This window comes from Arachis hypogaea, chromosome 4, assembly GCF_003086295.3.
Source record: "Arachis hypogaea cultivar Tifrunner chromosome 4, arahy.Tifrunner.gnm2.J5K5, whole genome shotgun sequence".
NCBI lineage: Eukaryota > Viridiplantae > Streptophyta > Magnoliopsida > Fabales > Fabaceae > Arachis > Arachis hypogaea.
Window position 1 is genome coordinate 6,050,366 of NC_092039.1, and position 72,089 is coordinate 6,122,454.

At 31.3% G+C, this 72,089-nt stretch overlaps 2 protein-coding genes and 3 long non-coding RNA genes across 7 annotated transcripts; 2 read left to right on the forward strand and 3 right to left on the reverse strand.

Annotated features, from left to right (window-relative positions):
* The first annotated feature begins 25,427 nt into the window (after window positions 1-25,427).
* Window positions 25,428-25,748, forward strand: LOC140184025 (uncharacterized). Its single transcript, XM_072234303.1, has one exon. It carries the CDS (start codon window positions 25,428-25,430, stop codon window positions 25,746-25,748), a length of 321 nt encoding a protein of 106 aa, XP_072090404.1.
* Window positions 25,749-32,525: 6,777 nt separating this feature from the next.
* On the reverse strand, window positions 32,526-35,506 carry LOC112796008 (uncharacterized). Its single transcript, XR_003199001.3, has 4 exons — window positions 35,323-35,506; window positions 35,178-35,231; window positions 34,943-35,101; window positions 32,526-32,798 (listed from the first exon to the last, which is right to left on the reverse strand). It is a non-coding gene; the product is annotated as an uncharacterized lncRNA (long non-coding RNA).
* A 520-nt stretch (window positions 35,507-36,026) lies between these two features.
* Window positions 36,027-37,126, reverse strand: LOC140183981 (uncharacterized). Its single transcript, XR_011880585.1, has 2 exons — window positions 36,940-37,126; window positions 36,027-36,839 (listed from the first exon to the last, which is right to left on the reverse strand). It is a non-coding gene; the product is annotated as an uncharacterized lncRNA (long non-coding RNA).
* Window positions 37,127-37,788: 662 nt separating this feature from the next.
* On the reverse strand, window positions 37,789-42,060 carry LOC112796007 (uncharacterized). 3 transcript variants are annotated; one of them, XM_025838241.3, is made up of 3 exons: window positions 41,008-42,060; window positions 40,834-40,928; window positions 37,789-38,267 (listed from the first exon to the last, which is right to left on the reverse strand). In XM_025838241.3, exons 1-3 carry the CDS (start codon window positions 41,294-41,296, stop codon window positions 38,193-38,195), a joined length of 459 nt encoding a protein of 152 aa, XP_025694026.1. In that variant the 5' UTR covers window positions 41,297-42,060; the 3' UTR covers window positions 37,789-38,192. The 3 variants fall into 3 exon arrangements, with proteins under 3 accessions (XP_025694026.1, XP_025694027.1, XP_025694028.1); XM_025838242.3 differs by lacking the exon at window positions 37,789-38,267 and adding an exon at window positions 39,896-40,502; XM_025838243.3 differs by lacking the exon at window positions 37,789-38,267 and adding an exon at window positions 39,896-40,637.
* A 9,440-nt stretch (window positions 42,061-51,500) lies between these two features.
* On the forward strand, window positions 51,501-53,275 carry LOC140183982 (uncharacterized). Its single transcript, XR_011880586.1, has 2 exons — window positions 51,501-52,158; window positions 52,784-53,275. It is a non-coding gene; the product is annotated as an uncharacterized lncRNA (long non-coding RNA).
* The last annotated feature ends 18,814 nt before the right edge of the window (window positions 53,276-72,089 follow it).

Here is a 72,089-nt window from a genome sequence, read left to right on the forward strand (position 1 = left end):
TATGGATCCAAACATATTTGCCAAACAACATTGTGAGAAAGAGTTCGAAAGCGAATATGAGTACATGGAGGACCTTGATTCTGAAACATCTTGAAAAGTTTTCATGTAGTGTTTTTTTGGTAGAATCCTAAATGACTCACTTTTCTTAGTTGTTTTGCTTATTTAATTACTTGATTCCGTTGATTATGTTCATTTAATTATTATTTAAATTACATTTTATTCATTGGAATTATTGTGTGTATACAGAATGGAGAAAGAGTAGATCACTAAAAGAAAACAAATACTTACCTTAGGCCAAAAAATGAAAGGAAAAAGTCCAAAAAAAATTCCTTTGAGGTTACACAAGTGAAGTCAAGTGCTGAATTGTTACAACAATACAAGATTAAGAGAGAAAATATCATGGCTGAAAATAAGAAGGCTAGCTTGCAAGCTCAAGACCCAAAGGATCCAACAAGAAAACAAACCATCACAATAGTGGAAGATGCATTTGAAGAGCAAGCTAGGACTCCGGAGAAGAAAAGGAAGGTTCAACCAACATCACTTTTTCAAGAATATGAGCATAATGGAAATGAGACAATGTTTGAAACTGAAAAGAACTCTAAAACAAGGAATCAAAGGACTGCTGAACCTGATACAATGGAACAAAATGACAAATTGTGATGATGAGGAGAAGATACAAGCGAGATGAGTGCAAGTTCAAATACAAAAGGAATGAGTCTTGACATGTATTTTAAGGTAATGGAGGAAGATAAGGAAAATGAGCTTGATGATGATGCAAATGATGCGGGTAGTGGAGGACAAACTAGTAATGAAGGTACTTTTCTTGTTTACCTTATTGTATAATTATAGCTTATATTACTTCTCAATTGAATTATGTTATTTTAATCGGACTTAGGCACAATCAAGAAGAAAACCCATGGAAAAACTATGTGCAAAAAGTTCCATCCATAGATTTTAATGATCGACGGGAGGTAGAATTTTTTAAAGGACAACCTATAGGTCCAACCAAGGAGGTCATATCTGACCTCAACCAACTATTGGGCACAATAGTTAGAAACCCTCGTTTTGTGACTTTGCTATATACTAGTTGGCATAGTATGGCTAAGAAACTCAAAGAGGACATGTGGGAGTATGTGAATGTATGTAAATATGACATTATGGATAATTTTTTGTTAATTTATTTGTCACATTATTTGTGCTAACCATTGACATTCTAATGTGTTGTGTTGCATAGCAAAAGTTTGTTCTTCCCATAAGTTCAAAGCCGTGGGTAATGCGGAGATTTTGTTGTGCATGGAAAAAATACAAGGGCAAAATAAAAAAGGAACATTTCTTAAAGTACAACACAAAGAAAAAAATGATAAAGAATTGACCATTAGAGATCTCTGAGGTTCAATTTCGCAAACTAATTCAGTATTGGAGCCTTCTGGCTATCAAGATAATATTGTCTTTTATTTCTTCCTATGTACCATCAAGCATACTATCATTGGTTCTTCATGTTCCTAAACTTAGGTGTTTTGAAAAAAAGTAACATGATATTGAAAGCACAAGAAAACATGTCTTGTAAGAATAATAATATCTCTTCTTCATGTTTACATTTAGACTATCTCTGCTAAGAATACTAAAAATAGGTCAAAGCAAATATGTTCTCACCGAATGGGATCCACAAATTTTGGAATAGTGCGTAAGCAGCTGGTAATATAACTTATTTTTTTGTGATTTCTCTGTTATATATTCATGGTGTAGTTGTCTAGTTAGTATGCTTCATCTAAACTTTTCTCTATGTACTCTAGCGCTATTCGAAAGAGAACAGTGAAGAACCATCAAGGGCTGAAGTTTTTATAGCAACTCGCACAAGTAAAAAAGGAAAAGAAATTGATGCTAAAACATAAACCCCAATTATGAGTTGTCTGTATTTGTATTTGGATATGTACAATATGAATTCTAAAGTGATTTCTATTTATATTGAGTTAACGTGACTTTGTATTTAATTGGTTGTTGCTTTTTGATAGACTGAACTTCAGAACCGCTTAGAGGCAGGAAAAAATAATGAGGATGCATTTATAGGAGTGCTAGGAAAGGACCAACTAGGTTGAGTTCGTTGTTATGGGGCTTCGATTACAAGAAGCTCTCTTAAAAAGGATGAAGAGATTCGCCACATGAAAGTTGAATACAACGCTAAGGAGTCATCATTAGAGAAAAAGATGGACGGTGTATGTGGTTTATTAAAGGTATTGGTGCACCAAATCAACCTTGGAATGAGTGATGAAAAGGTAGCAGCATTAGCGCAAGCTTCCCCAGATTCTCCTTTGGATACATCAAGTAGTAGACCAAGAAATACTCCTTGCTCCTCCAAATCAACTCACATTTCACATAAAGATAATGTAAGTAACTATCTTTTTTATTTTATTGTCATAGAGATACTGATAAAAAGAAAAAAACAATGGTCACTATCATGTTGCTCCGAATTATAGAATTTCATTTTTCATGTTGAATTTTCTGTTTGTAGTTCATGCTACTGTTGCTAGCTGAATATGCATTGTTAAAATACCATTTGTTTTGTAAAATACAAAGTGGCTTCAACTTGTGTTCGTAATCCAAGAAAGTGTAGGCCTAGTGTTTCTTAAATTGCTACCATTTTGAACGATTTAGAAATATAAGCGTGTTTTTCATAGAAAATTTTTTGTATCACCCATTTTTCTTTGTATTTTATAGTAATAACATGGCGTTAATTTTGTATAAAATGATGGTAATAAAAGAAAAAGAGTCCTCCAATTATATGTTATATAAAGTTGTTGGGTTGTGAAATCAAATTGGTATAGCAAATTTTCCTTTTCAGTATTAATCATATTTAGATGCAGACCAATTACCAATAAAATGATATATATTGCATGAATTTATGTATTGAAAGGAACATTTTCTTTTTTCCTTATATCTTACTAAACCAGGATGCATGAGATCCCTTAATAATATAAACAAATTAGTGAGTATTAGAAATTCATGAACTTATGGAGGACCTGGATCTGCCGTATGAGTCACTACTTCAGCACTAAAAAGATTCACTCAAGTTGGTCAAATTAATTGTGATTAATTTTTGTCTAAGTGCTTGATATGATACAATACACATACATTCAAAGTTGCTACCTCACATGCATTGCCTTACATCTTGAGCTGCCAAAATTGAAATGTAAAATTACATCCTGAAAAAGTTGTAGGTGTTCATTTGTGTTTTATATTTTGCAAGGCAGTGGTCTAAACAATTTCGCTCATAATGGATGATACATGAAGTTTTATATTTATCAATGAAGTACAAGAAGCAGATAATGTAATAGTTGTTGGAATTCTAATTCATGTATTAGGAATTCATGGGTAGTTGTTATGACTTTGATTTTTGGTATTTTGTTAGAGTATGTTATGTGATCACACACTTTTTTTGGTGACAACTTTATGAAGGTTGGATTAGTTGATTTAAAATTATTGGTCATTGAAGATTAAAAAGAATAATTAGGATACTGACTAAACTTATAGCCATGCTTTGAAAGAGTGGCTATATTGTACAGTAGTTATCAACAACCATGCTTTTAAAGCGGGGCCATATGGCCATATCTTTCTCTGTTGCCACGCTTTTCAAACGGGGTCATATCTCCCTCTATTGCCACGTTTCTAAAGCGTGGCCTTATTTCCATTTATTGGCACGTTTCTAAAGTGTGGTCATATCTTTCTCTATTGCCCCGCTTCTAAAACGTGGCCATATCTCCCTCTATTGCCACGCTTTAAAAGTGTAACACTCTAACTTTTAGCACCTCATGATCGTACTAAAAGTTTAGGCGTTACTTACCTCTAAACCTTTTTATTTTATACTATCTTTATTTAATATCGTGCCTTTGCGAATACAAACCGAAACTTTAATTAAAAAAATGAAAAGTCTTCACTTTAAATCTCTTAATCACAATATATATATATATATATATATATATATATATATATATATATATATATATATATATATATATATATATTCACATAGCAATATATACATAGACTTATTCAAAGATCCTCAACTACAAGTCCTACCCCTCTAAAAAGCCAAACATTAAATGACGAGGGAAAAATAAAATCTAAAATTAAACTAAACATAAAAAAAAGTATGAATACATATATGTGTAAAGCTCCGTAGTTAAGTCGCGGCTCCGCGTCAAGGATTCCTGAACCTGTTACTGAAAAGGAAATCTGTAACGGGGGGTGAGAACTTCGTCCTCACAGGTTCTCAGTAGGGACAGCAAATGCCGTGAGATTAAGGAAATAAGTTGCAAATAATTATTTTATAACTTTAAAATAATTACCATTAGAATTCCTGAAAACTTACTTTAAAGACTTTAGTTAGTTCCATTCAAATTATATTATTCTAAACAAATCCCAGTTACGTCACTCAGTTTTTGAGTTACAGTAATCAGTTCTCGGCTATCTTAATCCTTGACACATACAGGAACCAATAAGCATGAGCACACACGCAATACAAACACAAACAGTTGACACATAAATCAAATACGAGAAATTCACAAAAAACATAGCACAGCATACAGGAAGACTTAAGTAATTCACGCAATGCATATGATGAATGCCTTTCCTATGCAGGCCATGAGCTCATGCGTCGGTTGTCTACCCGCAACCCGACGTTACTCGAAGCGAACCCCGAATATGGTTTCTTTACCATGTCAGTCAGGCACAATTATCATCATGGATGAACCCATGTCAGTTAGGATATCTTGGCATCACGATAAGAAACAAACTATCAGTTAGGCGAACATTCCCGCATTAGCAACCTTAGGCTATCAGTTAGACGGGTCACTTCCGCATTAGTAATTTGGCACAAGGCCCCTTCAACATACAATATGCTATCAGTTAGGCGGATATTCCCGCATTAGCAACCTTAGGCTATCAGTCAGGCGGGCATTTCCGCATTAGCACTTTGGCACAAAGGCCCATTCAAACATACAATATTCAATTTTCCTTTCATTCCTAGTTTCTCATTCTTTTTCTTTTTGTCATGTCTCCGCATCTCCAAAAAATCAATCACACATCTGCATCACCACATATTTATTCACACTTCCGTATCACCATATTATTATTCACACTTCCGCATCTCCAAGAAGGTACACGTTTAGTCGCTCATCCCTCATAACGTCAAAATGATTAATTTCTAAGTATCCAAACTTCTTTAATATTTAATCAAGATAAATGTAATTTAGTCAAAACTTCTAAATGCATTTTGATTAGAGAGATGATAATGCATTTTGATTCGCATGCTGAAAAATGAAAATGCCATCAACTATTTTTTCTTTTCCTTCAGTATAGAAAATAACATGAACGTTTTTCCAAAACATATAAAATTTTCAGAGCAATAAAAAATTCTAATAAAATAACACAAAATTAATACAAAATAAAACAAAAGTTCTACAAAAAACAACATGAAATTTCAGAAGTCAAAACAATGCAAAAATTCTACTTTTCTTTTTCTTTTTCTTCAAATATAGTTCATTCGTTTTCATTCGCAATTTTTCCACTAAAATTCTTGTATTGATTTATTCCTTTGATTGAAATTTTCTATTTTCATTTACCTATTTGAACAATATTACAATATTGAATATATATGTGGTGTAAATGATATATCTTTTATATATAGTTGTTTGTTTTTTATTATCCACAGTATCTTTTAAGATAGAATTTGAATCTCCAATACTTAATTAAACAGATAAACTGACTATTCGACCAACTAGTTAATTTTATATATGGTTGTTTTGCGATGCAAATTGACACCAAATCTTATTTGATACATTTAATCCACCATGGAAGTTGTGGTCATCATTTTTTCTAAGCCAAAGGCCTGCTTTTTAGTCATTCCTTTAATCATTGTGATATTGGAAGAGATTATAATAATTACTTGTGCTATGAATTAATTAAGGTATTTCCCCCCCTACAATTAAGGTCTTACAAGGTGAATAATTATGTGCATGTTAGTTAAAGTTTTCTCTGCTGGCTATTGGGCTTCAAAGAGAGGCCTGTTAAAGGCCCATTAATGAAAGAAAGAGAATCTTATAAGAATCTCACGATATCCCTGTTCTTATTTGTTTACATAAAACTTAAGAGCAGACAATATGGATAAACATCTTAAAGAGATTATGACACAAAACATTAATTAATAGTGCATGAAGACAAGGGATTGTTGGGTAAGATGCTCTTATTGTTATGAACTTTATACTGAATAAAATTTTTTTATTTTTTAATTCAATAGATTAATGATTAATTTATCACAAATTTAAATATTATTTAAAAATTTATTATTAATTAATAAATTATTATATATACAAAGTCGAATTTAAATTTGTGACACTTATTTAAATGAATTAAAAAATTAACCATTAGACTAATTTACATCAATTCATTGAATGGAGGCTTAATTAGCAAGAAGTTGCTTCTTTTGATAAAGGGCCTACTCATTTAAAATAATCCAAACTCCAAACAATTATTGCGTTATTTTGTAAGCCTCACACCCCAGAATTCTTATAATTGTTAGCCTTGCAAAGCCCAGGGCTTTAGGAAGCATGTCAAAATCACAATCATATAAAGCCATTTTATGAAAATTATCCACTAGCCTTTGTCATTGCTTTCTTCTATTCAGCTAAAGAACATTATTACATTCAAAATTGGTTGGGCGCTGCATGCAACTAGTTAATACTTAATAGAGATGCATTCCTTTATGTTTCTTATTTTTCTAGACATACAATGGTTTAAAATGTAGTAAAGACTGAAGAAAAGAGAATGATTCCACTACTAAAATCGGATTTTCAACAAGAAGGGACTCATTCATGTTTCGTTTTTTTATTTTATTATATTTATTTAATTTTTAACTTGATATTTTATATATCAAAACTTGCATTGTGTTTTTATATACTATGTACTCTTTAATCTATTCTATGTGGTTTTGGTTGACTTTCTTTTTACTAATTTTATAGAGTAGAAATATAGAATATAAATTACAATACAAAACTACTAATGCATTTTAAATGATAACAACTTCTACGTAATAAATTAGCATGAAATTAACAATTAATAATTCATGAAAATACTATAGATCATGATAAACTATTACATTACTTTTCATTTTCATATCTCAATTCATCTCGAGAAATTTTGATTTATACATATTTTTTCTATATTTGCAGCCAATAAACTCTATATATTCCAAACTTTCTATATACTATGTACCTTTTATGTATTCTTTAATCTATTCTATGTGATTTTGGTTGACCTTCTTTTTACTAATTTCATGAAATAGAAATATAGAATGTAAGTTACATGACAAAATTACATTTTAAATGATAACAACTTTTACGTGATAAATTAACATGAAGTTAACAATTAACAATTCATGAAAATACTATGGATCATAACAAGCTATTACATTACTTTTCATTTTCACATCTTAATTCATCTCAATAAATTTTAATTTATACATATCTTTTCTATACTTGCAGCTAATAAATTCTTTATATCCTCCAAACTCTCTGTATACTATGTACTCTTTATGTACTCTTTAATTTATTTTACGTGACTTTAGTTGATTTTTTTTACTAATTTCATGGAATAGAAATATAGAATGTAAGTTACATGAAAAACTACTAATGCATTTCAAATGATAACAACTTCTACGTAATAAATTAGCATGAAGTTAACAACTAACAATTCATGAAAATATTATGAATTATAACAAACTACAACATTACTTTTCATTTTCACATCTCAATTCATCTCAATAAATTTTGATTTATACATATCTTTTCTATACTTGCAGCTAATAAATTCTTTATATCATCCAAACTCTCTCTATATACTATGTATTCTTTAATTTATTCTACGTAGTTTTGGTTGATTTTTTTTACTAATTTTATGGAATAGAAATATAAAATGTAAGTTATATGACAGAATTACTAGTGCATTTCAAATGATAACAACTTCTACGTGATAAATTAGCACGAAGTTAACAACTAACAATTCATGAAAATACTATAGATCATGACAAACTATTACATTACTTTTCATTTTCACATCTCAATTCATCTAAATAAATTTTGATTTATACATATCTTTTTTATACTTGCAGCCAATAAATTTTTTAGATCTCCAAACTTTCTATATACTATGTACTTTTTATGTACTCTTTAATCTATACTACGTAGTTTTGGTTGACATTCTTTTTACTAATTTCATGGAATAGAAATATAGAATGTAAGTTACATGACAAAACTAATAATGCATTTAAAATGATAACAACTTTTACGTGATAAATTAGTATGAAGTTAACAACTAAAAATTCATGAAAATACTATGGATCATGACAAACTACTACATTACTTTTCATTTTCACATCTCAATTCATCTCAATAAATTTTATACACATCTTTTCTATATTTGCAGCCAAAAAATTCTTTATATCCTCCTAACTTTATACACTATGTACTCTTTATCTATTTTTTAATCTATTCTATGTGGCTTTATTTGACCTTCGTTTTACTAATTTCATGAAATAAAAATATAGAATGTAAGTTACATGACAAAACTATTAATACATTTCAAATGATAACAACTTCTACGTGATAAATTAGCATGAAGTTAACAACTAACAATTTATGAAAATACTATGAATCATGACAAACTACTACGTTACTTTTCATTTTCACATCTCAATTCATCTCAATAAATTTTGATTTATACGTCCCTTTTCTATATTTACAGCCAATAAATTCTTTATATCCTCAAAATTCTCTCCCTTAAAAATTCTATAATAAAATTAAAAAAAAAAGATAAAGTTACCTTTAAGATTAAAAAAATTCTTTAAAATAGGAGGGTTAAAAATATTCAAACCATAAAAATTCTAATTTATTAAAACACAATAGAAATTATAATATAATAAATATCCTAAAATTTTTAAAAAATATTTTATTTGAATTAATTTTTTTTAAATTTGTTAAAAAATAAAAATAAATTTATGTTTAAATATTTTATATAAAAATATTTTTTATTTATCAATTATATTTAGGTATAATAATATAAAAATATTTTTTTATTTATTATGTAAATATAATTTTTTTAATAAAAAATCTTTTTAAAAAAATACAAATTGTAACGTATAAAAAAAGATATTTTTAAGTACTTTTGTTTTTAATTTTTACTATTAAAAATTTGTTAAATATACTAAAAAACTAAAAAAATTATTAAAAATATTTTTTTCAGTAGAATTAATGATACACAAACAATTTTGTAGTAATATTATTATTTGGTTGGAATCATGTAGATGATTTCTTATTTTTATTTTTTGTAACATAAAGTATGTAGGTTTTTTTTTTTTCAAATCAAATAGTAGTTAGTAAATTGTCACTATTATCTTCAGCACGGTCTCAACCATTGGCTCATCAACAGGTCTATCCACCTTGTATCTAAAAATGAGCACATTCTTGAAGGATAATAGTACCAATTTCTTTAGCCATAAAAATAAACACATTTTGCAGGGTAAAAGTACCAACAAGAAACAAAATGGGTTGGTGCGAAAGCTAGATAGTTGGATACTTCTGGTTTTAAACTTTGGTATATAAGAAAGATGAAGAATAGAAATGAGATTGGTATTATTGTGGATAAGCAGTGAAAGAAGGACGTAGTAGATGTCAATAGGGTGGGAGATCGGATAATCTCTATCAAACTTGTGGTGGAGGGAGGTGCTTTTCATGTAATTAGTGCCTATGCACCGCAAGTGGGTTCGGACAAACAACACAATATAAGGTTTTGGGAGGATCTAGAAAGTTTGGTCAAAGACATACCTTCGAGAGATAGGATTTTCTTAGAGGAGATTTAAATGGCCATGTTGGAAGAGAAGTGACTGGGTATGAAAGTATTCACGGAGGCTATGGTTTCGGGGTGATCAATGTCGAAGGTAAAACTATTTTGGACTTTTTCTCAACCTTTGACCTTCTCATCGCAAATACATGTTTTAAAAAGAGAGACGAACATCTTATAACCTATAAGAGTGGCATTACAAGCTCTCAAATAAACTTTTTATTATTGAGGAGAGTCGACCGAAAATTTTGCATTAATTGTAAAATTATTCCGGGAGAGAGATTGACAACACAACAGAGGGTGCTCGTCATGGATTTTTGTGTTGAGCAAAAGTTGAGAAAAAGATATCATACGAAGAATCCAAGGACGAGGTGGTGGCAGATGAAAGATAAGGAACAAATAAGCTTCCTAAGACGGGTAGGAGAAGAGGCAAAGTGAGATGGGTATGGAAGCGCAGAAGAGATGTGGAGAGAGATGACAGAAGTTATTAGAAGAATAGCAAAAGAAAGCTTTGGTGAATATAAAGGAATAGGACCAAGAGTAAGGAGTCCTGGTGGTGAAATGCGAGTGTACAAGAAAAGATAAAGATAAAAAGGGAGTGCTTTAAAGAGTGGTCTTTATGTCGCAATGCAGATAATTGGAAAAAAATATAAGGCAGCTAAGAAAGAGGAAAAAGTGGCTGTAAGTGAAGCAAGAACAAGAGCATATGAGGGTTTCTACCAGTCTTTAGACATGAAAGAAGGAGAAAAATGTATATATAGAATCGCAAAGAGCCGTGAAAGAAGAACGAGAGATTTGGATCAGGTTAAGTGCATAAAGGATAAGGATATAGAGGTGTTGGCTCAAGAGAAGAAGATTAATGAAAGGTGGAAGAGCAACTTCTACGAGTTATTTAATGAAGGACAGAAGACTCTTCTGAGCCTTGGTCGGTTATGCACAAGGGAAGAAGTTTAAAACTTTGAAGACTATCGAAGGATTCGAGACTTCGAGGTAAAAGAGGCTCAAAGGCAGATTAAAAATGGCAGGACAGTAGGACCTGATAATATCCCGATTGAGGTTTGGAAGGGCCTTGGAAAAAAATGCATCAACTGGTTAACCAAGCTTTTTAATGAGATTTTAATGCCAAAGAAAATGCCTAATGAGTGGAGAAAGAGCACCTTGGTACCTATCTACAAGAATAAGGGGGATATATAAAGTTGCGAAAACTTATAGAGGGATCAAGCTCATGAGCCATACCAAGAAGTTATGGAAAAGGGTGATAGAACGGAGGTTGAGAAAAGAGACACAAGTAACAGAGAACGAATTTGGATATATGCCAGGGAGATCCACCACCGAAACGATATACCTATTAAGAAGGATGATAAAGAGGTATCGTAGTAATAAAAGGGATCTACATATGTTGTTTATTGATTTGGAAAAAGCGTACGATAGGGTGCAAAAAGAGGTCTTATGAAAGGTTTTAGAAAAGAAAAGAGTAAGAATGGTATATATTCGTGCAATTAAAAATATGTATGATAGGGCCACAACTAGTGTGAAGACTCAAGGTGGTATGATAGAGAAATTTCTTATTGGTATAGGATTACACCAGGACTTATCCTTAAGTCCATACCTTTTCACATTAGTCTTGGAAGTACTCATAGAGCACATCCAAGAGCATGTGCCATGATGCATGTTTTTTGCCGATGATATCGTCCTTATGGGAGAGTCAAGGGAAGACTTAAATAAAAAGTTGGACTTAGGGAGAGAAGCTCTAGGAGTGTGTGGTCTGTGCATAAGGCGTAGCAAGACAGAATATATAGAATGTAAGTTCAGTCTAAGAAGGGAAAACCCTAATATAGAGGTAAAGATTGGAGAAAATATCCTACGGAAAGTTAAAAGTTTTAAGTATCTTGGGTACATCATACATGATAATGGAGAGATTGAACATGATGTAAATCATAGGATCCAAGCAGGTTGGTCAAAATGGCGGAGTGCATCTGGTTTTATATGTGACAAAAAAGTGCCTTTAAAACTTAAAGGTAAATTCTATCGCACTGCTATAAGACCGGTTATGCTTTATGGTACGGAGTGTTGGGCACCAAAGGGGGGCACGAACATAAGCTGAGTGTGGCAGAAATGAAGATGTTGAGATGGATGAGTGGTCATACGCGATTGGATAAAATAAAAAAAGGAAGATATAAGGGAGAGAGTTGGAGTAGCATCATTGTGGAAAAGATGGTTGAATTGTGTCTCAGGTGATTTGGACATGTGAGAAGAAGACCGACAGAACACCCAATCAGGAGGGTGGATGAGATGGAAGATGGACAAGGGGTGAAAGACAGAGAAAGACCTAAGAAGACTATCCATGAGGTGGTCAAACGAGATCTATATGTAAACGGTCTCTCTGTGGACATGATACATGGCAGAGCATAATGTTGTCGTTTGATTCATGTAGCCGACCTCACCTAGTGGGACAAGGCTTTGTTGTTGTTGTTGTTGTTGTTGTTGTTGTTGTTGATATTGCAACAAAACTGGAAACGTCACATCATCGTCTGTCATAAGAGACTGGAAGGGAACCATGATAACTGGGATAGTTTCAAGAATTTTAGTAAGTTCCAGTCTCCCTGCAGAAGCATATGCCTTCAGAAGAAAAAAAATCTTCAGTTGAAAAAGACCCGAAAAGAAACAGATTGCCAAATTTTAGCACAAGCAATAAAATCAAAGGCAACAAGCTGGCTTATTAGACAACGGAAGGTAGATTAAGTCAACTATGGACCACAAAACCTCCATATGAGCTAGTAGCAATCATTGAAGACTGAAGAAGATGAAAGGACAACCACCTATCAACGAAGAAATGTAGGGGGAACGAACCAAAATCAGCAGCAGCGGCAGCCATGGAGCACATCAGAAGAGGCACGGGGAAGACGATGATCTGAGTTGGGACGGGTCTTTGTCCGAGTCGGGTTCTTCTTGGAAGTTTTGGTCCGGTCTAGTTGGACCTGACCATAAAAACCCTAATATCTCACATCTAAAATTTAAAACTTTAAGTACAATAATAAAAAAATTTATAATTTTTTTTGTGACTAAATAGAAAAGAAAGAAAGAAAAAAACAGAGATAAAACCAAATTAATTAGCTAGATTCATATCTAAATCTATTAGATGTTGAAACTCACTCCATGGTTGACTCCAATTCGAGTTAATGTCCACGTCTGATTTAGTCATACAATTTGCAACACTATTTGCATTCCTTTGAATTAAAAGAATAAAGACTCTCCAATTCTTTCATAACCTCCTGTATATGCTGTCAAATCCCATTCCGGAATATCCTTACCAAACATTCTTTGGTTTATCAAGAAAAGAGTTTCTAAACAGTCTGTTTCACAAATAATCTCACAAAATTCACTAGCCCAAGCTAGAAGTAAACATCTCCAAATCGCATACAATTCAGCAAAAAGAATACTGCATATACACTTCGACTTTCCCAATGCAACCTTTCAACCAACATCCATCAGAATTGCGAATGATACAACCAAAACCAACATAGCCAAAAAGAACAAAACAACTAGCATCACAATTCAGTTTAACAAAATAAACTGAAGGTGAAATCCAATGCAAACAAAGCGAAAGAAAAGACAAAAAATTTATAATTTAAAAAATAATAACCTAGACAAATAATTTATAATTTATAAATAATCTCTTCATATTTAACAACTTTGTTAATAAAAGTAAAAACTAAATCTTTATTATCCTGTTAATATCTAACCATCTCAATTGTACAATATTAAATCCAAATTTTGAATTTTTAAATATATACAAATTTTAAAAATAACACCTAAACAAATAGTTTATGATTAATAATTTATAAATTAAATCTTAACAATTTTCAGTGACGATACTTAAATAAATAATCTTCAAACTCAATATTAAGTGTCATGTCAACAAAAGAATTTTCTAAAAATTAACAACCAAATAAAAATATATCAAACTATATACATATTTTATATTTTAAAATTCAAAATTAACATTCTCATAAAATTTTAAACATAATTTATAAGTTATTTTATATTCAAAAAATAGTTATAATTTAAAAATTAATGATTAATTAATTAATCATTTTAATTTTATAAACATCAATCAAGATCAACAAATTAATTAATTTTATAAAAGCAGTAAGAAAACACATTTATTCAACGAAAATGGATTTATTCATCGAAAACAAATTTTGGTCAACAAATTAAAATCCTATAAGCACACAAAAAGGTTTAATATTACAAATACATTTATAAAAACTAAAGTTAAAATAATAATTTAAATAGAAAATACTAAAACAAATAAATTCAAAATTTTAGAATAAAATCTTGAAACAAATCCAAATAAATAAATTTATATAGAAATCAATATTGAATTTTCTAAGTTTTGCTTTACTCATCTATTATAATCTATGTAAGTGTTTATATTGTAAAAAAATAATTAATTATCTATTATCAATTTCTAATTCAATAATGTTGTACTTAGTAGATTTATTATTCTTTTTAAGAGTCCTCTCGTTCCTAATTTCAACAAGATATACAATAACATCTAAAATAGATTAAAATAAAAAGGGTTCGTTGTGAATAAGTTTACTAAGAAAAAAATATAACAAAAATTATCAATGAATTAAATAAATTTATCGCTTAATTTATTTTTTTTAAATAAAAAATTTACTAACTAAATAAGTATAATTGAACCTAGAAGCATTGATTGAGGATATCAAAACTCACAAAGTTAAATTCGTATTGTGAAATACTTGACGATTCAGAAGTTTACATACATTAGTACCTTGGTTTAAATTAATTACATATTTATGATATGTAGTCTTAAAGTCACTCACATTGCGTTTAACACCAAAATATGTGATGTGATAAATTATTCCTTCTCTTAACAAATTTATAGATCGAGACCCAGGGGCCTTTTTAATTGAGGCATGTATTTTTTTTCTCTTTATAATTGATAAACAAAAATCAAAGAACAATGAAAAAAAGATAAATAAACACATTCGAAATATCAATAATATAAATTTTATATTAATTAAAAAAAGTAGAAAATTGAGATCTTTATCGAGTCAAACTATCTCAATTAAGTATGATAATGAAAATTTTCGTAATTTAGTAATGTCTATAACTTTATCACTCGTATTTGTAAACACAAATTTTTAATTAGGATTGAATTCATCAATTTTGAAAATACCAACTATCACCGAAAAAAATAAAAAAAATTTAGATAAAGTAAATATGTAAAAAAAAGTAATTGATGTACTAAGTAAAGATGTGTTGTGCGCTTGTTTTTTTATAGTTAATTTATAGTTAGGATTTTCTAAACTTAGTTGACTTTGATTTTAAATTTAATTTTAATTTAAAATAAATCATAACAACTAACTAATTTAATACTTAATTTTTTAAAAATTAAAGAGATCGTAAATTATTTAGTTTTTTTAGTAGAATTATTATCATAAAAATTAGTTTTAAAAACCTTATAGTTCACGTGTTTTTTAAATAGAATTATTATTCACGTGAACTAAGTATTCATCACGCCTAATTAGCTTTTAAATAGAATTATTATTATTATTATTATTACTACTACTACTTGAACTTATTATTAACTTTTTCTTTTAAATAAAAGAGTAATATTGTTATAATAAAAATAAAATGTAACTACAAATTTAAAAATTTTTAAAATAACAATTTAAGTAATTAATTTATAAATAATTTTTTAAATTAATTTAATAATATTATAATTAAATATCTAATAACTTTGTTAATAAACTTAAAAATTAAATCCTTGTTAATATCTAAAATCTTCAAAAAATTTAAATATTTTTAATTAGATTTATTATTCCTGTGAACTAATTATTCACGTCTAACTAATTTTTTAAATAAAATTATTATTATTATTATTATTATTATTATTATTATTATTATTATTATTACTACTACTACGTGAATTTATTATTAGATTTTTTTAAAATAAAAAAATAATGTTGTTATAATAAGAAATTAAGAATAAAATATAACTACAATTTAAAAAATAACAATTTAAATAATTATTTTATAATTTTTAAATAAATTTTTTTTAAATTAATTCAATAATATTAAAAATTAAATATTTAACAACCTTGCCAATAAACTCAAAAATTAAATCTTTATTAATATCTAACAACTTCCAAAAATTTAAAATATTTTAAATAGAGTTATTATTCCCGTGAATTAATTATTCATGCCTAATTAACTTTTAAATAAAATTGATATTATTTTTTCTAAGTGAACTTATTATTAATCTTTTTTAAAATAAAAGAGTAATGTTATTATAATAAGAATAAAATGTAACTATAATTTAAAAATTTTAAAAAATAATAATTTAAGTAATTATTTATAATTTATAAATAATTTATTTAAATTAATTCAATAATTTTAAAAACTAAATATTTAACAAACTTGTTAATAAACTTAAAACTTGTTCGGTTGCTCGTGTCCTAAATGGGTCGGATCCAGTGAGTGCTGGAGTTGAGGGGTTGTGGAAGACTAGACCTAGATGGACACTGATGATGAAGTTCCTTCCGCTAGCGGGTTGAGAAAGTGGTGGAGTGAGCCACCTGCAAGGAATAGGACTTCAACGCTCAAATCAGTGTCCGTATAAAGGGTGGCTATTAAGGTTAGGGTAGGTAATGTATTTCTGGAGAGGGATAGGGCCCTCCCCTCTTATAGTCCGTACTTAGGTGAGGAGATGAAGGTGGGTTCCCTTGTAGCTTGGGTCGGGCAACCCGTCGGGTTAGCCGCTCATGATAAGACCCAGGTCACCAATGTGCTAGACCGGAACAAAACTAAATCCTTGTTAATATCTAACAATCTCATGAAATTTAAAATGCTTAAAAATTTAAAAAGTAACAACCCAAGCAAATATCATTTATAATTTATAAATAAAGTTTTAAAAATTTTTAGTGAGGACAATTAAGCAAATAATTTCTAAACTCAATATATGAACGTCATGTCAACATAAGAATTTTTTATTTATATTACTGTAAAGATTAAATTCGAAAGAAGGAAGGATCATTCAGCTCGTTGAATGTTGCTACTGTATCTAACTACATTCACTCGAGTTTTTGCAAAATGTTGACAACATATCAATTTTGCCTATTCGATCTTGCTTTTTTTAAATTACTAACAAGGTATCTATTTTACAAATTAATAATGAGTAGTGCAAACCAGGTTAATGTGTTAGACCCGCGGGGTGCAGTGCATTGTCTCCTTTGAAGAGTGCTTCTTGTGCGGCATTAATGACTAAGGCTGGGCAGGGAGTACTGACGCATGACCTGACTGCACAGGAGACGGGGAGTGCTGGCCACCGTGGATCACGAGCCCTTCACCACCGAGGTCCACGAGCAGCGCCGTCAAAGGTCCTTACACCGTCGGGTGTCCAAGCTCTTAGCCACGGTAGCGTCCGTGCTGGGAATGATGATGCAGAACAGGCAGAAGCAGAAGTAAGCCGTGTGTTAGAGACACTGCAGTTGGGAACGGGTGAAGGAGAATATCGTGAAGCTCATGTGCCTTTGAATCAAACTAACGAAAGATGTTCTAAGTTGGCAGGGGAGGGGCCAGATCAAGAGTTGAGATACCCGTGATACAGACAGCGGATAATGAACAGTGTGCAGACGGGAGAGGTTATGATATTAAGGAGGTAGAATCGAGATCTGAATTAGAGAATATATATGTGATGGATGATGAAAGGTTGAAGTAGGAGAAACAGATGAAAAAAATATGAACACTTGAGAATTAGCAGTGGAGTCTGGAGTAGTGTTACAGAATGAAAAAGATGATATTATGGCAATACTACAAGCTCATAATAAGAAATTGCAAACAGAAGAAAGATAGTGAAACAGAAAGAAAAAGCGAGAAGGAGCAGACGTAAAAATCACAATAAGGTGTGTAAAAATATGTTTAAATGATTTATAGTTGTTAGATATATCATCAGGGGTTTAAGAGGTGATGGAAAGTTGAGTATGATAAAAGAACTGAAAAAGAAATTTCGACTGAACATATTGGGGTTGATTAAAACTAAGAGGGAGATGTTGACTAAATTTGATGTAATATATATTTGAAAAAATGACATGATAGGATGGAATTATGTAGAATCTGTAGGTGCGTTTAGAGGATTACTGTTAATGTGGGATAATTTGCTGTTTAAAGTAAGTCATTGTTATAAAGAGAAGCAATGGTTGTGTGCAGAGGGAGTGATGGCTGAAACTAATTTTATGTGCATTTTATTTGGTGTCATTTGATTCATGTAATTGACTCCGCCTAGTGGGACAAAGTTTTGTTGTTGTTATTTATTTGGTGTACGGAGTGCATGTGTGAGCCGACAAACTTGTAATGTGGGAGAAGTTGAGCTATATGGTGGGGTTGTATCAAGTTCTTTTTACTTTATGGGGATTTCAATAAAATAATACAAGTGAAGGAAAGAAAAGATACAACTAGATTACCGGCATCTGCTGAAGAGTTTAAGAACTGGATACAAGATATGCAACTAGTGGACTTACCTCTTAATAATCGTAAGTTCATGTGAATCAGAGGTCGATAGTGTAATTGCATGGATAGGGTGCTCATTAGTGTAGATTGGATTGAGATTTTTCCAGATACTCATCTTTGAGGTGTGGTGCGTGTGGTTGACATACTTTAGTAGAGTTTGGACTGGGTACGACCAAAGAATTGTTTGAGAGTTTTCTTGCAGTAATTTGGACAATCTGGCTAGAGCGAAATTAGAGAATTTTCAAGCATAAAGAGAAAAGCATTGAGGACATCAATATGAGGTCGTTTCTAAAACTTTAAGGAGTGATGTGGTGATGATTTATGTAGTTGTTAATGACGTTGTTAGAAATGACAATGAATTGTTTATAAATGTTTTTCTTAACTTTGTTGTGTGTGTATTAGTTGAATCGCTCTATTTTAATATGTTCAACTTTTTTTGTTTAGAAAAAAAAAAAACTTATACAATACAAAATAATCTGCTCAGATTTTCAAAGGTAAAAAAAATATCAATTATGTATTTCTTATATGTATGAGATAGTATCTTACATTTGACACAAAAAAGTCAAAGGAAACAAGAAAAGAAATTTGTATCTACAACATTTATCTTCAAGAAGAAATACATTTTCACTTAAAAGAACGAATAAAACATGTCATTAAAGAATTGGATTCGCTTAACAAATTTACAATAAAGATGGGGATACAACTGAGTTAGCTTTAGCAAATCCCAACATATTTTCTAAATGGGAAAGTATGAGGAGCCAATGAAATATTTATACAATGTGTACAATGGAGGTTTATGGAGTATTAGAGATATAATTATTAGTGTTACATTTTTTTATCAGTTGAAGCTTTTGGGATGAGTGGTATCATGACATGGTATTAAAGCGCTAGATCCGAAAGGTCAAGAGTTCAATTCTTGGTGAACTCAAAAATTAAACTAATTTTTCAAGAAGATGTTTATTATTCCTTGTATTCGGATAGTTATTCTAAATAGTATAGGGATGTTCATTTCATAACTTAATAGCCATTGTACACATTGTACAAATAGTCCATTGTCTTCCTAGCGGGATCCTTTCTAAATTCTAACAGCAGCAAATTCTCTAATTTCCTCTTTCGCCTCTTTAGGTATTTTGTTAATTTTGTTTTCTGTAGAACAAATAAGTAGAAAAAATAGAGAATAAGAGAACAGAGAGAGAAAGATAAAGATGAAAAATGAGAGTGAGAGTGAGAAAGTTTGTTAATTTTGGAAGAAAAAATTTATTTTATTTGTAATAAAAATATATCGGCTGACATATTTTGATTTGTCAAATTACTAATATAAAATATAAATTATATATAGAGTGAAAATGGTAGAGAGAAATAGAAAAAATGAAGAGAGGTAGATGAGAGAATTTAGGAAGGGAATTTATTAATTTTGGAGAAAAATATGTTCTCTCAATTTTAATAAAAGAGTGTCATGTGACATATTTGATTATTAAATTAGATAGTAATATATGATATATAATATAGGTATATTTTAATTTCAATTTTAATATTTTAATTTTAATTTTAATGCAATTAAAGAATATTATGTTGTACATTTTGATTTTTAAATTAGTAATTAGTCATTGATATTGATAATGATATATAAAAATAGATAGAGTAGTTGAAAGAATGAGAGAGATAGAGAAAGGAAGAAGAAAGAGGGGAGAACTTTTTAATTTTGGAGGAAAAGATTTGATTTCAATTGTAATGAGGGAGTGACATATGACACATTTTGGTTGTAAAATTAGTATGGAAGAGGAAAGAATTTTCCTTAATTTTGGAGGTAAAGATTTAATTTCAATTATAATAAGGGAGTAACATGTGGCACATTTTGGTTGTAAAATTAGTAAGGAGTAGAGGAGAATTTCTTAGTTTTGGAGGAAAATATTTGATTCTAATTGTAATGAAAAAGTGACGTGATATATTTTGGTTGTAAAATTAGAAATATATAATAGATAAAGGATCAACACCAGGTACATACAAGTCCTAATAAAATGCATGAATAACTCAATGCAAATTCTGGGACATAATTAAGACCTTTTCTCACTGATTAATCCTTCCATGTTCTAGATCATAATATATTAATATGAATTTCAACAAGAAAAAAATAGTCAAGTCATTCACTGCATGATCAGTATATATTCAAAATTCTTCAACACAACCAACAGAAATTATTATTTCTGTGAAACAATAAGCTTTTGTGTTTTGAGTGCTTTGATATCATTTGAACCAATGCCCTGCATTTACCACATGACAAGATTCTTAGAGATACACAAATTTAAATGAGAAACCTGTAAAGCAAACAAAAGACAAAAAAAAGAACATAATAAAGAGATGGAAAAGGCAAAAAATAATAATTCACCCAAAGAATTTAAACGTCAACATATAGGAACTGATGAAAATGTTTTCCCAATACCCATAAAGTAACATGAAGTTGCATGTCATAACTAAAGAGACATGAAGCACCTCAAATTATCGCTTTCCAACCCGCAATGTTGACCTTATAGTTGGATATAGCTCAACATTTCATCTCCTCAATTTCATTAAAATACTTCAGAATCCCAAAAAGAAAAGGTAAAACACTGCAGAGAATTTTGTCCCAACTCCCATCCTCATCTCTCAGGAAAAAAAATTTTCACCATCAGATCTCTATTTAAAACAGTTTTCGCATCAGATCACTATTTGAAACAGTTTTCGCATCAATTCCCGCATCTTAGAGAATTTTACCATCTCTAATCTACTTATTATTTTATTATTTGAAATGATAGTGCACTTACTAAAAAAAGTGAGTGCATCTAATTCACATAAAAAATTTATAACGATAAAAAGTTATTTCATCATTTAATTTATTTTAAAGATTTAGTTTTAGTGTATTTTTAATTGAAATAATTTTTTTATATAGTAGATGCTGTAAAAGAAAATATCATTTCTCCTTTTTATTTTTTTTTCAATTTTATACTTTTATGATAAAAATTTTGGAATGGTTCCTCAAATTATAGCAATCAGTTTTCCTTTTCGCTTAGACGAATTGAATGTTAAATGTAATTCTTTTTTCCCGTTCCTTCATGTTAGAATATTTATTATAATTTATAGGATATTATATTTTTATTATTTTAATTTTTTTAATATTCATAAATATTTTTATATGATATTATTTTACATAATTTAAATATATAAAAATTATTTTTTTTATTATTTTCTCTTATCTTTCTAACGCTTCAAAACACGATCACCTTTTTTAACAATATAGGAAATGAAATTTCCACAGACGTTCATTTGAAACATAAATAAACTAACTATGCAGTAGTGAGAAAAAAAGGATTTATACAGGGAATTAATTTTTAATTAATTAATATTAGTTATTTTTAATTATAATTTTTTAAATATTTAAAATTTAAAATTAAAAATTTATAATTTAAAATCTAAAATTTAAGATAAATAAAATAATTTAATAAAATTGAGGGATAGTAACTAAAAAAATAAATCCCAAACGTTATTCAAAAAAATATATATATTACGATTTATATATGGAAGTCACATAAAACGTGAGTTAATAATAAGTAGTTGAGAGTTAATAGTTAATAGATAAATATTTATAAAGTTAGTGGGTAATATTTCTATAAATAGTATATTTTTTGTGGATTTGGATTCTCTAAAGTTTGAATTTCATTTTAGAGAGTAAAGTGTGATCTCTCACCATTGATTTTATAGGTGGGACCAAGAATAAATATGAAAGAGAAACTATTCAAGGGTGTAAAATTACACTTTACTCTCTAAAGTGAAATTCAAACTTTAGAGAATCCAAATCTGTCTTTTGTATTATGTAAAAACAACAATTTTAATACATATTTTTTTATTTTTTTTAATTTTATCTCTCATTTTTTGTTAGGGAGCAATAAAGAATGCTACTTGAACATGCATATGGATGAGTAGCACTAATCATGAAGTGTTTTATTGTTTATTTATAGAGGAGGAGGAGAAAATGGTGCAAGTTCAAAGGTCTGTAGCTTGTAGGTGGAGGATGTGATGATCTCAAGTAATTGAGCCGTGTACTTGTTAGTCTCGGCTCCATTGTTGGCCAACAGCTCAAGAGTGTAGGTGCTGCTAAATGCCGATGAGGATGCTCTGCAACTAAGCAGTTTTTCTAGCTTTAGGTTCGCACTAGATCTCTTGTTATACTCTGTCACTGCGAATTTCGCTATCTCTATCACCCAAGATTCCTTCACGTTCAAATTTATAGGAGGCGTTACACTCATAAGCGATGCTGAGGAGGAGTAACAGAGAGGAGTCAAGAGGAAGAGGAACAGCATAATAAGGCAATAAGTTCTCATGCTACCTTCCTTTGATGAAACAATAATCTATTTGTGCTGCTGCTACTCCGATTCACATGTATATATATATATAAGGGAAGGTTATGTTGGCTCTTGAATCCGTTTATGGGATACAATTTTTAATGATGACAAAAGTGTATTTAATTTGCCCTAACACTTCCTTAAAAGTCATAATTATATATTTAAATAAGAGTCGTAACTTTGTAAAGAAAATTGAATAATCTTCTGATCCGATCCACAGTAAAATTGCTCTATATTTGTCGGGACTTGTTTTTTATTATGCATAACATAAGCATGAGAGAATTAATTAAGTAACTTGTATTATTAGATAAGCATATTCTAATACTTCTATTCTCTCATTATTTGGTTGTATATAATTAAGTGGTCTTGATTAAATTCTAATTATTTAAAATTTTTTAGTTGAATTTTCTAGCATGGATGAGGGATGCAAATAATAATAAAAAAATTATTTTAAGTGTGTTTTTAAGTTTTCTTTTTAATAATTTGTATCTTGTCGGTATGTCTCTTTTTGAGTTTCAAAACCTTTGTAAATGGATGTTAATAGTGTTGGTGACATAAAAAAATTATTTTCTGTAGTCTTGTATTCGGTTTTATTTAGGGACAAGCAGGAGAATGGATCTACCTTAGAGAATGTGGGGCAAGTGCGTCATTAAAATTTTGTTAAGTTATATATAGTATATGGAACAAAAATTTATTTGTCTCTACTCAATAAAAAAATTTGATCTCATTATCATTTTTTTAATCTATTTCTGTTTTTATAATGTATAAAAAAAATCTCACTATTTTATAATAATACCATATTTATAAAAATAATTAAATAATAATAATAATAATAATAATAATAATAAATAATTAAAAATTAAGTCAGTTATTTAAATTTAAGTACTAAAAACAATTTTTTTTATACTCTTTAACATTCTAATTCTCTTCTGTTATTTTTTTTTTATTTTCTAACTTCTTAGTAAGACTCCTTAACTTTATTATTTAATTTCTTTTGATTCAATTAAAGATTTATTTTTATTTTTTTATTTTTTAATTCATTCAATTATTTTGTATTTTATTTTGTAATTATATTATTATATATTTTTATTACATGGTTAAATATTATTGAATAATAAGATCCATTAATAATTTAAAATTTGAAATATAGTAATATTAACTAACAACAAATAACAGTTAAAATAAAAAGTAACATCTAAATATACGAATATCTATTGATGTTTCTTCTTTTGAAATTAGTTCTAATTTTTTTAGTAATAACGACATCAATTAAAAAAATTTAATTATGAATATTATAAAGAGTCAATTTCATAATCTTATAAGACATGAATTTTTAAATGATTATTTATTAATATATATAAAAGATAAAATATTTAATTGTATTAATAATAAAAAAATTATTCAATCTTTTTTAAATATCAAATTTAAAAAAATAAAATTCTAAATTATATATTATTATTTAAATTACTATATAGGTATTTTAATTTATTAGTTAAATAACTAGAAGATTAATTATATTTTATAACAATAAAATATAATTATAAAATTATTATCATGTTATATATATTTTGTCCCTATTAATAAAATTTTTTGGATTCGTCACTGGAGACAAGCAAAAGTTAAACACAAATGTTATTATGATAATTTTTCATACGAGTTATATTTTCGTATGTTTTAATTTATATATTTATTTTGTTAAAAATTAATCAAAAGTGTCGAATTTAGTTCATTATTATTAACTAGTTTTGCTAGACTAATAAAAGATAATATTTGTGTCTAACTTAAAATTAGTGTCTAATGTTTTATTATAATTTATTATGTGTCTAACTTTCACATAATGCATTTTTGACTCTATAAAGGGAACTAAACTCATGTAGATTTGCGGGTAAGAAATACACACACAAATCAAAAGTACATTTTAGTGCCCGTCCAAAAAAAAAGTACATTTTAGTGAAAAGATAGTTAGGGAATTAGTGATAAGTCATAATGTTACTTGATATACTAACTTAGTAATTAGTAGTTAATTGATTTACTAGTTGTAACAATAAATAAGTTAGACAAGTAGCTTATAACAGAAATTTTAGTTAATCCCTAATTATTCTAACTCAGTTGGTTAGAAGACCAATATATATATCTGACTGTTGTAACAATGTAAAGTGTGGTTCATCATTGAGTACACTGAGAGAACAAGTACTCTCATTTTCTTCTCTCTGTTTCTACTTTTATTCTATTCTCACACTCTCCTTCCGCACCTTCAACATGGTGCGGTGAGCGTGGAACCCAAAGGGGTGAGAATAGAAGGAACAGCGATTGAGGAAAGAGAAATTCAGAATTCAAATCAAAGCACGCATCAAGTGCACGATCTGAAACCTAGTGATGGATCCAAATCAAAATTCAGAGCAATTCCGAATGAACCAAGGCAATTCCTTCCAAGGTCTCGATCCTTAAGGTATCGCGGCGTTCTTGAACCAGATTTCATCGATTCAGGCTCACCTCAACAGGAATGGCAGCAACCCTAGCCAAGATTTATCGAGCCACTTCTACCTTCATCCTTCTGAAAATATTGGTATCTCCCTCATCCCTACCATCCTTGATGGTAGGAATTATAGTAGTTGGAGCAATGCGATGTTGTTAGCCCTAAAATCTAAAAACAAGTTGAAATTTGTTGATGGAAGTTTAAAGAAACCTGATAAGAATGATCCATTGTTTGAACTGTGGGATAGATGTAATACATATGTCTTAGCCTGGATTAAAATCTCGCTAAACCCTGAAATCACTCGAAGCATGATGTGGAGCAAGGTTGCATATGAGCTATGGGAGGACCTGAAACACAGGTACCATGAGGGTGATAGAATTAGAATTGCAGAACTGCAGGAGGAGCTCTACGGAACAAGACAAGGAGAAATGAGCGTGACACAATACTTCACAAAACTGAAGTCACTGTGAGAAGAATTTGATGACTTCAGGCCAATTCCACCTTGCAATTGTGAATCTGTGTGTACTTGTGGATTAGGAGAAATGCGAAAATATAGAATAGAAGATCATGTAACTAGATTCCTAAGAGGACTTAATGAACAGTTTGCGAATGTTAGAGCTCAGGTCATGCTGATGGAGCCACTGCCAGATTTAAAGGCTGTGTTTTCCATGATGACTAGACAAGAAAGGCAAAATCAGATCATGGATGATACCATAGACCCCAAGATCTTATTACACTCTACCAATTCCTTCAACACTGCTGAGACTTCACAAGGCAGAGGGAGAAGAAAAGGTAGAGGAGGTAGATTCCAAGGCTCTGGGAGAGGACAAACGGGAAGAGGTAGGATGCAGTGTTCATACTGTGGTAAAGGAGGCCACAGTAGATATATGTTACAAGAAACATGGTTTTCCCCCATCTTAGACAGAGAAATCTGAATTCAAATGGAGGTTTGGGGGCAGTGAATTTTAGTGCTGAAATAAATGGCGATGGCATTGATGATTCTGGCTGTGTGGAAGAAAATGGAACTTCCAATGTTGATTTTACTCTAGAGCAGAAATCAGCCCTACTAGCTTTACTCAACAGGAGAGAGGCAAAGCAGATCCACAGTGCTAACCAAATCACAACCCTGGAACAAGTACCTCATCAAGGTAACTTGGTGCATATCTTGCATTTTAAGTCAAGCGTGTTGGCTTTAAACATTTTTGCATCAAAACATGGTTCTTGGATAATAGATACAGGAGCTACTGTTCATGTATCCTATTGCCTAGAAGATTTTCAAACTCATTTCAAGATAGCTCCTATAATCATTCGATTGCCTAATGGTGCACAAACCATTAGCAATATAGCTGGAACTATCAAATTTTCAAATAAACTGTACCTCAAAAATGCATTATACGTCCCATCTTTCAATTTCAAATTGATATCAGTATCAAAAGCTACAAAACATTTGCATTATAAAATGAGTTTTACTGATGACGATTGTGAGATACAGGATTTACTCTTGAAGAAGACGATTGGAGCAGCTAGAGTGTGTGGTAGCCTTTATACCTTGAACTGTGATGCTGCGCGATCAGAAATTGCACAGGTATCAAATAAAACTCATGTAGACATGCCAATACTGAATATTTCAAACACAAAGCTGTGGCATTTTAGGTTAGGCCATGCACCATTCCATAGAATGAAAGAAATGAAGAAATTTTTCAAATTCATTCATTGTGACAGTGATGTACAGCCTTGTGACTCATGTCACCTAGCAAGGCAAAAGAGATTATCATTCAATAATAGCAGCACAGTTTCATTAACTTCCTTTGATTTAATTCATGTGGATGTTTGGGGCCCGCTAGCCATTCCCTCTACGGGAGGACATAGATATTTTCTAACCATAGTGGATGATAAAACAAGGTTCACTTGGGTATTTTTCATGAAAAACAAAACTGAAGTTGCTAATCCCATTAAATTCTTTGTAAATTTTGTTAAAACACAGTACGACAGCAAAATTAGATGTATAAGGTCCGATAATAGAACTGAATTTTTGATGCACTCTTTCTTCAATAAAACTGGCATATTACACCAAAGATCATGTGTTGAAACTCCTCAACAAAATGGTATTGTTGAACGGAAACATCAACACATTCTTGAAATAACTAGAGCAATTTTCTTCCACTCAAATGTACCTAAGTGTTTTTGGCAATATGCAGTTTCATATTCAGTTCACATCATGAATAGACTACCATCAAATTTTCTTAACAATTTATCACCTTATCAAGCTTTGCATAACTCTTTACCTGACATATCTCATTTAAGGGTTTTTGGGTGTCTGGCATATGCCAGTACGCTCCAAGCAAATCGAAAGAAACTGGATCCAAGATCCAGAAGGTGTGCCTTTTTGGGTTTCAAGGAGGGTACCAAGGGATATCTCTTAATTAATCTAAAGACTAGAGAGATATTTACTTCAAGAGATATGTCCTTCTATGAAGATCATTTTTCATACTTAAGCACACACCCTGACCAAAGCACATATACTGCATCTTCTATTCAGTTCAAAACTGACCCCTTTGCATATGATATCATTCTTCAACCTCACACAACACACCCTAATCATCAAGCATCACATACATCTAACTCACACACTAAGACTCTCAACAATAATAATAATGCCCCACAAAATTTCAATTCAGCACATACACCACCAATTCAATCTTCATCACCTAATCAAACAAATATGCCACAAAATCACACACTTGCACCTCAACATGCATCACCACTGCCGCTGTTAAGAAAATCAACAAGAATTCGCAGAGCACCATCACATTTGCAAGACTATCATTGTCTAAATGCTACCACTTCTCGGCTTCCACTCCGAAAATCTGAAAGGTACCCTTTATCAAATTATTTGTCATATGAAAAATTTTCTGCATCACATACTGCATATTCTCTAGCCATATCTTCTAACATTGAACCCAAGCATTACAGTGAAGCAGTTACTCAATCTTGTTGGGTTGATGCTATTAAGAATGAACTCCAAGCTCTTGAGCAAAGTCAAACTTGGAAGCTCACTTCACTTCCACCCGGCAAGAAGGCAATTGGCAACAAGTGGGTTTTCAAAGTGAAATACAACCCTGATGGCAGCATTGAACGCTACAAGGCACGATTAGTGGCGAAGGGATTCACCCAAGTCCCTGGGATTGATTATCGGGACATATTTAGTCCTGTGATGAAGTTGGGCAGCTTGAGAGTTGTCTTAGCTGTGGTTGCGGCAAAGGGATGATTACTCAAACAAATTGATGTCAATACCGCATTCTTGCACGGCGATTTGGATGAAGAGGTGTACATGAAACCACCTCAAGGGATGGACGTCAAAGCTGGCCAAGTGTGCAAGCTTGAAAAATCGCTTTATGGTCTAAAACAAGCGAGTCGACAGTGGAATACAAAGCTGAAATCTGTTCTGGTTGAGTTGGGTTTTGTTTAGTCAAAGGCTGATTATAGTTTGTTTACTAAGCAAACTGAATCTGGATTCACCGCATTGTTGGTTTACGTTGACGATTTGATATTGGCTGGAAATGATTTGGGAGAAATTAATGCTGTCAAAACAGTCTTGGATGATAGGTTCAAAATCAAAGACATTGGAGATTTGAAATTCTTTATTGGGATGGATGTTGCGCGATCGAAAGAGGGCATTAGCTTTGCCATTGGAAAGTTGAGTCAATACCTTGACCACCCCACTACTTCCCACCTCAGTGCTGTCCATCGAATTCTCAGATACATCAAAGCTTCCCCTGCCACTGGCATAGTGTTCTCAGCCACCTCTGATCTCTGTGTCACTGGATTTGCTGATTCCGATTGGGCGGCATGTCCTGATTCAAGAAGATCTGTGACAACCTACTGCTTCTACATCGGCACTGCCCTAGTTTCATAGAAGAGCAAAAAGCAAGTGACAATTGCTTGCAGTTCAGCCGAAGCTAAATATCGGGCGCTCGCCACTGCTACTAAGGAGGCTATTTGGCTCAGTTTCATTTTGAAGGACTTGGGAATGCCTCTCACCAAGCCCATCAGCACTTACTACGACAGCCAATCTGCAATTCACATTGCCTCTAACCCGGTGTTCCACGAGCGCACGAAGTACATAGAGGCCGATTGCCACATTGTATGCGACAAGTTCCAAGAAGGTCTCATTCACCTTCTTCCCATCTCCACCACTGAACAGGTTGCGGACATCCTGACCAAACCGCTACCTCCTTCCATGTTCTCCACACTCTTTGGCAAGTTAGGACTGGTCAACTTACACACTCCTAATTTGAGAGAGGGTGTTACTTGATATACTAGCTTAGCAATTAGTAGTTAATTGATTTACTAGTTGTAACAACAAATTAGTTAGACAAGTAGCTTATAACAGAAATTTTAGTTAACCCCTAATTATTCTAACTCAGTTGGTTAGAAGACTAATATATATATCTGACTGTTATAACAATGTAAAGTGTGGTTCATCATTGAGTACACTAAGAGAACAAGTACTCTCATTTTCTTCTCTCTGTTTTTACTTTTGTTCTATTCTCACACTCCCCTTCCGCACCTTCAACACATAAGACATAAGTCATCGAAATAAACAATTATTCAACTCCGCCGCCAGGAATAGAGAAGTATAGGAAATGAATCTTCAAAGACAGTTCATTTGAAACACAAATAAAGTAGGTGAAAATTCAGGTGAAGTCGACTTCACGTAAAATTGATATCTGAAAATCGTTAGATGAAAATTTAATCAAATTAATTAAATCATCTAATAGCTCTCAAGTATCAACTTCACATGAAATCGACTACACCTAAGTTTTCACCATAAAGTAACTATCTATTGAGGGGAAAAATAAAGGAAAATAAAAGCAACAGCGACGTAGGTCCAAGTGCAAACTTTCTTTCCAAGTGTTTATTGTTTATTTATAGAGGAGTAAATGATGCAAGTTCAAAGCTCTGAAGGTTGTACATGGATGATAAGAACATCTGAATTAATTGAGCCGTGTACTTGTGAGTCTCGACTCCATCGTCGGCTAACAGCTGAAGGGTGTAGATGTTCCTAATCGGGGATGCGGATACTGCTCTGCAACTAAGGACACTTGTGCTAGCTTCAGGTTCGCGTTAGATCTCTTGTTATGCTCTGTCACTGCAAAATTCGCCATCTCAATCACCAAGGTCCCTTCACATTCAAAGAGGGAGACGAACAGCATAATATGACCATAACTTCTCATGCTACCTTCCTTTGATGAAAGGCTCAATGCCATGTATGTATATATATAAGACAAGCTAAGGTTGTTGCCTCTTCAATCCATTTATGAGATACAACTTTTAATGTTCAGGAACGTATATTTGTCCTAACGCTTCCTTAAAAGTTATAATTATGAAATAGGAATCATAACTTTGTAAAATAATGGGTGAACTATCAATTCAGTTTGTGACCATTTTTTTAAAATGACAATGCGACCTATCAAAATAAAAAGATCTACTTCAGTTTTTGTATTCTATTTCCGTAACACAATGCGGTTATTTAATTATCTCTAAATTCAAATTGGTTAGGGATTTATTTATTTCTATTTTTTAAATAATATTTTTTAATTTTTTATTTATTTTATTAATATTTTTTTAATAAATTATTGAATATATGGTATAATAAGTGCAACTAATTAATATATTATTTAAATTTTAAAAATATTATTTATATTATGAAACTAAATAAATAATTCTCAAATAAAATGTTTAAATATATATAAATAATAAATATTAAAACTCGGTTAATACATTAATAATAATAACCCTATGATATACTATTAGTTTTATAATCTAGATAATTTTTATAATAAAATAAAAATTAATGAACATATTATTTGATATATAATAAATTTTTTTAGTAATAATAAATTTAATTTTTTATTTTTTTAAACTAAAATAATAATTCTATTTGATGATATATATCCCTGTACTAAAATACACTATGAGTAGACTACAATACTAAATGAAATAAAATATAATATATATTATGAAGATCATTTATAAACTCAACAAACTCAAATTCATATATATATGTGTTGTTTTATTTCATTTAGTATAAGTAGCCTACTCATAGTGTATTTTAGTGCAAAGATATCGGATAGAACTATTAATTTAGTTTAAAGAGATAAAAAAATATTAAATTTGTTATTACTCAAAAAATTTTACTATATATCAAATAATGTGTTTATTAGTTTTTATTTCATTGTGAAAATTATCTAGATCATAATACTAATAGTATATCATAGGGTTATTTTTATTAATATATTAACCGTATTTTAATATTTATTATTTATACATTTAAAAATTATATTTGAGAATTATTTATTTATTTTCATAATAAATAATATTTTTAAATTTAAATAATTTATTAATTAGTTTATACTTATTATATCATATATTCAATAATTTATTTAAAAAAAATATTAATATACATAATAAAAAAATAATTAGAAAAAATATTATTTAAAGAATAAGGACAAATAAATCTCTAACCAATTTGAATTTAGAGACAATTAGACTTCTATCCATTTCTGAATCTGATCACATCAGCGTTTTCTATTCAGAGTTGACGAAAAAACACTCACAAAAACCGCGTTGTGTCACAAAAATAGAGGATAGAAACTGAAGTGAATCATTTTTATCTTAAGAAATCGCGTTATAATTCTAAAAAATAAACAAAAATCGAGTTGATAGCTCATTCTAAAATAATCTTGACTAATCACCTCATCCATAGAATTGCTTTTTTTTTCTTCTTTGTGTGGGGACATTAGTAGGATTTTTTATTTAAATAAATGTTATAATGATTGAATTAAATAATTTTAAAAATTATTATCGAAATTTGTTAGCCTTTCTTATCTCGTTTACACTAAGCTTTCACGTATCTTGTTTATAGTATAAACGAGATAAGATGTAACACCCTACCATACTTAGTATTATGCTTAAGTCATAAGACTGAGATAGTAAGGTATTACGACCTCTAAGAATAGTAATATATATATATATATATATATATATATATATATATATATATATATAATAATAATAATAATAATAATAATAAAGAAAAAGTTATTTAACTAGGAGTCTTGAAAAACGGGTAAAACAAAATCGCAAAATAAAAAGTGCAACGCTCAGGAAAGGATTACTTGCGTGCTAAGAAACCTAATAGGAACATGATAAAACAATAAACGAAAGGATAAAGAGAAGCCAAGGAACAACATAACTAGTCCCTGACTCAGCCTGCGAAGCTAAGGCTGGCCAGAGGATACATATATACATATAAACATACATAAGTGTCCCCAAAATATACCAAAATATCAAAGTAAACTCCTATCTCTCCCTCAACCTCTAAGAGGAGCAGCGTACATAAGTTACTTGGAGAGTAGGCTACACATATATATACATATATACAAATAGAAACCAAAATACACCCAAGGACTACTTCGCTTTCCAGGATCCAGACGCCTAGCGAGGAGCCTCTCAACCTGCATTTGAAAAACAACAATACAATATGGAATGAGAACCAGAGGTTCTCAGCATGGTAAAAGTGCCACGCGTATAATAAATAAGGTCCTGAGAATGCCATAGGCAATCCTAGAACTCGTTATACAATTATCCAACTTAATTACTAATTAGAAGCTATAAATAGGGGTAGGTATTCTAAATCTATTTAACTTATTCAATTTCAATCCTAATCTAACACCAAACCATTTCTCTATTTCCTCCATCCCTCCATCATCCACAATGCAACAGAAACAAGCAACCAAACAGGGTCACGCACAAGTAATGAGCAGATAGTACAAATAGCAAGTATAACAGATAGCAGGTGATATATATTAATTAGGCAAACCCAGAAAATGCATAGCAATCAAAACAAACAAATGCATATGATGCATGTCTGTCCTATGGCTGATGGGGCCCACCTGTCGGTTATCAAGCCAACCCGACAAGTCCGAAAACCTTAGACTGTCCCCCGTCGCGCATCCCCAAGAGTCTATGCATAGAGTTCACATTCAATCATCATATAAATCACTCAATGGGGGTTATTCATACCCGGAAATTTATACGTGCACGGTCACCCTTATGACGTAGGGTTAACAGAGTATCGAGAATCAACCTGGAACACGTGGTGGCGAGCCACGGTTTTTACCCAGGGAAACTCGTATCTCAGATATCATCATCCATAAGCCATTTCATAGTCATAATCATTATTTAATCATTCATCAAGCCATGGCATGTTAACTCCTTTTATTAACAACCTCCCTTTCACATTTTTCATCATCATTCCCTTATAATTCATCTTGATTACCCTTTCCAGGTCCTGACCAAACTATTTATCAAATTCTTCTCAAACTTCTTAATATCGAATAATCTTAAAATCAATCCAACTCTAACATTGAATCAATCACATCACACGAAAATTAAACTTTAACTTCTCGAACCAATGACTATCACTAAGACATCCTCGACACTCTATTTTCTTTTCTGTTTTTAATATAACAAATGAACTCGGAATTGCACAAACTTTATGTTCAAGCGTTCATCTTGAAATAAGCTTTCTAACAAACTAAAAATCATAATTTTTTGATTTCTCTAGCCTCAAGAATAAAGGAAAAACCGTGACTACTCTACGGTGCATAAAACCAGAAAAATAGAAGCAGCATGTGATATTTAAAATTCAATATAAAATTCAAGTTAAATCCAATGACTTTAAAAATTAATGTAGTTAAAATTTACTCATCCAGGTTTCTTTCTCAATTGGTTCTGAGTTAATACTATTTTTAATGAAGAAGTTACATTACCTGAAAGTTAAGTAAAAATGAGTCAAAATCTGTTTTAGAAACCAACAAGCTTAGTACCTTTTAATTTGAATAACTTTTATTACAAAATTTCAATTAAGCTAAATTTTGGTTTGGGAACTCCTAACTCATTCAGAAATAAGTGAGTCTTAGTTGCAACCCAATTGCTATTCAATTCTAGGAGTTACAAGCATTGGAAGTTGATGCATAGCTTGCTGAAATATGTTTCTTTTCAGCTTTGACTATCAACATTAAAAAATTTACATCTTCCAATCCTTAACTCTTAAAATTCTGAAGTTTTATAGAAATAAAGAAAGTTAATCAAATTTTATAACAAAATTGGTTTCGTTCCAAAACTTAACTCGTAGAAGTCGCAGCAAGACAAACAAGTTGCTGCCCTATCTAACCTTTTCTACTACAGGACAGATTTAACAACCTAACTTTAAAAATTTTCCGTAAATTGTATATTTAACAAAAAGGTCCCAAATTTTCTAGTTTAGTTTATTATATTCCCAAGTTTAGCCCAAACTTAGTCTCATGCAATTCCGATCATTACATAATTAGTTACAGCATCTGCAATACCACCACAACACAACTCTATATCCTTATTAACAAACACCAATCCTAATCCATCATAAATAAATATAATAGCATACCATTAATGACTTTCACACCTCATAATTCCAATATATACCCACCAAAAAATCTATTTCAATAACATTACAAGGCTAATTATTAAATACAACAAACAATTCAACTTATCCTATGGTTCCTCTAACCTAAATGTTTACAACACTGTAAATATTAAACGTGCGAAACTTAAACCATACCTTGGCCGATCACTTAATTCACCAAAGACAGCCTCTCAACACAAAATTACAGCCTCTCCAAGCTCAAGTAAAACAGCCACAAACTAAGCTTTGATCACCAACAAGCCTCCAAATATTCCCAATTAAATTTCAATGCATATATACCCACTTAATCTACACCTAATACATATACATATTCCAATTTCAGTTTTCCCATAATAAATATAAGATTAAGTTAGGATTAGGGTATCCTTACCATACCCATATGCTCAATAACTTGAACCCATAACTTCCGGAAACTAACTTGAACCTAGAACACAAGAATTGAACAATTTTTAACTTAATTGTTCATGAATTTTCGAAATTAGGGAAAGTTGGATGAGAAAGAAATAATGAGTTACCTACTAAATTGTTCCATGGGTTTCGTAGAGCTCATCGCAGTGAACGCGTGGTCGCAAACGGTTCGTCAATCGGATCATCGGATTAAAAGTTACATGGATTTGAAATTAAAGTGAGGGTTAGGTTTTTTGCTTGTGTTCTTCTTCCCCCTATGAAATGATTCCCAGCGTGAATAATGAAGAAGAAGGGAAATAAGAAGCTGTGTCTCTTTAATGGATTGGGTTCGGTTGGGCCTTGAGCCCATTTTGGGTCCGGTTCAACCAGTCTGGCCCATCCGACCCAATTTTGGGCCAAATTTTTTGAAATTGGTATCAAAATTCTCGTTTTGACGAGCTCTATCCTATTTTGATATTAGTTTTGCATATATAATTTTTCTATTGAAAATTCGATTTATTGACTAATTATTTACCGATTTTAGCAGGGTTTACATAAGACACGTGGACATGACACATGGATATTTCGTTTACACTGTAAATGAGACATGTGAAAGTTTATCACTGTAAATGAGATAAGGCTAGGCGACGGCTATATATAACTTGTTGATAACGTTTGACTGTGTACCAATTTGAACTTTTCAACCACTTTTTTCTTTCTTTTGCCCATTTCTGGCCATATAATCGATAAATACGACGATGGCGCGTGCAGCTGGTAACAATGGAGACATCAACAGGCTGAACGAGACTGCATATTGTGCTGGGACAACTGATTTTGTGGTTAGTTCTATTGTATTGAATTTTATACAATCCCATATAGATATATGTGTGTATGTATCCATGGTTAGAGTAGTTGCCAAGAATTAGAATATAGTTTGTATAATTAGGAATAGGTCACTAGTAGAAATTTGGAACTTTATTTTATCATGGAACTGAGTGCAGCCTTGATGGCCTGTGATCTCTCAGAGATAACCAGCAAACCTTCTTGTGGGGTGACATGGCGTTTCAGATTAGTAAGGAAGAACAACCATGATTCGGTACTCTCGGACTTCACAATGGCAAAAGCAATAGGCATGATATTGCTGTTGCCATCTTGTGCCACCGCAATAGGTAACACCCCACTGTATTTGCAATACAAATGTGTGCCATTGACAGAAACAAACGGCTTGCAATTCTTGAAAGTCTCAACACAGGATGAAAAAGTCCAAAATACTTTATCGAACATGCTACAATCGCGGACCAGAAGATACCCATCGTAGTACGGTACAGCTGGTAGCTCATAAATAGTTCCCGGAAAACAACTCTGCAGCACCTGAAATAGTTTCAGCACCTTGTTGTATGATTCCTCCCAATCCCTGTAGATTTGAGCAATTTTCTTTTGCTTCACCATCCACACCTTTATGTAGGAGAGTTTGAAGTGATAGCTCTGTCGGACCACACCTTGCAGGACAGGGATGCTGACGGAGGGGTTGGACTATATCAACGGTAATATGACCTTGCAGATGAGACTACTATCCAATTGTCGATGGTCCTGAGACATGGTGGGTGCTAAATAAGTGTGTGCTCCACTAACCCTCCAGACCTCCCTGACAAAATAAAACAGCTATGTTTCAGCCATGGTTCAAAACTACTTAACATATGGCAACCATAAATGAGTAAGTACGCCTCAATTAAACTTGAACTCACCAGTATCCGATGTTCTGTCGAAAGGCAACATAGAGACTCCATGGATAGTCATTTGCAGCTTGACAACATTGTACATGGTACTTTAATCAGTCTTATTTGATCACCCGGTACTCAGCACTGTAGTTCTTTACACCCTGCATCACTGCATCTTAGCATTTGAATCAGTAGCCAACTCAAAACTCTGCCCTACCGTCTAGGTTGTAATCCTCTTCCTCCGTGTTGGAAAACAAAATTCTCCCATGCATGGCGTCCATATCTAATGTATGATAGTGACTTGGTACATCTAATAACGCCAAAATTAGGTGGTGGGAGAAGTAAAACATAGCGCACCGTTGTCCCAGCGAGCGTCTTCGGTACAAACTTCTCCTCATCACCCCCTTCAAAAGAATCACTATCAGCATTATCGGCAATGTACTCTTCGTTGGAGTCTTCTTCACCTGCCTGGCCGCCTCCATGTCCTCCACTGGAATGGCGACATGAATGGGTGATGGTGCGAGAGGTCGGTCGTCCTGTACATAAGTCGAGTGTACAGAACAACCACCACCAACATCTCCAATCTCGGTGGAAAACTCCATCACTTGTTCTACCATGATTCCCCCATGGATGTCGAACATGAGTTGCACATGCTCGTCTCTTAGAAGCCGAATAGCCAAAATTAGAAAACTCCATTACCCAACGGTGTCAGCAACCTATACCCCACCTTTCTTACCTTCCTCGTTCTGTGCCACCAAGGTTACTCAAAATTAAACTCTTCAATTCAGACAATGAACTGACACGCTAAGTGCACAACAGTATCAAATTCTAACACTCAAATATCATCCATTGTCGCAATTTCTCATACAACAAATGGGGTAAACACACACAACTATGTATACGCTATTACTGGCCATTGTTACCTTCTTTTTTTGAAAAAATGGGACAAAAGAAGATATTAAATGTATGTGGAGAATGCCAAGAGTTACACCTCCTTTTAGAGCTACTAGAAAATTGTCTCACTGTATCTCGTTTATACTGTAAAGGAGATATACATGTATCACGTCCACGTATCTTATCTCGTTTATACTGTAAATAAAATACGTGTAAAATTATCTTATTTACAGTGTAAACGAGATAAGAAAGGCTGACAAATTTTCATAATAAATTTTAAAATTATTTAATTCAATAATTATTATATTTATTTTATTTATTAAAATAAAAAATTCGACATTAGTACTGTTCTTGCAAGGATACTTCGTCTGATTTATACATCGGCTCTACGTCAATCTAGCTGTCCAGCAAATTCGTCCGAGCCGGTAGTGTCCTTGTGAACTCGAACCCAAATGTGGTACCTGCAAAAGGGACTCCGACGCTCAAATCAATAAGAGAATAAAATAAATAAATAATGGGTGTATAAGATCGGGGGATAAATAACTCCAGAGTAGACTTAGGGATGAGGTGATTTTCTTAAGCAGGAATGTTTTTTGTCTTGTGTCTTCTCCCAGCTCTTTTCCTCGGTTTTATAAATTTAGTATGTAGCTTAACGGTCAGTCTTTTCCGAAATTTTGGTAAGTGAACTGGCCCAATATTCTGACGAGTGAGCTGGTTTCGTGATTTTGGTGAATGGGTTGTTTTATAGTAACTGTTACGCCGAAGTATGACTCGATTTTAAGCCGAAATCTCAGAGATACCGTACAAGTACTGTTCAAAAAGTTTATATTTAGTTTATAATTTTGTTGCATTCATCTTAAATTTTGGCAACAATATTTTATTAGTCACCACCCATATAAAAATTCATATGGTAAAAATATATTTTTTTAAATTATTTATTTGACCGCATTTAAAAATGTGTTTCAAGAAATATGGGTTAATAATAAAAAAAACATAAACTATGAATAAAATTAAAATTAATAAGTAAATTAAAAAGTTTAAGAGAATAAATAATTAAATTATGTAAATTAATAGATCAAAATTAATGATTCTAACTAATATTAATTTAAATGACATTAAATTTTTTAAATTAATATAAAAGGAATTTTTTTTCAAAATCTCAATTTTACAATAAATTTTGTTCAAGAAATTTAAAAATGAATAAAAATTATTAGATGAAAAAAAATAATTAACAATAAGAATTAATAGATTAAATTATAAATTTTTAAAAATAAAAAAATAAAAATTTATTAAAAGAATTATAAAAATTGTAATAAAACTTCAACTCGTCAAAAAATTGTTAAATTTGCAAAAAATAAAAAATATCAAAATGATAATAAAATAGAAATAGAGAAATAATATTATAAAATTTATAAAAAATAATAAAAATTAAAATTTTAAATAAATTAAAAATTTTGTATTAAAATTAAAGTAACGATTTCAAGAATATAATAATATTTTTTAATAATGACAACATTTTTAATCTATATGTCAGGTGACAAATTTAATACATAACTATTTATTTAATAGACCATATCAAATATCTTTATTGAAAGACATTTTAAATATCTTTACTTGAGTCTTCGCTTATTTTATTATTAAGAATCTATTATCTATCGTATATTACTAACTTTACAACTAAAATTATGTGCTATATATTGCTTCTTTATTACAATTGAAATTAAATTTTACCCTTTAAAATTAAAAAGTTCTCTTTCTTTTTCTATCTCTCTTGTTTCTTCACCTATTCTATCTTTCTTATATGTCATTACCAATGACTAATTATAAAATTGACCATCAAAATATGCAACATTACATTCTCTAGTTGCAACTAAAATTAAATTAAAATTAAAATTAAAACTGAAATATAACTATATTATATTACTAATTTAAAAACAAAAATATGTCATATAACACTTTTTCAATAAAATTGAGTGCGTAAAAATATTTTTCTCAAAAATTAATAAACTCTTCTTTTCCAACATCTTCTTATTTACCTCCTTCTCCTTCTCCTTCTCTATTTCTATACTCTATCGCACTTCTCACTATATAACTTATAATTTATATTTTATATTACTAATTTGACAAATCAAAATATGTCACAAGATATTCTTTCATTACAATTAAAATAAAATCTTTTCCTCCTAAAATAACAAACTCTCTCTCTCCTTTTTTTTAATCTGATACAATTTGTATTGGGCTAGTCCAATTAGAGAACTATACTATAAATAGGAGTATAATGTAATAATGTGGGATAGGCATGGTATAATTGGAAACTCTACTTTCTCTCTTTGGCCCTATGTCTAGAGATTTCTCTTCTATTCTCTCTGATTATCTCTAATTCTCTCTAGTTCTTGATACAAATAAATTCGTATCAAAAGATGCTTTTATTGAACACCATGCCAAATTCCTATGATGATGCAATTTGGAATCAGATTCAAACTAGCTTAGATCGCTTGAATTCAGATTATGAAAAACGATCCAAGATACTTGCATATATTCAGGCAACCTGCACCAAAATTTGTGCAACCTTCCGAAATCATCAACGACTCCAACAGCCTCCAATATGCCAGATTCAAGCCAAATCAACCTCAGCTTTTTCACCACTCAACAATGATTCAACAGCTCCAGAAGCAAACAATTCTACACTTACGGCTCTACAATTTTAGAATTCAGCATTAGATTATGAGAAGGCAGCATTAGAGAATGCAGCAACCAATTTTTCAGAATTCAACATGACTCCAGTTCACACAGAAGAGGAAGAAGAAGCAGAAGAATCAGATTTTTGTTTCCTAGTCCAACCACAGCAATAACAAGCAAAATCAACAGAAACTCCAGATCAAGCAACAATTCAGCGCTCACCAGTGTCAATTTTTAATTACAAAGAAGCAGTAATACAATTTCAGCAACAACGGCAAAATTCATGCCAAAATTCAAAAAGGATAGATGTAGAAGAAGAAGAATTCGATTTCAATTTTGAATTTGTACCTGAAGAATCAACAAAACTTGCAAATCAAGTAGAGTGTCAACCAGCAGATCACACATTTGAAAACTCAATTCCAGGGATTCCAACCATAGTAGATCTGGCAATTTCAGTGACAAATGATTCTAGTGCAATTACAAGATTTATGACCAAGAACAATACAGAAGTCACAAACAAACCTGGTGGTAGAGGTATTGTGTGGATTGCAAGGGATCGACCTTGGTTTGATTCGTCGATGACGCACCCAGGAGATTTGTAGCCAGATTGAGATACGGGAGGGGAGGATGCTTGGTGGTTTCTTCCTTGGGAGCCGCCGATCGCGAACCCGCAGACAACCGCCACTGATGACGATGAGAGGAGCAGCGCTGACATCGGCGCTTTCGCGGCGCGGAGGGAGAAGCCCATGGTGCTTCTGTAACAGGGGTGCGTGCTCACGCCATCAGAACCACCATCCGCGGCAGAGATCATAGAGTTTGGGGGTTCCGTCGAGCCTCTCCAATCGTGGCTAATCCACCACCACTCTTGGTGGCGGTCTTCCCTTGGAATCGCGATGCAGAACGAAGCGGCGAGGGCTTGCAGGGGCAAGTGGCGGCTTCGGGAAGAGACAGGGAGAACTCGAACAGCGAACAGCGGAAGGTCGGGAGCTGGACGGCAGCGGCGGTGCTTCCATGCAAGCTCGCGATGGCCGGTGGCTGCAGGTTGGACGCAGGGGCAGCGGTGAGTGCACCTCTGAGGCAGAGAAACAACAACGCATCTCTCTTCTTCGATGAGGATGAGGATGAGGAAGAGATGCTGAAGTCTAACAATGTGTTGGGCTTCTATTGTGAGCTAACCCAAATTTTAACTTCTGAAGCCCAAAGTCAGAAGGTGATGGATGGTACAATCTCAATTCTAAGGATTTCAGTCTAATTTCATATTTCAACAGGAATTATATTTTGTTGGTTTTGGATTGAACAAAGATTTTTTCAATGGGATCCTCGTGATTAAAATTTTTTTTAGCAGTAGCATAAAAAATATTGTTTTTCGAAATACTAATTTTTTATTACTTGTAATTAGCTTTTATAATTTTTGTTAGGATTTATATTTTTTCGCAACCTTGAGGACAAGGTTGTTTTGAAGGGTAGGGTAATGATACAATTTGTATTGGACTAGTCTAATTAGAGAACTATACTATAAATAGGAGTATAATGTAATAATGTGGGATAGGCATTGTATAATTGAAAACTCTACTTTCTCTATTTGGCCCTATGTCTAGAAATTTCTCTTCTATTTTCTCTCATTATCTCTAATTCTCTCTAGTTCTTGATACAAATTCGTATCATAATCTCTTTCTTTCTTATTCTCTATCTCTTTTTACCTTTTTGCTCTAAAAAAATAAAATTAATAAAATAATATAATTCTAATAAATTCATAAAACTATAAAGAATACACTAAATTTATAATTAAACATAATTAAAAAATAATTTTATAATATTATTCACAAAAATATATTATTATATTCTTTTTAGTTTTAAATTTTTTTTATCTTTTTAATCTATATTTTTATTTTTCTTTTTTTAAATATTTATTATACATAATTTGAAAAGAATATTAATGTTGTAATTAATAATTAAAATCAAGATTCAATTATTTAAAAAAGAATTGAGTTTGAGTTAATTTTATAATTATCAATATAAAATTTTTTTATGCTAATATTTAATTATATTTTTATATACATAAAAAAACAATAACAAACTTAACATTTAATCAAATATAAAAAAAAAATATATATATATATATATATAAATTTTTTTCAAATTTTAAAATAATAAATATTAAAGTTAATTATTCCAAAAAAGTTAAACTATTCACAAAAATCCTAATCTTCATGGTCAATTAGAATTTTTATCCCCTACAAAAACTTAACGGCAAAGCGCCCTAGCCAGAAAGTGGATGATGACATGTCCTGAATTAATTGAGCCGCGTACTTGCGAGTCTCGACTCCATCGTTGGCCAAAAACTGAAGGGCGTAGAGGTTGTGACGCGGGGGTGCGGATACTGCTAGGCAAGTAAGGGGTTGTTTTAGCTTCAGCTTCACTTTAGCTTTCTTGTTGTACTCTTTCAACGCGAAATTCATCATCTCAATCACCCAAGGTTCCTTCACGTTCAATTCTGTAGGAACCTTATACGGCAAAAGCGGCGATTCTGTGACGGCGGTGGAGGGGGAGTAACAGTAGCGAGGAGCTAAGAGGAAGAGGAACATCATAATATGACAATAAATTCTCATGCTACCTTCCTTTAATTTGATGCTGCTGCTACGGTGGTGAATTGCCATGCATGTATATATATAAAACAAGGTTTGTTGTTGGCTCTTGAATCCGTTTATGGGATACAATTTTGAATGTTCACAAACGTATATTTGCCCTAACACTTCCATAAAGGTCATAATTATGTAAATAAGAGTCATAATAATCACTTCATCAACAGAATTGCTCTATATTTTTTTCTTCTTCTTTGCGTGTGGGAACATTAATTAGTACTATTCTGGTTTATATTTGGTTAATTTTGTTGCATGCATCTCATTAAATTTTGGCCCCAATATTTTATGAAAAACTATATATAGGTAAACAACTTATAATAAATTAATTTTAAATGACTGTAATTAATAATTATTAATTTTATATTTTTAAAAAATAAAATTTAAATAATCAATAATTAATAACAATTAATAAATATATAATACATTTTAAAAATATTTATTGATTTATTATTAGTTAAACTCTTATTAATTATTTAGCGAAATTGATATTTTATTGTTAAGAATCTATTATTTATTGTATATTTCTAATATTTTGTTGCATATTATTCTCTTGTTATAATTAAAATTAAATTTTTTCTTTTAAAATTAAAGAGTTTTCTTATTTTCTTATTTCTCTTATTTATTTATCTATTCTATCTCTTTTATATATTATTATTAATGATTAATTACAAAATTATTGACAATCAAAATGTATAATATTAGATTTTTTAATTACAATTTGTAACATCCTCACTATTAGAATGTCACGCTTCCGGCTGCGCTACTCTGATAGTAAGAAGTATTACGACTAACTTCATATACTTAATATTAAAATAGGAGCCTTTGACTCGACACTGTATCACTGACTTAATTGAAAACCGAAAATAAATACTTTACATAAAAAAAAACAAATAGACACAGGTTTATATGCAAGACTTCTTACATAATAGCTGATAACATAATATACATATAAAACATACAACTCCTATCCCTCTTACAAAATTGTAATAAAAAAGACGAGGGAAGAAAAAAAAAATATCTAATTAACACAACATCGTATAAACCAATACGCGGTATAACTCTCCATAATGCTCCTTCCTCTGATTTCTGAAAAGGTAAAGTTGTAGGGGATGAGAACCCAACCACACGATCTCACCACAGAGTTTTAAAATTATCATAAGAAGATATTTAATAAGAAAATTATTTTTAAACTCAGTGATTATCATTGCCTTATGAATCTTTTAAAAACCAATAGCTAATCGTTCAAAACCTTTTCAAAGAAATAATGTTTAACCTTTCAGAAATCCAAAACCTTTCTTTTCTTATAAGAAAATCTTAATAAGAAACTAACCATGCAATCAATCAACACAATCATTAATTCAGCACCAAAATTCATTCTCAAATGTAGCACACCAGGACAAGCACAGGCAAAACAGAAAAAAAACACAGGTTTAGGTAGCAGTTACAACAAATAGTTCATGTAGCAGTTAATAACAGTTTAACAATTAGGCAAACCAAAACAGAATTCAAACCCAAGCAAAGCATACAAATGCATATGATGCATGCTTGTCCTACGGCTAATGAGCTCATCTGTCGGTTATCCAGCCAATCCAACAAGTTCGAAAACCTTAGACTGTCCCTCGTCACACATCTTCATGAGTCTATGCGTAGTTTTTTCTCACATTCAAATATCAATTACTCAATGGGGGTACCATTCCCAGGAATTTATACGTGTCCAGTCACTCTTACGACGTAGGTCAACAGAGTATCGAGTTTCAACCTGGAGCAAGTGATGGCAAGTCACTGCGTCTACCCAGAAAAACTTGTATCTCAGATAATTCAAATTCATAAGTCATATCAATAATCCACTTAACATTCATCAATGTCTAAGTCATTCTCAACATCATCATCATTCATCAATCCATATCTCATTTCCAAATTCATTCAAAATCATATTTAAAAAAATTCTCATCATTCTTCTTTCCATTCCGTTCATTAACAATTCCCAATCCAAAACATAACTCTTCCTTTGATAAATAAAGTAATCTTAAACCATATAGTACTTAAAATTAAACCTTTTGAAATAGCTACTTCAAACGAAACTTCTAATTTTATAAAATTTCGACAGCATCTCCTCTAAAACTCGGATTCTACCACCCTTTTCGGGTCCCATCCAAACATTTCTCAAACCTTTTCTCAACCATTTCTAAATCTCAATCATTTTCCAAAATTTAACTAGTTCCAATATCAAATCATTTTCAAATTGAATCAATTCTAATAATAAAACTCTTTTTGAAATCAAACCAACTCAAATATAAATTAGTTATAAAATTAGACTAACTCAAAATCAAACCGCTTTCAAAATCAATTTATTTTCATATCTCAAATCATTTCCAAAAATTGATTAATTTACATTGCCAAATAAATTCCAAAACCAAGAAAATCTACCCCTTCATGATAATCAAGTAATTAACATTTCAAACCAATTTCTTATCAACAACCATACACCACTCGTGCAATCAAGCAACCAATAATTTAGTCTAACAAACTATCACATTCACAAGACAAATATAATCACAGAAGTATATCTTTTTGCATCAATATCTATTTATAACAACGCTATAATATAAATAGATTTTAAGAAAAACCCTACCTTAATTTAATCTGAACTCAGTAGTTAAACACATCAAATCTTCTTTTGTTTATTTTTAATTTACAACAGTGGCAACAACCTTGTTTGTTTTCAAGCAATATCGGCAGCGGCATCAAGAATCACAGCATCAACACTTTTCTGACATAAATTAGAATTTAACGTGGAATTGATATTAAGCGGAAATAGAACAAAATTAGTAATGGAGTATAACGGTAAATTGAAACAGAACCAAATAAACTCACCACGAGAAACAAAGTAGCAGTGACTATCTGAACCGATCAGGCGGCAGCTACCTCTAATGACGGTGGCTACTAGAAGCTCCGGTGGTAGATTTTTGATGACCCGAGACACAACGACACAACTGTAACAGAATCAATGACAACAATATTCTCTGAAATGAAAAGAAATGGAAATTAGAAGAAAGAACGCTTTTACCAGCAGTGGATCCCGGCAATAGAAGCTCGACAACACAACCCACAGCGACGGCAATGGTTGGGCAGTGATGGAGCTCCCACCAGGCTTCCTATCCTCTCTCCTATTTGCGTGCTTTGTTCCTCATAGTGACGGTGGTTCAACAGCAGTGGTGGTAGGATGCGGCGGCATGGAACGATGACACCACTCACAATGATGATGGCGGTGGGCTCATGATTTTCCACGACGGCGACAGAGGTAGCTTCCTCTTCTTCCCATCGCGGTTCCCTTCACAAATCCCCCTTTTAGCGACAGCGACTGGCTCAAGGAAACGGCGATGTGGACAATCTCAGACAATGATGATGGAGAACACGACGACGGCGACCCTCCCGCGGCGGTGGCGGCACAGCTGGCAGCGTGAATCCCTTCTTCCTCCTCGCGCTCTCTCTCTGCTCGATCTCTCTCCTCTTCTCGTGCATGACAGCGGCTCGTGAACGAACCAGGGCTCCTCGCGCAGCAACTCCTTGGAACTGTGGTGGCGGTGCAGCTTTCCTTCTCTTCTTCCCTCTTCCCACGTCGCAGCCCTCACTCTTTTTTTTCCCTCTCTGTTCTGCATTTTTTTCCCTTTTCTTTTTCCTTTTTCTTTCCTTATTTCTTTCTGAAGGGGATGGGGCTGGGTCAAGGGAGTGGCAGCGTGGAGTGATGGTGAGGGTTGGGTACAAGGGAATTAGGGTTTGATTTGGGCATTTTAAAATTAGGAATACTTTTGGTAAATTGAGGTTTGGGTAATTTTAATAAAATTTGGGGATATTGTAATTAATTGAAATCTGTAACAGCTTACACCACCCTCTAGCACGATATTGTCCGCTTTGGCACACAAGGCCTCACAGTTTTGTCTTTGACGATATGGATGATAGCCGAAACCCCCCACACTCACTCGTCAAAACGCGTCATCCTAGGGAGAGGTATCCACACCTTTATAAGGCATGCTTCGTTCCCCTCCCCAACCGATGTGGGACCTTACAATCCACCTCCCTAAGGGAGCCCAGCGCCCTCGCTGGCACATCGATCCGGGCTCCGGCTTTGATATCATTTGTAACAGTCCAGACTATCCGCTAGCACGATATTGTCTGTTTTGGCACACAAGGCCTCACGGTTTTGCCTTTGACGATAGGGACGATGATAGCCAAAGCCCCCACACTCATTCGTCAAAATTCGTCATGTTAGGAAGAGGTATCCACACCCTTATAAGGCATGCTTCGTTCTCTCCCCAACCGATGTGAAACCTTACAAAATCTAAATTATTTTCAAAAAAATTACTTTAAAGATATTATTTAATTATCAATTTACTAATTAATTCTCAATCAAGTATTCTAATTTAAAATATAAGATAATGTAACTAATTTTCTTTATTTATAAAGATTAAAGTATTGAATTTCAACCTATCAATTATTTAAATTAAATCATATAAAATTCTTATTATTTTACAATTACTAAACTTTATAATTTAAATATAGAAAACACTTCAATAATTATAAAATTGAATAAGAATCTTAATTTATTTCAAACTCAATTAATCAAAATTTTAATTATCTTTAATAAAGAGATTTTTAAAATTAAAGCTATAAATAAATAATTAAACTTAAAATTAATTTATGATAAAATTTTCAAAAACTTTAGTACTTACATAATTAAAATTAAAATTAAAATATAACTATATTATATTATTAATTTAACAAAAAAATGTATCACATAATTCTTTCATTAAAATTGAGAAAAATATCTTTGTCTAAAATTAATAAACTCCATTCTGACATGCTACATTATTCTCTTATCTATCTTTCTCCCCTTCTTTATATTGCACTTTCCACTCTATATATAACTTATAATTTATATTTTATATTACTAATTTGACAAATTAAAATGTGTCATTAAATACTCTTTCATTACAATTAAAATAAAATTTTTTTCTCCAAAATCAACAAACTCCCTCTATCCTTCTTCTTTATCTTTCTCTCTCCTTTCTCTCTCATTCTCTATCTCTCTTTACCTTTTTATCCTAAAAAATAAATAAAATAATATAATTCAAATAAATTCATAAATTTATAAAAAATACATTAAATTTATAATTAAATATAATTAAAAATAAATTGTAATATTATTCACATGAAAAAGATATTATTATATGTTTATTTTTTGAGTTTTTTATTTAGTTTTAAAGTTTTACCTCTTATCGTTTAATCTATATTTTTGTTTCTCTTCTTTTAAATATTTATTATATATAATTTCGAGAAAATACAAATATTATAATTAATAATTAGAATTAAGATTTAATTGCTTTAAAAAAAATTTGAGTTAATTATATTTTTAGATACATGGAGAGAAAAATATTATTTTTAAATAAGAAGTAAGAAAATAAAATATTTTTATTTGTGCAACAAACTTAACACCCAATTAAATATGAAAATATATATATTAAATTATTTTAAGTTTTAAATAATGAATGGTAAATTTAATTATTAATAAAAAAATTATTTCACATAAAAATAATAACTAAAAACTTATTATATGATTTTTTTGAATGTATGAATACCCTGACTTTTTTAGTCGATATAGACTTTTATCTCTTACGATCTTTCTATAAAAGTAATTTGACTATAGACCTTTCTATAAATCTTTTATACTATAATCTATAATCTATATACATATTATTTTTGTTTCTTTTATTAATTAAAAGATAATTTAAACATTTAATTAATTCATAATAACTATTTTCTGTTCAATATAATATTTTTGTTATTAATATTTTTTTGTTCAAACGATTTTAATTTTTTAATTAATTCTTATGAGAGAAGAAAATGTTTTGGGCAAGAAAAAATATTAATAACAAAAATATTAAACTACAAAATTAATAACAAAATCTACGTTTCCTAATTTGAAAATCTTAGATTTTTTCCTAAATTAAAAACTTAATAACAAAATATACGTTTCCTAATTGTTATTAATATTTTTTCTTGTCCAAAATAACAATTAATATTTTTTCTTGTCCAAAATAACCACTAAAACATCAAAATCTACGTTTCCTAATTTCTTTTGAGAGAAGAAATAAAGGTGTTTATAACCTAATGAAAACAAAGAAATGTTCTAAGAAATTGATAATAACTCCTAATTAACCACATATTGCTGTGGGATAGATAGATGAACCTGTTCAGGTGGGAGACTTTCTACCTTAGAGCTTCTAGTGATTCAACTCCTAAAAGCTTTACAAGAATATCAATAATAAAATTTTAACAATTGCTCAATTATCCTTTACAAAATTAGAGAATAAATTATTATTGCATAATCTATAGATTTTGCTATATTTTTAACCAATTATTTTAAAATTTGGACAAAATTAATTTTTTAAAACATTAAAAATACTCTAATACCACACTGATTTTTTCAAATTTTATAATCCCATAAAAATAAAAAATTATGTCATAAGTTAATTATCTATAATTTAATAAAATATATAACGAGATTTATTTAATATATAAGAAAAAGTCATTTGCTTTCTAATTTCTATAGAGTATCAGAGTAATGGCCTAAAATGTTGCATAAAAATTAATTAAATATTTTCATTATTGTATAATAACCAATCAAATTTTAAACAAAAAATACTAGTTAATCACAAAATCTTTTATATTTTTATTTATATTTTATTTATTAATATGAATCTAATATAATTATATTATTTATAAATTTTAATCCTATTTATTTTAATTATAAAAATGAATTTGATTAAAGTTTATATTATTTATAAACAATGATTATATTATTATTCTTTGATGAGAAAGCTTTGTAGGGCTGTCAAACAGGTTAGCCCAGTCTATTTAGGTTTGGTCCGTTAAATCTGTGGGTTAAATGGACTGACCCGTTTAAACTCGCTTTATTCACGAACTAGAATTTTCTAGTTTGGACTGTTTATAGTCAGCCCGATGAGTTAAACGGATCAACCCGTTTATCATTTTATTTTATTTTTTAAAAAAATATTTTGACAAAAAATACAATTTTTAAGTCGAAAACCATTAAAAAATAATATTTTAGTTGATTTTCGGGTCGAGTAAAAAAAAATATTGGCTAAAAGTGCTATTTTTTTAAAAAAATGTAAAAAAAATTAACGGGTCATTCGTTTAGCCCACAGATTGGCCCGTTTAACCCGTCATTTTTCGGGTTAATCGGACTCAATCCATTTAACCCGAAATTTAAACGGGTTTAATTTTAGAAGTAAAACCCACCTATTTAAATAGATAAATAGAATGGTCCGATGGGTTTAGCGCATTTTAACTGGCCTAATGTTTTGTGCATAGATTATCTTGAAAGAAAAAAAAAAAAGAGCAAATACGATGGTTTAAAATGCATGAAACGAAGAAGGATACATGGCACTAATATAATAAATATGGAGGAATAAAACGTTATTCGTTTATATGCAACATTCACATATTTATAATTTATTTTCTATTGAGCAAGTTCAAAGCTTTCTAGCTCAAATTGATTCGTCGATGGACGAAACCAATAATCCTTGGTCTCAAACAAGTGAGCCAAGTATTTCTTAGTAGTCCTGGTTCCATGTTTGGCCAACAGCTCCAGGGAGAAAGAGTTGTCAATTGTGTAAACGTTCTCCGTGCATCTAAGGATTTTCACCAATTTCAGTTTTGCTTTTGATCTCTTGTTCTGTTCATTGATCGCAAATTTCGCAATCTTAATCACCTTGGGACTTTTGACATCCCTCTCGTGAGAAATAGTTGCAAGCAATTCTGACTCCGGCCAGGCGGCTGCGGCGGCAACCGTAACGGCGGACAGGTGAGCAAACAGAAAGAGGATAATAAGGCTGTGAAATCTCATGTTGAAAGAATTTTATGTTTTTTTTGTTCGAGTTTATTTATTTATCTCTCCAATCTTACAATTTTATTTCGCAATTTGAAATACAAATCTTCAACATATATTGTCATTGTATATATAATAACTTAAAATGCATGGTTTGCTTTTGTTTTTGTGGTGTTATTAGTTGCAATTTATAGTAATTAATTAGGAAATTTTAGCTCTTGAATATACTTATTGTATTTAGACATTAATTATGCCGAATTTTAGTTTTTCCGGCTTTATCATTTGCTTATGAGTCAAAATTATTGTGTAAAGAAATTAGAATAATGACTTGTGGCAATACATGAAGGGTCGGTTCTTATAATTTAAATGCAAAATCATTCATAAAACTAAAATACTACACCAATTTAATAAATATATGATGGAAATTTATATTTATTTTTGCATATCTTAAATTAGGTGACTTCTATGGTGGTCAATTCATTTGAGCGGACAAGGTGGCTAAAGAATGTGTAGCCAATTGGAGCTTAACACATGGATTGAATGTGACTAACTCCCATATGAGTTTGACTATGGAAATAGTTAGTTTGGTTAATGAGCCACGGTAAAAGTGAGTAAACACGGGTAAGTAGGAAATGTAATGAATTAGCAAATGTAGTTTGTGATGGTCCTTTTTACGAATTTCAAACATTCCCATAGTTGAACAGGAGGGCATTGAAACAGGAATCAAAAGGAAAAATTAAAAAATCTCCCAAATTTTAGATTTGAATAAGCCGACCTTCAAGCCTGTTAGAGAAGTTAGGGTTCATCTTGAAGTTGTGCACACTGTTGCGGGAGGTGGGCACATGCCATCCCCAAAGAGGCGAATCGGAATCTTTCGCAACGATTCAGTGAGAAAGAGCAGAAGAATAGCGAAACGGTAGGATTTGCGCCGTCGTTGCCTCTCCTCTATCTCTTTCGAAGTGCCCCTTCTATATCTCTCAAGGGTGGAAACCCTGAACTCTGGATGATGGTTCTAGATCTCTAACTCACCTGGTATCCCTTGTCTCTCCTAAGTTGCGTCGTTGGTCTTCAGAAACAGTGGAATCTGGCTCCTGTTTGTTCCTGTTCTGTGCTCTAACATTGGTGATTTTTTTTATCTTTATTCTATATCAGAGGAATATACAGTTGTCTTGAATTTACTGAAATAGTTGTTAATCTGTTGTGTTAGGCATATGAAATACCGTTTTTATTCCCCAAAAAATATGCACAGACTTGCTTAATAAATTGAATTTCCGGAAGTAAATAAACACCACTATTATGATGCTCAGGATCAAGAATTGACAACCCAAAAAATTGTTTATTACGGGCTCCTTGTGATTGGAACAAAAATAGATCCTTATGACTTTACCAAAAACAGTAAACTTAATAGAAAATTTAACCATTGTCATAGTCTTCAGGTCTCCATGTTGAAAAATCAAATGACCAAACGTATACTTTTGAAAACAAAAACTATGTGCGTTTAGTATAAATGATTATGGTTAAATTGAATTTGATATATTCTTTTAGCAATTCTCCCTGGTCAACCTTAACCCAAAAATAAAAAATTTGTCTTTGTAATGTTAGAAGCCAACAAGTCAACCAATTTATATAGACCAAAAATTGTGATAGACTATTGACTCACGACTACGGACTTCCATTTAAGTTAATTCCGTAAACGATAATGTGTACGACATGCTTTGTTCTTCAATGGTTTTTTTTTTTTACCCAGAGATGTCTGATAGTAAGTCGGATTTGGATGAGCACGCCAAAGTTGCCAAGCCACTGGACTGATGGTTGGAGCACCAATTCGGGGGATGGGAATGATTCGAACGGGTTGGAGGAACCGTTGACTGAGAAAGGGGATAGTGACCATGCAGACAGTGAAGGACTCGGTGCACGTTATCGTGACATGACCTCATCATTCAGGAATTATCGCCGCCTGAATCACCCTGAGTACCTGTCATCAAATTCCGAGTCTGCCTCGGAATAGACGATCCCTCCGTCTTCGTAGGCGACAACCACATCATTCTCACAACCGTTATCAAGTCACCGTTGATAATAGGAGAACCATAAGCCATTTGGAACAATGCTTTTTATTTTGCTATGACACCAATTTAGATGCTGGACTTTCTTCACCTAGGTGATCGAACATAACTCTATATCAGTGTACTCTTTTATGTATAACTTTTTCGTGACTTTTAATTAAATTGAAAATTATTTATCATAGTCTGTTATTTGTTTGCTGAAAAATAGGGTTTTTCACTTTTTCTGTCCTTTCTCAGATTAACATTGGATTATGAATTTTGTTTTAATTTCTGAAAACACTTTTTGGTCACAATGGAAAACATTATCGCTATGTTCAAATTCAAACACATATTTCGTGATAGATATTTAATGAATTAATTTTTCTTCAGTATTTACAAAACGTCAGTTTTTACTTGTACTTCTATCTAAATACCTTCATGAAAACTGTCAACTTGTCAAGTAATGGTTATCTATACCAAAGTGTATTAACATAAAATTCCACAGTAAAAATTTATATTTGAATGCAAATAGATTAAATTATTCCATTTAAATGTTAGTTTTAACTTTTTAAATATTCCTTTTAACATTAATTAAAAAGATAAAAGATACCAACATCTCAGTATTATAGTTTTTTAAATTCGCTAAAAATTACAAATTTAATTTAAATACTTAAGAATTAAAATATCCGACTTATGATTAATTCTACAAAAACTAAAATATTTTTTAGAATTAATTTTGTTAACGAAGTTAAGATGTTACATTTTAAATTAGATTTTAAAAATTTTTAAATCGACAAACAGATTTGTCGTGTAAATAAAACAAGAAAAAAAAGTTTATATACAATATAATGGATTTGGATTCTCTAAATTTTAGATTTTACTTTAGAGTATAAAATATGATCTCGCACCAATTATTCCATTGGTGGGACCAGAAAAAAACATAAAAAAATATTATTCAAAGGTGAGAGATCACACTTTACTCTCTAAAATGAAGATTTAAAATTTAGCGGATCCTAATTCACTATTAATAATAATTAATAGTTCCATGCTAATAACACTATGTCATTATTTTTCCTTCTATATCATTGTAATTCAAAATTTATTTAAATTGTATTACTTTAATTATTTTATTTTTTTTTTTCAACAACCGACGCAGACAGTCAGAGACAACACAAAAAAAAAAAAGACAAAAACATAGAGAAACCTTATTTTCAAAGAAAAAAATTTTATTGTTCTTGTGATAAAAAAATATCCTGACACATTTTAGTTTATCAAGTAAATAACATAAAATATACAATATCACTTGTACACATAGTGAAAAGGATAAAGAGATATAGAAAAAAGAAAACAAATAAACAAAAAAATGGAGGAAGGAAGTTTAATAAATGCAAACAGAAATAAGTCGTATTGTTAATAATGAGACAGTGACAAATTTTACCAGCTTCATAAATTCCAAGCACAATGTAATTGTGTTTCGATTTCAATTCCAATCTTAATTTTAAAGGCAATTACGCAATGTCATCATGCTTAGTTTGACTAAAATTTTGTTATCAAATTTATAATTAGTCATTTATAATTATATATAAAATATATATGGTAGGTAAAAAAATGAGACAGACAAAAAATAAATGGAAGAGAAAAAAAGAGAAATCGTTAATTTTTTGAAGAAAATATATGACTTCAATATGTAGCAACAATGGAATCAATCCTGCCACATTAACGGCTACAACAAAATTAAAACTATTGCACCCGGCTCGTTCTAAGAAGGTTATAAGATTCCGTGTTTATATATGCAAAGCTTTCTAGCTACCTACGAGATCATTTATGTATCTACTAATAAGATATCAGTAACGGCAAAATCTTCGAAACTTAATTTTTTATTATGTTTAATTATATATATTTTAATATTATTCCTGTTATATGGTACAATATTAATTTATAATATAATAAACCATAATACTCTCATAGATAAGAACATAAAATTTAATATTATTCTTTTCTAAAAATTATATCTGTACAAATAATAATAGTATTAAAAAATAATAATATACAATATAAAGAAAGAATATAATTAAAAATAATAGTAGTAGAAAAGAATAGTATGTGCATAGTGTAATTCTTCATAATTAAATCCCTCTCCTCAAAGAAAGAGGCATGAATGAATAGCCACCAAACTGTCATGCTTATTAATATATATGCAAATTGTAATACATATAGATATCTTTCATCAAATAGTTTACTTTTAATTAATTTATTTTAATTTTAGTTAAAAATTCACTCATTTTTAAATTAATTATATTTTTATTTAACAATAATCATACGACACTCACTTTTTTTTCCGTAATTATATAATATATAATAATAATATTTTTTAATAAATATTTGTAGTATATAGTAGTATAATACGTATAAAGTAATTAATATATTATTGAAATGTGAAAATAATACTTATTTAATTATAAAAACAAAATAAAAATATTTATACAGAGTAAAAATAACAAAATACTTATTATTTTTGTTCTATATTATTTTAGAATTATTTGATTATTCTTAAAATGTTAGTGAAATTATATGTTTTAAATTTAAATTTATTATTTTTTACTATCATATATTTTTTTATTTACGTATGATCAGATCAATCGTACAACCGGTGAGTCATTACTTGAACTAATGATTCAGTAGTCTGACCGGTTCGATCATAGGTTTGGTTTTGACAATTATGACACAGAGACAGCAACCAGATGTGTTCGAAGGAAACTTCCACGACAGCGTGTACGGGATCCACAAAGAACAACATCTTCTTCAACGTTCATGGAACTCTTATATGCCCCCATAAAGACATGTTAAATTTCCACAAAGTGAATTTATATATAATATAATTTTTGAATATATATTTATAGAAAAATCTTAAATTAGAATTCTCGTTATTATTATTTTTGTTCATATGAAATCTAAACATTATTACCATAGAAGTGTGATAGCTAATACATGAATAAAGTTAGACTTTTAAATGGATTGATCTTAAAATGATATAGATGAATTTTTATATTATATTTTTATCACTACAAAAAATGCTAAGAATTGTTGAAATTATCATCAGATTTTAGTGGTGAGTTTTGCGTTGGATATGAAAATAAATTCGTCATACTAAAATATTAATGTCAAAGTTGATGATGTTCTGACGGTAACATTGACGGTAATATTTGGTGGGAGAAAAATAAATTTTGGTGTGCTAGTTACCGTTGGATTTATGAATATAGTTTAGTGAAATGCTGTGTTTTGGTTACACAAAGCATGTTACCACTGGATTAATCCGCTGTTAAATTCGACGGTAATCATGTCCTAAATTCGAATCGCAAACTTCTTTCCCTTCATTTTGAAATTTCATTTTCTCTCTCTCTCTCTCTAAACCCCTGACCTCTTCCCCTGCTGCCGCCCCCTGCCCTGTCGCTGCCGCTGCCTTGTCCTCCCGCCGCTGGATAGATCGTCACTGTTTTCTATTTCTATTGCCACTGCCCTGTCGTCACTGCTCCAGGTTAGTTAGTTGTTTTTTGGTAATTAGTTAATCCTAATTTTATTTAGTAAGTTGATTGTTAGTAATTAGTTTAGGTAGATTAGTTGTTGTTGTAGTTGATTTTAGGCAGTTAGGTTAGGATAATTTCTAGTTAATCATGTATTTGTATATATATATGTTACTAATTTTAGTTGATCATGTATTTGTGTATCATTGTGGTTTGTAATATAACATAAATATTTCAAACAAATTAAAACAGTGAAATGTTTAAGTATCAATTATATGAACAGAAACAATAATGACTTTGAATTATTTTGCTAGACTTCGTTTTATTATATAATCCCAATGGGTGCACACAGGAGATTACAGAGGTCATTAAGTCGATGTATGACTAAGTGTGGCCGACCTACACGCAGATCCCAACTGATGTGTGACAGAGCGATGATTTCAAAAGTCAGCGGTAAGAACTCAATTTCACTTGAATTACTTAATTGTATATAAACTGTATTTCATTCCAACTAAGTAATCTTGGTGAATCACTTTGTGTAGTTGAAGTTCATATGGGATAAAGAACACGACGTTATCATCAGGAAGACCTTTGACCACCGCGCTGCTAAGCAGTTTTAGCAGATGATGTGCGACGTTCGTCTGGGAAAAGACCACCCGACGAACTGGATCCGTCCGAACATCCTGCGTGAATTTGGAGGCTTACTTCAGAGATAACGACGGGTTCAAGCGTCGCCACCTAACGAATGTCGCTAACAGAACTTTGCCCAAGTCGTCCAGGTATACAGATAGGCCAGTAACCTTCATAATGACTAAGACCAGACTGGTATAAATGTCGGTTTAATTTACTATTTTAGTAGTTACTTGAATTACTTTTAGTGGATTTAGGTGGTTAGTATAGGTTAGAATAGGTTAGATTAGGCTCTGAGAGTGCAGAAAAATAATGTTGGACTATTGAACTGTTTGCTAATTCCTACTGTTGAAATTATTTAAAAAATGCTTGACTGGAAAAATAATGGTTGATAATGGGTTTGGATGGAACCCTTCAAGGGTGGCTAAATCCGAATTTCAGAGGAGACTCTATCGAAATTTTAACAAGATTTTTTAGGAAAATCGAAAAAATTAAAATTATGTTTTTGACTTTTGATAAGATTTCTTACTTCATATGTACTTGTTTATCATTGTTTAATTTGTTTGTTTATTTCATTGTTTGGTTGATATGTTAATTTGTAGTCTAAGTCTTTAGAATGAGAAGCAACACTGGCGGAGGCCTTCAAGTATACTCATACTTTGAAAGCAAACAAGGAGAGATTTGGTTACGAGCGGTCGGCAGCCCATTATGTGAGTTTAAATTTCAACTTTATTTGGTTTAAAGCCTATTATTGAACAATTATCCTAATCATAACTCTCGTGTATGACACAGGAGGAGTATTAGCAGAGGTTGGAGGTCGTGACTCAGCAATCTCAGCCGCTTGGTGGAGCTAATAAAGCCGGCTCCGATACCTTCGTTGTGGATCTTGATAGGATTTGACACAAGACCACCTCCGAACACACAAGAATCACCACTTCGGGTTGGACTTCTTCTTTGCCAGTGGCCTCCCCTCATTCGGGATGGCGGTTCCTCTGCCTCTGCCACCAGCCCTTCTGATCCCAGGAAGTTGTTGACCTGAGGGAGAAGGTGTAGAAGCTGACACAGGTGCTTCACCAGTAGCAGGAGCAGTCTAAGCAGAGATATCGAGAGATTCTTGCACACGTTGTCGTCAATTCTGACCTGATGAAGAAACGGGAGCAGCTCGAGCGGTTGCGATAGCAGATGATGGAGTACAGTCAGCAGATGCGCACTGGAGGCAGCAGCGCTGCTGGTTTCAGGCTTCCAGCGGCGCTGTTGTTGGTGGGGCACCCATGTCAACACCTTCACCGTCGCCTGAGCTGGGGACCACGACGACGACGATGACTATCGGGATCTGTAGGGGGTCTTTCTTTTAGTTTTCTTTGTCTACTTCATTGTACTATACTACTGTGGCATTCATTTGAATTCCGACCGTTTATTTTTAATAAAATAATTTGTTGATTTTTGCTAATTTTAGATTTTTGTTAATAATTTTGTTATTAATAATAGTTTAAATTTTTTATTTCTACAAATTGTGACTAGGTTGTGCCAAAAAAAATTAAAAAAGTTAACTACGGTCAGATTAATCTGAAGATAACTTTTGGCATCATTTCACGACAAAAGGCGCCAAAATTTATCGATTAATTCGACGATAATCAGCAACTGATCTTGACAAATCCATGGAAAATGTAACACCCTATCATGCAGAGGTGTAAATAGATATACATAAAGAATAGTTTAACTCGAGCCTTGGGAGAAAGATTGAACAAAACAAGACCAAAAGCTCGCCACACTCGAAAAGCGATTGAATAGAAGGCTTATATAGAAAACCAAAGAGACAAGTATACAAATATAGTTTCAAAAGATAGATACATAAGCAAGCTCTAAACTCAACCTGAGAAGCAAAGGTCGGCTAGAATATATATATATATATATATATATATATATATATATATATATATATATATATATATATATATATATATATATATATATATAACCCAAAAATAAACCAACAAATAAATATAAATCATGTTTCTCCAAGTAAACTTATAAGAGGGACAAGCATAAAATACAAGATGGAGAATCGATATACATATATAAACATAAATAAAATACAACCCTAAGTCCTAAGAGTTTTTCATTTCCACAGAGTCTCTAGAATGCTCAGTGAGGTACCTTCTGACCTGCATATGAAAACAATAATATATGTATAGAATGAGAACCGGGAGTTCTCAGTATAGTAAAGGTGCCCATATAAATAATATATAAGGTTCCAAAAAATCCAAGGGTATTCCTAAAATTTCGACACTCGGATTTAAATCTTAAAGAAAATAAACTAAACAAGAAAATAGGTAACTATCTAAGGTTCTCAAGTCCTGAATCAATTTCTAACTTAACCCTTCACTTTTTGCTTTCTCCAACCCTCTAAATCACCAGTGCACAGACAAGTAATATAGATAAAGTAAACACAAGTAGGATACGGATACAGCAGGTAGCAAATATAGCAGGAAAGAATAATAATCACATAGGCAAGCCCAATTAATGCACAATCAAACAAAACACACATATTCATATGATGTATGCCTGCCCTATGGTTGCTAAGTCTCATCTGTTGGTTATATATCCAATCTGACATGTCTGGTAGCTAATCTGGACATCGTCCTCTTGAAAACTGGTAAGCAGTACAGTACTACGATCCTCACCTGGTGAGCGGTAAACCACCTCGATCCCCACCACCTGTGGGCAGTAAACCACCTCGATCTCCACAGACGTTTTTAATTGAAAAACAGCACACACGTGGGAGGTAAATAACAACGATCCCCACCTCAATTGCAATCCTTGACAAGTGGTACACCACCGCGGTCCTTGTCAGGTGCATGAATCATAATTTCATAACCCGTGGGCGGTAAATCACCACGATCCCCACAACACATTTTCATATTAATTTCATCATCATCATCATTCAATTCATTCAACAATTATCATCATCATTCAATTCAATTCATTCAAATCATTTCCAACTCTCGATTCATTCATTATTCAACACACAAAAAAAATTCAACCAATCCTTAATCTTTCATAATCAATACTCATATTCATCAATAATCATTCATCAACTCCCATCAACAACATTAATTAACACAATTCCTATAACCAACTCAACAAAATCATCGTTCATCAATTCATTCACAATATAATTCTACATTTCCATCAAGGTTACTAGCATTAACATATTCCCATATTTTCAACCTATCCTATGGTCTTCTAGCCTATATTTTCACAAAATATTATATATTATCTACGAGAAACCAAAATTATACCTTGACCGATTCCATCCTAAACTCGTAACACATCAAAAACCTCTCCTGTCACAAGCTCCAAACTTCCAAACGTCAATTTTTCAAGTTTAATCACCCGGATTTTGTTCCAAATTGCCCAATTGAACTTCAAATCAATAAGAACACAATATAATTTTCACACAGTATCACTATAATCATTATAGGGTTCACTAATTCAATAATTCAGAAGGGTTCAACGGTTCTTTACCTTACCCACTCATCAAATGAATAAAATCCAATAGTTTTCTCAAGCTAACTCAAGCCTAGAACATCAAAATCACATTATCTATCAAACTCAAAATCATAAATTTTAAAATTAGGAAAGAGTGGTTGAGTAAAAAATTGTTAGAATCTTACCAGATTGATCTATGAGTTTTGTAGATAATTTTAAGACGAACGCGTGGCCACTGACGACTTGTCAATCGGAGCTCCAGATTGAAATTTATGGACAATTGAAGTTTTGGAAGTGAAGGTTAGGGTATTTAACGTAAACCCCTCTTCCAGCAGCGTGAATGGTCTTAATTTGGAGAAGAAGGCTGATTCTTGGTATTATATATATATATATATATATATATATATATATATATATATATATATATATAATCGGTTCGATCTGTTCGGCTTAATTTTAGGTAAAAATTTTTAAAATTAGTGTTAAAATTCATATTTTAATTATTTCTTCAATTATAAATTATAAAATTTAATTTTTTATTTTTTTTAAATAATAATTAATTTATTGGTTTATTATTTATTAATTCCACGGAGTTTACAGAAAATCTCGATAGAAAATTCGCCGGTAGTTAGCGTCAGACAAAATATTCCGCCGATAAATAGTTTCCGACGACGTTTATACCATCAACTTCAGGACAACGGTAAATTCGACGGTAACTTTATTATCAGAGAAATTATTTTATTAAACCGACAGTACTCAACGTTTTTTTTTTGTAATGTATGAATTTTTATTTTTTTAAGTTAGATTATATATAGAATTATATTGTGTTATATTTATTATTTTATATTATTTTTTCTAAAATTTCTAAAATTTGTTGTTTAACATTCATGAATTTCTACCCGAATTCATCTTTCCTACAAAGATGGATAAATGAAAACTTATGATGAGAATGAAGAAAACAAAAAGCCTTTTTTTTCGAGTAAATATATATTATTTTTTGGCCCTTAATAATTTTTTTGTAAGACATATCACACCCTAATTAGGAGTGTACATGGATCGGATATGATCGAAATCTCGATCTGATTCGCACAAAACTCATCGGATACGATATTCATATTTTTAATACTTGGATCCGATCCTATCCAAATATTTGTAGATAGGATAGGATATCGGATATATCTGCAAAAAATAAAAAATATATTAAAATTATTATTTCTATAAAAAAATCAATAAAATATATTTCACCCTTTTTTAAACCTATTTAACAGCTATTCATTCTGCACACAACAACACCTCAGAAACTAAACATGTAAAATTGAACCCCTGCAGGCAAGAATTAAATAATAGAACATTTAGAACTAACATTTTGTATATATATCTAAATAGCTTAAACCAATAATTAATTTTTCCAGTATAACAATTTTCATATCTAAATTTAAAGAAAAAAAGATTCATGAAGCACTGAAAGCATGAATAAAGGACCAGAATAAAGCCACCACGCAGAGTCAAAGGAGGAGAACGGAAGACACCAAGCAGCTTTGGAGATCTAATAGTAGTAGCAATAGCAATGCGGCAATTCCAAATGTGCAATGTGGCGAGATCACGGGCACAACTCGGCGAGGGAAGACATTGCGATGTATGAGAGAGGAACCACAGTGAACGACAAACCACAAATATGTATGAAGCAGTGAAGAGCACGAGGAAGAATGAAGAAGAAGTGTCGTCAAATACTGTAAGGACGTCGACGAAGAAGAACCACGGTGAGTTGAAGGCGGCAACGTGAGCAGTCTTCGGTGTGGCTAAGGTTAGATCTGAGAAGAGGGTAGGATGGGGTGACTGGATCTCAAGGTGAGATTTAGTGAGAGGTGCCATTGTTTTTACATTTTAGGAGAGGAAGTAGAGAAACTGGGGTTTGTGAGGTTAAAATAACATATATTTTGGTGAATTCTATTATACCCTCTCTAAAATATAGGGTAAATTACCCCTTGTGATATATATATTGAAAGTGATTTACTAGATGAGTTTTATGAAGTGGAAGAGATCTTTACGAATGCAATTGATGCACTTGAAGGTAGAGGAGAGCTTATGCTCCGTGATGATAGAAGTCATAAAGACATTTGGAAAGATTCTTCAGATCCTCAAGTCATAAAGACATTGTTGTTGATGATGTCAAATACAAGTTTCAAGAGATGGTAGATTCGAATCCTCATGAGATTAAAAATATTGTTGTCGATGAGATGAAAATCAAGTCGAATTCAATTGCAGACAATAGGATTTGCAAGATAAGGTAACAATTATGCACAAGAATTTAATTACTTTTATAGGACAAAAGTTTTGTGGATAGTGAACTCTGAGGATGTTATCACCGTACAGAATAGGTGTATGAGGCGCAGTGGGTGTACGTTGAAGTTGGGAAGGAGTTGTGCCTATGTAGCAAAGATTCTCCGTACTTCGGTAGCACAAATGTTACCACGTGTAATGAGCTGAATACGTATGCACCTTATTGATGGGTTTGTGAGTCACTGCAAAGAGATTTCTTCGGCGGTGATAGCCACCACCACCACCATAAATTGGTGGTGCTAAACTAAATTTAAATAATCACGAGAGAAAGAAAAGTAGAGAACATATACCTAATTATTATGGTTAATATTCAACTTAATTGTAATTATAAACACTATATATATCACAAGGGGTAATTTACCCTTTATTTTAGAGAGGACATAATAGCATTCACCATATATTTTTTATTTTTTGTTTTTTATTTATTAGGTGCGGATTCTGCGATCCGATCTTATTAGAGTGCAGATCAGATCGGATGTGATCCGATCATCTTGCGGATCGGATAATATCCATAAATTGCTTATCGGATACGGATAAATATCGCGGATCTGCAGATATTATCCGATCAATGAACACTCCTAACCCTAATCATCCTTAAACCTTAGTCAAACTCCTAGCCATCAATAAAATTGAACAAATCAACCCTTATAATGCAATCGATTGGCAACAGATTACTTGTTTGATATGTCTGGTGAAGTCTGATGAGGTGTCAATGCCAAGTGTCCACGCGTCAATAAAATAGTTGTAGGGACTAAAAAACTCCTCCGTGCAACTCAAACTCGTGGCTTAACACTTATGTTTACACATTTGCAATTGGCAAGCTTTGAAATTTTCGTGGGGCTTCGTCTCCATTCTTCTTCAATTACAAAACCCACCAAGCGATTAGATTTTCCTTCTCTCCTTCTCGTAACTCTGTTAACGTGTTTTTTTGGTAGGGTTTCCTTTCCTTCAGTTTTTCGGATGAAGCTTGAGCTTTCCAATCTAATCAACCTTTTTTAGTTATAATCTTTCATTTTCTTTTGTTTTTTTTAGAGAGTTGAAATAAGAGGAAAGGGGCTTGGCCTTGATCCATTTGTTGCTCATTTGTGCAAACTGTTGGTAGTCTTGAGAATACAAATGTAATGCTTGATATGATCGAATTTCCTAATTTTCTTCCCCTGATGGTGACACTATGCAGCAAATCGTGGCATACTTCAATGAAGCGACAATGTTTGAGTTGCAAGGAAGGAAATTTTAGTCACTGCAACCATTCTTATTGACACATGACATTTGGTATTGACACCTCAAACTCTACCTAATACGTTAGACAGGCAATTCGTTGTCAATTGATTGCAGAAGTCGATTTGTCCAATTTTATTGATGAATGAGAGTTTAGTTAAAATTTAAAGATGATTAGGATACAATATATCTTATAGAAAAAGGACCAAAAACCAAAAAAGATATTTTTTTTTTTTTCAACTGAAATAAAATGAGAGAGGGGTATCCGTTGTCATCCCAACTAATTAATTTATTTTACAAGTTCAAATTTTTGTAGTTCATATATAGAATTACTAGGGATATAATTGGGCTGATACACCCGAGCAAAGTACTTGTTAGTTTTACCTTCTCTATCTTTTGCCAGCAATTCGAGACCGTAGGTGACTGAATTCTTTGTGTTAAATACTTTTGCGCAACTAAGGATTCGTATAAGTCTCAGCTGGTTGTCTTTAGATCTTTTGTTATGCTCAGCAATAGCAAATTTTGCTAAGTTTTGTGTCTTACTACTGTAATTGAATGTTTCCGCTAATAAACGAAGTGATGATGCTGACTCTCGCAAACTGAAGGAAGAGTAGAGATGAGCAAAGAAGAGAAAGAGCACAATAATAACACAATTAGTTCTCATCATCATCGTAGCTTTATCTTTGTCGTGGTCGTGGTAGTGTGATCTTATCCTTAGTTTATTTGTTGCAATTTATAGTAAGCGATGGAGGGTCGGCTCTTGAATTTACCTAATGTATATTTCTCCTAACACTTCCTTAAGAGCCATCATTAGATTAGTTAAAACAATAAAAAGAATTTAAACAATTAAAAATTAAATCGATTAAATTGAAAAATAACTCACCACACAAATACAATGCCATTTTAAAATCTTGAAGGGAGCTCCAATAAGAGAAATTTTTTTTAGTAACTAAAGACAAAAGAAACATATACAAACAAAAAAAGAGAGAAAAATTGACATATTTTTTATTAAAAATTCAACCAAATCCTGTTGGAACAACAACTATTCTGTATAAAAAATATTGTAACGTACGACAGTTTTTTTCATGTAATCTGTTGCCACATTCGTAGTCTATTGGATTAGAACTAAATCCACCGTCCAGGACTTATTAATTACATAGTTTTTAGATTTTGACGATGAGATCAAGATAAATACTACTCGAAGAACTCTGAATAATAATATAATACGTATCGATGCAATTAATCCAATTATCCAAATAATTCCTAAGAATATATCCAAAATCAGCTGCATGCTAATTTTAAAAAATATTATTAAAATTAAAATAATATTTTATTATTATTAAAATATTACTTAAAAAATTAAAATATAAAAAATATATTTTTAATAATATTTATATAATGACCATAATTATCGTAATAAATAAAAGCATATTAGAATTTCCCCTTTTTACTAAACGTGGATTATCCACTGCTCATCTGTCTTTAAAACCTAAACGTGGGAATTTAAATTTTTTACTTACCAATAATTCAGCCATCTTTAATGTTTGTCATAAAGGATTTTTTTTTAAAAAAGAAATAGTTTATTGGCGGCCAAGCCATCTATGTAGGGTTTTGAATTTTATTTTATTCTCTCTAGAACCAAAATCATTTTTATTACTAAATTTTTAGTAATAATAATATAATGATTATTATATATCGTATTTAACACATGTTTTTATAATAACTAATAGTTGCTGATATTATTATATATTATATGACAACTATATACTTTTTTTGTTATTAAAAAATTGTTTATTGATAATTATATAATTATTATTATTATATAATGTATAATTATCGATAAATATATTATTGATTATATTTAACTATTGTTAAAAGTAAAATAATAAATAGTCATTAAAAATAATTTTTTTAGTAATGTCTTTATAGAAAATGACTACAATATTTCTATTATAAAAAAAATGATTAAAATATTTCTATTATATATATTAATTTTGAGAAACCTAAATTTTATTCCTTTTTATCTCTACCGTCATACGGTTAGGATTAAGAATTTTTAATATATATATAATAAAAAAATTTTAGTTATTTTTTATAATAGAGATATTATGGTCATTTTTTATAAAAAAATTAATTTAGATTATTTCAAAATTTAATTTATTTTTTTGGTTAAACTTATTTCTCTTGTAACATCCTAGATATCAGAATGTCACGCTTCCGACTGCGCTAGTCTGATAGTTCGAGTACTACGACGACTCTTAAAATATATACTTTTGTTAAATAGATTAAACTCGAAACATACTTATTTCTTAATAAATCAAGAATCAAATAATAGAATCTCTCGAATCCAATCTTTTTTTTAAATAACATTTTAAATAGAGTCTTAAATCTCATAATAAAATTTCGCCAGCATCTTCCCTAAAATTTTAATTTTGCCACCTTTTTTGGGTCCCAACCAAACCATTTCGCAATCCTTTCCACCGGATTCAAAACCAAATCAGTTAATAATCAAGCTGATTCCAAAAATTCATATCATTTTCATTTTCAATATATATATTAAACCATTTCGCATTAATATCGATTTATAACAATTCTCGAAAATAAAATGAGTTTAAGAAAAGCGCCCCTACCTCGAATAATCAAAACTCAAAAACTATAGAGTTCGTCAAAAATCTTTTTTCTCGGCTTGCAACAACAGCAGCCACAACCACGGCTCAATTCTACTTCCGCACGCAACTACCATAATAACTCTAATTACTGTGTAGTACAACCTTAAAAACTCAACCCTATCGCAAAAATGCCACAAAATCCTCAGCAACGTATAACAGAAATTGATATCTCAAGAGTTCCAAAAAGAAATTACCTACTACAATTAGAAAATAATAGAGGGATAAAACGGCAGCGGCTCCAGTGACAACTCCCGGCAATCACCGCGGCCAGAGGCACAATGGCGCTGCCTCCAATGGCGGTTCGACGACGACTCCAACCAACATCAGCGAACGGCGCATGGCTTTCTCCTACTCCATTGCATTTTGGTCCTCTCCCGGCGATGGTGGAAATGGTGACAGGATAAATCTTGCGGCGATGACGATCCTTCTCGCGGTGGCTTTGGCAGAACGATTCGTCGTCTTCCTCTCGGCGATCACGATGGCGGCACGGCAAAGCGCTAATGGAAATGGCACTCCTCCAGCTTCCTTCAACGTGTGGACTCAATCTCTCTCGGGTTGTTGTCGACTGAAACTTGGCCGTGGCAGAGCTTCGGCGGTGAAGACGAGGTGCAGTGGTGGTAAAGACGAGGTGTAGTGGCGGTGCAGCTCCTCTCCTCCCTTTTTCCTTTCTCATCCCGTTTCTCTCTCTCCCTTCACGTTTTTTTTCTTTCTCTGCTTTTGTTTTCTGAAGCAATTGGGTTTAGGTTTGGGAAAGGGGATGGCAGTGGGATAGAGGGTTAAGATTAGGCTAGTTTAGGTAATTTTAATAAAATTAGGGGTATAGAGTATTAATTAAAAATCTAATTTAATCTTTTAAAATTATATTAAAAATATTATTTAATTATCAATTTGTCAATTGGCTTCTAATCAAGTATTTTAACTTAAAATTAGAGATAATATAATTAATTTTTTTATTTATAAAAATTAAAATATTAAATTCCAAAATCTCAATCATTTAAACCAGATCGTATAAAATTCTTATTATTTTACAATTACTAAACTTTATCATTTAAATATAGAAAATAATTTGATAATTATAAAATTAAATAAAATCTTAAATTATTTTAAACTCAATTAATCAAAATTTACTTTAATTATTTTTAATAAAATAATTTCTGAGATTAAAGTACTTAATGAATAAATAAATCGAAATCAACTTATAATAAGATTTTTTAAAAATTCTTTGTCTTACATTCTATCTACCTTATAAAAATTTTCATCATCGAAAATTAAAGTAATACATAAGATATTACATAGCTTTGATATTTTACTTTTGAATATCTTAAAAAAGCAAGTAGTCTTGGCATATATATAAATTTTTAAATACTGAATAAGCCATAAGACATGGATGTAAGAAAAGAATGTGGTGTAAAGCAATAGTTACAAGATAGGCTCAAAACAAAGGGATTGCCTTATAAAGGGCCGTAAGTGGTTTAATATTTTTGGTTTAGTAAAGTATGAAAAATCAAATTGATTCAATATAAACTTAATGAACATATGCTTAGAATAGCTTGGTCATTCATACTGTTTAGGAAAAACTTTTAATAATTAATACAAAAAAAGTTTTGGATTTTTTAATGTAAATCTCTGGTTTTGAAAGGATATATGAGGCAGACAATGATTACTTTATATTAATGCAAGCTAAGACCCTGAATTTTTTGAAAAAAAAATTATTATGAGTTAGTTTAGTTTCAAACCATTTATTCATTAACAGCTTTAATTTTAAAAATTATTTTATTTGAGGTAATTAAATCAAGTTTTGATAATTAAATTATAATTTTAATCTAATTTTCACAATTATTGAATATTTTTTATTTACAATTTAAAGTTGTAAAAATTTAAAAATAATGAGATTTTGGCTATTTAAATTTGAATAATTGGGATTTTAGTTTGATTTTATGAATTGAAAGAAAATTATTTTATTTATCTCTAATTTAAATTAGAAGTACTCAATTAAAAAAATATGAGTATTTTATATGCCTTAATTTTAATATTTAGATTTTTAACTTTATTTTATAAATAAAAGAGAATTAATCTAATTATCATAAATTTTCATTGTATTAGTATTTATTCGAAAATAGATTTCAAGTTGACAATAAAATAGTATTTCAAAGATGATTATTATATATTTAATTTGAATTTATATTATTACTCTATACTTTTATTTTTATTAAAACTTACTACTTTATCTTAATCTCTAAACTTCTTAATTTCATTACACAACACAAACCCTAATTTACATTCACTAACCTAAACCCTAACCCACTCACCTCTCTCACTCCCCACACCCCACATGAACACACACACAAAATACAACACAGTAGCAGCTGTTGAGAAAGAAGAGAAAGAAAAGAACATAAGACTGGGGGAGGAACAGAGAAGACAAAGCTGTGACAAGGGAGAAGAGAAGAGAATAGGGAGATGTGTCGGAGCTTGTCGGCCTCACCGCTGCTGCCGCCGTGCCGTCGAGAGACCAGAGGAAAGGGAGATAGAGCGAGGCCTTGAGAGAGAGAAGAGGAGTGGCCATCGTCGCTGAAGAAAAGCTGCACCACCACTTCACCACGCCTCACTGCCACTGTCACGTCATTGCCGCCAGCTTTGTCGGAAATCTGCCGCCAAACTTGTCCTTGCTGCCGTTGTTGGAATTGCGAACATGGGAAGGAGATGATGTGCGAAAGGAAGCGTCGCGGAGTTGCCGTCGCCGTCATGTTGCTGGGCTCACCGTCGTCGTGTCTGGGTAGCTATTGCGCCGTCGTTTGTCACTGCCCAATCACCGTCGGAGCTTTGTGTCGCTGTTTTGACTGCTAGAAACCGCCGGTAGAACTACTATCTTTTTGGTAAGCGTTTCGTTTTGGAATCTTTGAAAATCGGTATTCTGTTATGAGTTATTAAAGGTTCTGAGATGTTGGTAATGTAGGGTTGAGTTCTGGGTCTTGCGTGCTGTGTTCAATGGCTGTTGCATGCGACATCAAACTGCTGTATTGTCACTGGAGCTGTTGCTACTCCGTTTTCTCAATTATTCATAAGCCCGTAAGTCGTTCCTTGTTCCGAACTCTTTCAGTTACTATTCTGTTATAGATTATTGAATTTTACATGAACATAGGGTGGAGTTACTGTTGTTGGCTGGTGCCTTTCTAGCTGTTGTTGCTACGAAATCTAGTTGGAGTTGACACTGTTATTTTTGGGCCAAGGGAAAAGGGGTTTTCTCTGACTCGCTTGGTTTATGGATTCGACTTTTCGAGGTGGGGACTTTTTTAAAAAATTCAATTTTATAATTTGAAATTGTTATAAATGGATATTGATGTGAGAAATGCACCTTTTAGTGATTGTATAAGTCTTATGTATTGTCTGGCTATTTTGGATGAATATGAATATTTGTTTGATTGGATTATTGTTTGGTTTTGTTAAATAGACGATTGCTGAACTATTTCTTTAAAGTGTTGAAATTGAGTTTAATTCGTTGAAAATTATTTGAGTTTGAATTGGTTTTTTTGAAATATGAAAATAATATGAATTTTTAAAATCAGTTTGATTTTGAACTGATTTGGTTTTGAACCCGTTAAAAAGAGTAGTTGCAGAATGGTTTGGTTTGGATCCGAAAAGTGTGACAAAGTACAAATTTTAGGGGAGATGCTGCCGAAATTTTATTATCCCCTGTTTAAAATGTTGTTTAGAAAAAGATTGTATTCGAAAGATTTTATTATTTGATTCTTGATTTATTAAGAAATAAGTATGTTTTGAGTTTAATCTATTTAGCAAAAGTATATATTTTAAGAGTTGTCGTAATATCTGAATTATTAGAGTGAAGCAGTCGAAAACGTGACATTCTGATAATTAGGATATTACATCTTTAGTTTAATTTTAATAAAAATAACACAATTTAATCGATTACATATACTAAATTTTAATTATTAAAAAATATTTTAAAAAAAGATTTTTAATATTTTTATCTGAGTGGTTATTTTTATTAAACATCTTATTTGACGAACTTATTTTTAGAACAAAAAAATCCATTTATTTATATTAGTTAAATGGCTAAATATATTAAATTGATAAATTTAACCTATTAAAATAGTCTTAATAATTTCAATCTAAGCCTCTTACTATAAATTAAATATGAGCCTTTGAGATGGTATTTTATATATACTTGCAGAATAAATTCAAGAATTAATATATTTATCACATTTCTTAAATTTGTTCATGTCTTTATATATCCTAATGTTTAATAGGAGCCACTCAAATAAAAATGTAAACTCCGATTAATTAGTAGATAATTAATTTTTAATAAGAAAGATTAGAAATGCGAATATTATATTAAATTAGGTTAGAGTTCATCGAAACGAGAATTTTGACACTAATTTCGAGAAAATCAGTCCAAAATTAAACCGAACGGATCAAATCGATTGAACTAGACTCGAACCAGACAGTCGGTCCAACCGGACCAGCCCTTTTAAATGAGCCTAAAAGCCCTTTCTTCCTCATTTTACCAGCAATCAGCGTGAGAGCCCCAGGGAGGAGAAAACATTTCCAAACCGTCACGCCACTTTTCAAAATCCTGTAACTTTTTCGTTCGAACTCCATTCACTGCACCATTTGCGGCCACGCGTTCGCCGTGTCGAACTCTATGTTTCTACAGGAACAATTTCATTGGTAACTTGTTTAATCACTCCCAGCAGTCTTATCCCCCAATTTTTGAATTTTTAATGGGAAGGTTGAATTTCTTTTATTTCTGATGTTTTAGGATCCAATTAGCTTGAGGAAAACGTTCGCTCTTACTTATGTGAAACTTGGGTAAAGTGAGGATACGATAATTTTATTTGAATTTCATTGAATTTGAACTTTGAGTATTTAATTGGATATATATGTGTTATATGGATGTGTATTATTAGGTTGTGAATAAATAATTGGAGCTTGAAATTGTGAATACTGGAACTTGGAGGAAGCGGATTAGTTGAGGTTTTGAGGGCTGTGTTCTTTTAGAAAAATTGTCTTGGAATAATACTTCAGGATCGACTAAGGTATGATTTAGGTTTCTTACATTTAATATATAATGTTCTATGAAAACTTAGGCTAGATGACCATAGGATAAGTTGGATTGCATG

Coding starts and splice junctions, on each gene's coding strand:
- LOC140184025 (XM_072234303.1), top strand. CDS start 25,428: ATGTTGTTAGCCCTAAAATCTAAAAACAAGTTGAAATTTGTTGATGGA.
- LOC112796007 (XM_025838241.3), bottom strand. CDS start 41,296: ATGATCTCTGCCGCGGATGGTGGTTCTGATGGCGTGAGCACGCACCCC. Junction 40,929..41,007: donor CACAATACCTCTACCACCAG/GTTTGTTTGTGA, acceptor TGAAATTGCCAG/ATCTACTATGGTTGGAATCC. Junction 38,268..40,833: donor AAGTTTTGTTGATTCTTCAG/GTACAAATTCAA, acceptor TCCCTTTTGCAG/GTACCACATTTGGGTTCGAG.